This window comes from Equus asinus, chromosome 23 (genome assembly GCF_041296235.1).
Source record: "Equus asinus isolate D_3611 breed Donkey chromosome 23, EquAss-T2T_v2, whole genome shotgun sequence".
Lineage (NCBI taxonomy): Eukaryota > Metazoa > Chordata > Mammalia > Perissodactyla > Equidae > Equus > Equus asinus.
Genome location: NC_091812.1, coordinates 12,023,029 through 12,095,117, shown reverse-complemented (window position 1 = coordinate 12,095,117; position 72,089 = coordinate 12,023,029). Strand labels below are relative to the sequence as shown.

At 42.7% G+C, this 72,089-nt stretch overlaps 1 protein-coding gene and 1 pseudogene across 1 annotated transcript; both read left to right on the top strand.

Annotated features, from left to right (window-relative positions):
- Positions 1-16,931: 16,931 nt before the first annotated feature.
- LOC123276709 (zinc finger protein 892-like) lies at positions 16,932-27,763 on the top strand (annotated as a pseudogene).
- Positions 27,764-54,544: 26,781 nt separating this feature from the next.
- Positions 54,545-63,736, top strand: LOC139041708 (olfactory receptor 2AE1-like). The gene is made up of 2 exons (XM_070495803.1): positions 54,545-54,612; positions 62,207-63,736. Exon 2 carries the CDS (start codon positions 62,317-62,319, stop codon positions 63,157-63,159), a length of 843 nt encoding a protein of 280 aa, XP_070351904.1. The 5' UTR covers positions 54,545-54,612; positions 62,207-62,316; the 3' UTR covers positions 63,160-63,736.
- The last annotated feature ends 8,353 nt before the right edge of the window (positions 63,737-72,089 follow it).

Sequence of the window (72,089 nt, the reverse complement as noted above, 5' to 3'; positions counted from 1 at the left end):
AGCTTCCTTTGTCAAAAGCCCCTGAACACTGTGGTTAAAGGGAAAATACCGTGAAGCTGATGAACAATTTATGTTGAGGGTGTGGTCCTTGCACTCTCTGAGAGTGGAAAATTATCCTGACATTTACCTCCTTTTTACTTAGGGTTCATCTAATTGCATCTCTCCAATAGGACTATGAAACAATCAAGTTCCAGATACAAACCAGTTGTCGTAACCTGAGAACGAGGAAAAACCCAAGTTTGCAGAAATGGAGATCTTTGTCGCTTTGTCAGGATTAAGCTTTCACTGCGTCAGCCTCACTCCCCATTCAGTTTAAAACCTGTCCTTTGCTGAGCTTAAAGAAATAATATAAAGGCTCTTCTAGGTACGGTTTTTAAAAGGCACAATTGATGAAATCTTCAAATTGACAGCATAGCACTTGCTTTGAGGTCCAAGTGATTTGAACACCCAACTTTCGGGTCCAAACCAGATGTGCTAACACTGTGCCAGGAAGTCACAGACACCAACCCTTTTCATACATTTAACATATGCTAATTTCTCAGTTGCAAAGTTCGGTATTTACTATCTATGTGTCCAGACAGTTTGGGATTCCTTCTAGGCTCCTTGTCCTTTCATCAGGAGGATGTACAAAAGCAAGATGAAAAGATGGGAAAAGCAGAGAAAAACTTAGAGCAGACTTGTTGGATGGGGGCTCAGGGAATACTTGCCTTTAGCAACCGCAAACAACCAGCTCTCCCTGGGGCTTTTGAGGCTCTGGCTACGCTCTGAGCTGGTCCCGCCCTTTTTCCAGGACTTCTGGTTCCAGCTGCCATTGAGCTTTACTCAGAAGGAATGTGAGGTGGGACAGGGAGAGTTCCCTTTGGCAAGGGAGCGTCCTAAGGACCAGCAGGCGCCTGGGGGAATTTCTACCCACGGGGGAAATGGGAGAGGAGCCAATGGAAGCAAATGCTTGGAGTTGTTTGTCTTCCCGGGAGCGGGTGTTTGGGAGCAGCCTGGGTTCTTAGCTGGAGCCCTGTCCTATTTGGGGGACACAAAGTGGCCTGGGGACCCAACCTGTCCACTCCCTCCCTTCCTACCTTCACGTTCCTGAGAATGGCCTGCAGGACTGACTCCCCATGTCATCTGCCCAGGGACGGTCATGCTTGACCCTCCCTCCCTCCCTCCCATCCCTACGTTCAGATGCCTGGAATTTAGCTGGAGCTCTGAGAGTCCGGGTCTTCTGTAAAGAGAAATGTGGGCGCTGCTGTGGGAATGGGCTCTCTGTGTGGTGGCTTCGCTTCTGAAGGTTTTCTTCTCTTTAGAGTGACCCTAAGAGCAGTTTTCCTAATTTGTTTACCAAACATTTCCATAATCCTAATAAGTCTTACATACACATACACAGAAACACACACACACACACACACACACACACACACACACCATGTTCTAGGATGTCCAAGCACTGTTTTAGTTGCTGGCGACAGGTCAGAGAACAAACGAGACCCAGCTTTCAGGGAGGCATCAGTCTCAGAATGTACCTGAAGATATTTGACACCTGACAGGCACAACACATAGGGAAGCCTGAGGAGACGATGATGTCTGGATAGGGCTTCTCTTCCTTCTAGCCCTTCATACAAGAGTGTACTAGAGTCGCATCTATGAAGATGACTTTGGTTTTTCTCTATTTTATTTTATTTTAGCGTGTGTGTGAGTGAGGAAGATTGGCCCTGAGCTAAGATCTGTTGCCAATCTTCCTCTTTTTTTTCTCCCCAAAGCCCCAGTACATAGTTGTATATCCTACTTGTAAGTTAGTCTAGTTTTTCTACGTAGGACGCTGCCACAGCATGGCTTGACAGGTGGTAGGCAGGTCCACGCCCAGGATCTGAACAGGCAAAGCCCAGGCCACCGAAGCAGAGTCCTCGAACTTAACCACTATGTCACTGGCCAGCCCCGCTCTCTATTTTAAAAAGAGGATGATTGCTACTTTCTTTTCCTCTTAAAGAGGAAATGATTTTTTAAAATACAGGAAATTTGGAGGAGAAAAGTTAAAATTACCCATAATCAAACATCTCAGAGAAATCAATGCTGTTGTGGTGATCTGCAGCTTCCCTCGTATTTTTCTGTATCTGTATATCCTGAAACATTGCTTTCTTATAAAAATTTTTTTTGTACAGCAATTTCCCCAGTAGTACTATACTGACAGGTATTACCTATACATTTAATGTGTATTTTCAAAACAGCTTTATGAAAGGAAGGAGGGAGGGAGGCAAGGAGGGAGGAAAGAAACTCAAGAGAGAAAGAAAAAGGTTGCCAACTGGCTACCCCAGTGGAGAGCCCAGTACACTTCTCATCGCAAAATCCTGTACAGCCGGATAGCCAGGAACCGCAACCAGTGTTGCCTTCCCAGGGTTCTTGGCTTACACTGAATATGGTCCATTCATTCCACATTTCTGGGTGCGGGACATTGAATTGGTTTCTTTTCCAGAAAATCTGAAAGATTCCTCATTAGTCATTCAGGTATTAGATCATTTGAAAAATGGAAATTTCCAAAACAATTAAGTCACACAACTTTTTTTTTTACCCCCAAGAAAAGAGATTTCTGGTGTGAAGCATGTAGAAGCTTCTCTCATTAAAACCCCTGGAAAGAGGCAGCTGGGTCTTATCGGGGAGTCCATAAGCTGTGCTGGTTGTGGCTCCTCCCCCTAGTGAAATCCAGTTCTTCTTCCTCTTCTGCTTCGAGCCAAAAGCCCTGCACATTGTAGGGACTGAGAAGACATTGAAGCTACTTAGAGAGGAAGGAAAGCAACTCAACTCTAGCCAAGAAGAATGTGAAATTGCCCATGGTTGCAAGGGCTTCTAGGAGCAACCAACTGGTTTCCTGGGCCCTTGGTTACCCACTAGCCTCGGAATCGTCAGGCTGAGAGCAGGTTCCAAGGTGTCCTTTAGGCTCTGCTAGTTTCAGCTCTGCACAGGTGGAGCATCTGCAGCATTTTCTCCAACCCACTGGGGCACAATTTGGGACACACTGCTGCTTCCGACATCAGGGCCACGGGCCACCTGACCCTCAGTTCTTGCCTCTGCAGAACCGAGATGCAGAAATCTTTGGTTTCTGGGACTGAGACACGGGTCCTTGATCCTCTTTAGCTACGTAAGGGGCTTCTGGATCCTCTGGAACTGTCCAGCAACTGACGGACAAGAAATGAAACTAGGGGTGGGATTCAGGGTTCTGGCCCAGAGTCTCCTGTTCTTCCAGTTGAGATGGGACTGAGTGAGGATGCCAACCCACTAGGATGAGCCTTGGGAGCAAAATTTAAGGGGGTGTCTAAAACCTCAGTAATCAACATCAATAATATTTTAGTTGTGATGAAATACACGCAACATAAAATTTTCCACTGGGACCATTTTTAGGTGTACGGTTCAGTGGCATTAAGTACATTCATACTGTCATGCAACCACCACTACCATCCATCCACACAACTCTTTGCATTTTGCAAAACTGAAACAAACTCCCCATTCCCCTCTGCCCTAGCCCCTGGCAACCACGCTTCTACTTTCTGTCTCTGTTTGGCTGCTCTAGGTGCTACTTTAGATACATGCTCACAAAAGTCCTGAGAAGGCCCTAGAATTTCATCTTTGGCTGATCTCCAGGCTCAGTGCAAGTGAAGCGAAGTGAAGGAAGTGGAGGCAGAATTGTAAATGAACGGAGTATTGAATGAAGACCCAGGCATAGAGCTAACCTGCAAAGAATGAGAGTTTCTCTCTCTCTCTTTTTGCCTCCTGACGTTCAAGAAATCTCTGTCAAAACACTAGCAGAATGCAAGCTAAAGGAACAGAGACTTCAGAGACCACCCAGGACAAAGAATACAGACTTTACAAAAATAGTTTAGAAAAGACACTAAACAATCAGCTGCAGCCTACAGCAAGCAACAGAAAAACCCTGAACGGGGAATGAATCAGATTTTCAGGGTTACCACATTCTACTATTAAAAAAATTCATTTTCAGCAGAATGTTGTGAAGCATGCAAAGAAATAAGAAAGATGATCCATTCATATAAATCAACAGAAATTCTTGATGAGCCTGAGTGTAGAAGCTTTATTTTACTCTATAATTATAGGGATATACTGGAGCCAGAATTTCTAACTTTTTAATTTTTAAAATTGTAATTCAGGGGCTGGCCTGGTGGCTTAGCAATTAAGTTCACATTGCTTTGCTTCAGCGGCCTGGGGTTTGCTGGTTCGGATCCCGGGCGCAGACATTGGCATCGCCCATCAGGTCATACTGTGGCAATGTCCCATATACAAAATAGAGGAAGATTGGCACAGATGTTAGCTCAGGAACACTCTTCCTCAAGCAAAAAAAGGAAGATTGGCAACAGATGTTAGCTCTGGGCCAATCTTCCTCACCAAAAAAATAAATAAATAAAATAAAGCTGTAATTCAAGCCTAGAGAAAAATTGTAATAGTAAATGAATTCCCATATTCTCCCCATCTAGACTTACTAGTTTTTAACATTTTGTTGTATTTGCTGTGTAGGTATATAAATTCATACACATATACACATATTTATATGCAAACATATATACATATTATTTGTATTGTCATTGTTGTGAATCATTTGAGAGTAAGTTGCAGACCTCATGACACTTAAGCCCTAGACGTTTTAGCATGTATCATGATAAATTTTAGCATGTATTATGCTAAAGAACAGAGGCATTCTCTTATATAATCACAGCACAATGATCAAATCTTGGAAATGTAACATTAATACAGCAACAATATCTAATATATACAACATACTTAGATTTTAAAAATTGGCCGAATAATGTCTTATACAGATTTTTTCCCTAATTCAGCATCCAATCCAGGATTATGCATTGCATTTAGTTTTCATGTCTCTTTAGTTTCCTTTAACCTGGTATATCTTCAGCCTGCCCTTGTTTTTTACTACATTGATGTTTTTGAAGAATATAGGCTCACCGTTTTTTAGAATGATCCTCAATTGGGGTTTATCTGATTGTTTCTTCACGATAAGATTTACGTTATACAGGATTTTTTTTTTGCTAGCAAAAATGCACAGGATAATGTATCCTTCTCAGGAGGAAATTCTAAAGCAGTGGCTGACATTCCCCAATATGCTGAAAAAGATGTTAAGGGCTTTGTACACCCGGAGGAAAAAAAGGGAAGCACTTACTCCCTCAAGATAGTAACAACTACTAATAGCCAATATTTATTGAGTTCTTCTCTCATTTAGTCTTCACAATAACCCATGAGGTAGGTACAATTATTATGCCTATTTTGCACATAACAAAACTGTAACTCAGGTTAAATCACTCTTTCAATGGCACATGCCAGTGGGCTTTGGAATTGGGATTTGAATCCTGGAATCTGGCTTAGCAACAAAGCACTTAACCATTATCTCTGAAAGATTACTAGCACTTCGCTAAGAAGGCAGAAGAGGTGTGGTAAATAATGTCACAGAAATCATTGCCTTGGTTGGGACCCAGCTGGAGGAAAGAAACAATCAACTGGAGGAAAGTTTGAACACACTAAACAAAAAGAGTGAATGGGGGAACTGCTGACAAAAATCACCTCACCGAGGAGAAGCAGCACAGGCTCAAACTCAGCCTTCAGAGCACAGTATATGTCCTTCACTCAGCGGAGCTGATGCATGGGTTTGGAGCTTCAACAAAATTAGAGGTTGACAGGCAGGGGAGAAAGAATCCTTCACCTACAACTACTCAAGGCCATGCATCATTCCCAACCTGCTCGGGAAGCTAAAAGACTCTACAGTGAATGCAAACAAATACCATGACCTCCACTCACTTTAAGAGAAGAATTCCCTCACTATATAAATAGTGCTCAGATAAAGAAGATGAGTCAAAGAGAACGCACCAAAGCAAGCATTTTATATAAAGAGTGGACCCTGAAAGATCTGTTTAGCTTCAAAGATGATTAAATTGAGTTCTATTTATGGTTGACCAGAGGTTTGGACCAACCCTCCCATAGAGTACAAGCTAAATAAAATAAAACAGATGGTTGAAGCCATCAGAGAGCTACCCAGGCAATGAAAATTTGCAGAGACAAGATCTAGAGGAGCCAAAGGAAGTTGAGCTCAACATTTGGGGCCACATTTCTCTTTAAGAGGATTGCTAATTACAAAACCTAAAGTGGTAGCTAAGAGGCTGAGACACTGAAAAGAGCTTTCAGCAACTTCTCAGGGCTGGAGGGACAAAAATCAGAGTCCAGGGCTCACCGTGGAGGATGAGACCTGGTGAACAGTGCAGGCTTTTCACTCGGACCACTGAGAGGCTGGAGCGTAAACAGGGTGAACGAGACATAGACCAGACCTCCCCAGGACGGAAGTCCAGCTCAAACCTTGATTGTCTATTTCTCATTACGTCATTTTTACCATTTCATTTTTAACTTCTAATTTATTGATTATCACTGAATTTGGTGTTGTCAGTGATATTTTAATTTTTCCACATATTTCATGATTTCTCATATGTACTTTCACTTACTATTTGCTTTTTAAAAGTTTCCAAAATTTATCTAATTTATTTTGAATATTTTTATTTGCTCTTAAGTTTACTTTTGAATTGATTATATTTGCATTGTTTTCTTTCTCCTAGATTCTTTAACATTTTTGTTTTGTTTTCCTGAAATCTGACATATTCAAACAGTTTATCTTTTCACTTTCTTTTCTAATAATGAAAATATTTAAATGATATTATTTTCCCCCTGAATATTTGTTTGGCTTTCTTTCATGAGTCTTGACATGGTAGAGTCGTATTTTAAAATGATTCGATAGAAATATAATAAGATTTTATTCATTTTTATGAGCAAAATGACCAAAAATAAGTATGAATCTAGAATATGTGAACACTAAAACTTATTTTAAAAACATAAGTGATGCTACACCTTAAATATTAACAGTCAAGTTTACCTTGAAAACTTATTTTAAAATTATAATTTACTTGGCCTGATAAAAATGCAAATAAATGGAAAGAAGGAAAATTTATAGGTCAATTTTGTGATTATAAGGCAATAAAATTTATAATTAATACTGTCAACTTATATACACAAAAAATAAAACCTCAAATACTGATAAATTTAAAATTAACTTTTTAATAGTAATTGAGAAAATATGAATAAAATAGACTCAGGAGTCTGTTTTGTCGTGAAAGAAAGACTCATAGCAGCAATAGTGTAGCAGAACAAACTGTTCCCTAATAAAGGATATGTGGAAAAGTTAAGGATAATGATGATAAATGTAAATAATAGACGTGATTTATTGAGTGACTCTCAGAGGTCAGGATACTTTTTTATTTGTTAACTAAAACATATATACAAACACTCCCCTCTGGATATAAATGCACTTTTTAACTTATGCAGTTACTCATTCTGGAGTTTGAAACAAGTTGAACAGTGGAATTTGTTAGGAAAGAAGAATTTCTGTGCCGGATGTGAAGACGCTCCCGTTGATGAGCTCACCTGCCCTTTCCGACTTTGGACCTTCCATCTTTGAGTTTGTGCTTCCTTGCTTTGGTTTAATAGATGCAAAACATTCAGGGAGAGGAAATAAAAGAGCACAGGGTCACTTTTCCATTTGGAGAGAAGCTGATGCAGAGAATCAGATAGGGCAGAACTGCTAATGATTTTTACAGAACCTCTTTGTGGAGATGAGGGGGAGGTTATCATTGAAGTGTCCTCTGCCCCTTACATCCTTACATAGCGTGTATCCTCCTGGATGAGCTCCTTGGAGAATAGGGGAACACATCTGAAGGCATCGCTTTTACATTGATGGATCCTCTGCAACTCATAGTGTAACCAAACTCACTGGGTTCGCCTCTTGGTGAGTGTGGAGCTAAAAACACTACCAAGGCTGAAGTGGGTGGAGAAAAAGGTTTATTGCTTGCTCAAGCAATGGAGAACACTGGGGATAGCTCCCCAAACAGTGTCTCTCCGAGCTTAGTGCTGGTGGAGACTTTGTACATCAGAGTGCACAGGATATGTTACAACTGTGTAACAACTGGGCTCAATCAGGGCACAGGTACAGATCATTACATAATGAGTTCAAGGCACCATTTACATAACAAAGTCAGGGTACCATGACATAGCAAGTTCAATGGAACATGCCATTACATACTGAATTCAAGGAACATGTCATTACATAATGGGTCCATGGTAACTTTTGGTCACTTAGAGCTGGAGTAATTTGTAGGAGTCTTGCAGCAATTGTGTAAGTTTCATTGTAGGATGGCAATGTCTGCAAAAAGGGGGACATCAACCTCTGAAAAACTGCTCATTTATTTTTCTCCTTGTCTGGAAAACATTTGACAGACCATGTTAATTACAGATCAAATTCTCAGTAACCCTTTCCTTGCCTGGTTTCTGGTCACAATAGGAGGCATAGAAAGGTCTTGGGAGTCCAGACAGTGGGACTGAATTGGAAATGGTTTGGGGCTAGAAGTCATAGGGCCCATCTGTTCCTGAAACATTAAAAGATCCAATTCACCTGGTCTTCCCCTAAGACACCTACTTTATGCTTTCTGATTATCTATATAAATAGCTTTGAAAATAGTCCTGCTTACTTGCTGGTTCCTCTGGAAATCTTAAAGGAGCTCTATACCTGGAGCAATCTGAGCTCAGGAGAGTTCCCACTCGCACTCCTGTAATTTCATCAGGTTCCCTGGCTTAGGACTTCAGGATCCCTTAAGACCCCTCACTGGGTTAATTGGAACGAATTCTGGACATTTCAAGGATTGAGGCAAACAAACTCCTTCCCAGAGCAGCATGGTGTTTGCCCTATGAATGAAACTCCTGGGGAAAGAGAGAAAAACGTAGTCCCATAACCCTAGCTGGAGAGGAAAATGAGAGAATCACTAAGATGCTCCAGAACATTCTTGCCTGTGCTCTAGGCTCTTGTTGCCTCTAAGTCTGTTTTTCAGGTACTTACCTTATTTATTCTGTATGCATAGTATGGTCTTAGTTTAGTCAGCTTGGATCTGAAGGTTCAAAATTATTTCCTTACCTTGGGCAGCAAAGTGGAATCATGGCCCTTAAAAAGTGGACCTGAGGCCCTGGACACTGTCCTTCATCAGCTCTGAGATCCAGGCTTCAACACAGAAAAGCACAGAACTACAGAACAAGAAGAGGTATTAGAGAGGATTTATTTTAGAATTTTTCATTTTGCAGTTCCCAAAATAAGTATAAACAACATGAAGCATTCTGTAGATTCTAAGGCACTGTGGAGTGACAAGATGCACCATTGTTTTCTGTGTCACCAATAAAGAAAAAACACTGCCAACTGAATTATGACATAATACTTTCTTATTGTTTTGACCTTTTATTTCACATTATTAATAGATCCCTTTTAGACTTATTTAGACCTACTTTTAATCATACATTTTAAAATGAGATATGACTCTCGAACTCATGTAAAAAGGAAAATAAAATGGTTAAGGCATTGCTAAACTTTTCGTGTTCAGAATCCTATTCTTTTTGTGGTGAGGAAGATTGACCCTGAGCTAACATCTGCTGTCAATCTTCCTCCTTTTGCTTGAGGAAGATTGCCCCTGAGCTTATATCTGTGCCAATCTTCTTCCATTTTGTGTATGGGATGCTGCCACAGCATGGGGCTTGATGAGTGGTGTGTAGGTCTACACCCAGGATCTGAACCCGTGAACCCTGGGCAGCTGAAGAAGAGTGTGTGAACTTAACCACCAGGCCAGCCCCCAGAATCCTATTCTTCTGAATCATTTTTCCATTCAGTACTGTCTGTGCCTATGTTTTTCCACCCAGTATTGTTTTCCTTGCTGCCAAGAGTATTAGTACCACAGCAATTCTTAAGTATGCTCCACTATTGTGTCTGAGATTGTTACTGAGCAAGAGCTTGTTGCCTGATGTGCATAGAAGCCAATACAATGGCACTGGCTTTTGAGAGAAGAAAGAGCTTTATTGCAACGTCAACCAGCAAGGAGATAGGAGACAAGGCTCAAATCTGTCTCCCTGAGCTGAAGCTGGGACAGACTTTTAAGGAGTTGAGAATAGGAGTAATTATGCATAACACTAGCTTGTTGGAATCTGATTGGAGGGTGGGAGTGTAACACTCTTATAAGTCCAGTGTGCTACAAATCAAGGGACCCTTCGCTTCTCATTAGCTTCCCCTCACCACTTTCCTCTCACACTGAGTTCCATAGTCAGGGAACTTTTGGTTCCCTGTGGCTTGAGGTCATCTGAGGGCAAGGTTTCCATCTTCTGAGCACATTCCAGCTGCATGTTTTGCAGTTCTTGGTCATTGCCCCTGCAAGATGACCTTGACATGTCGTTATTGATACAATAGGGCCAGTACAAATTGGTTTACGATGGTTCCAGGATTTTCTTCCAAGCTGTTGAAACCTATCCTATGTGCCTGTGTATTGGCACGAGCATGACTACTCACCACTAGCACCTGTTCAACAACAATTATAAGGTACTTTTGGATTTCAGATATGAAAATATAAAAATATTGCACCTATTAAAATCAGTGAAAACAGAAGGATTCACAGTATAGTCTTCTTTTCACGATAATACAATCACTCCTGAATCATTTCTGAGTAGCTGGTAAATTGTGTGTTCCTTGCCTGTGTTGTTTAGATTCAAGCTGAGATGTGCCATAATTGTAGTCTCTTGACTAGCTTTGTGAGTCTTGTATGGACAGTAGTAGTATTGTGGGTATCTGCACAGCACACAACAGAAAGGTGTCTTGTTAATTTAATCATATTTGTTAGAATTTTGCACTTCAGCTGGTATTTATATTTTACAGTTTTAACTTTAACTTATAGGACCTAAAGTTGGCTGCTGTGTTTTTGTTGGGGAAGATGTTGATACTGTTGTTGGGAAAAATGAATTATTTAAAACAAAACAAAATAAAATAAACATACATGCATTTGAAAAGTATTACCCTCTTCGGTGGCCCAGGGTTCGCCAGTTTGGGTCCCGGGTGTGGACATGGCACTGCTTGGCAAGCCATGCTGTGGTGGATGTACCACATATAAAGTAGAGGAAGATGGGCACGGATGTTAACTCAGGGCCAGTCTTCCTTAGCAAAAAAGAGGAGGATTAGTGGCAGATGTTAGCTTGGGGCTACTCTTCCTCAAAAATAAATAAATAAATAAAATAAAATTTTAAAAAAAGAAAAAGAAAAATATTACCCTATAAGTGCTCCGAAAGCATCTTGATGCTGACTCCATCAGGATGGGCTAAGTTATGCTATAGAATTGAACAACCTGAAAAATCTCAGAGATAACAACCAAGGTGTCTTTCTCACTCATTCTACATATCCATATCTTCACTCCAGAATACAGGCTGATGGAATAGTCTTATATGAGGTATTCTAAGTCTCACGGCAGAGGGAAAGGAAATGGTAGATGAGAAGTTGACTCTTAAACAGGACAAAAATGCACATCTTTCTCAAAGAGGAGATTATTGCAAGTCACAGGTCCAAGCCTGAGTTCTACTGGGCAGGCAAGTATGATCCTCCTGCAAGTAGGGGCAGCAAAGATTTTGAACAATAATGTAACTACCATGGGTGCATAGTTAACATATACCTATGGAGGGACAACCTTGAAGTAATCTGTGCTTCCTTCCATACTATGCCTTCAGAATTGAGTACAGGGAAGTTGTATTAGTCAGGATTCTCCAGAGAAATAGAACCAATAGGATATTCATAGATAGATATAAACGGATTTACTATGAGGGATTGGCTCATGCAATTGTGGAGCTGAGAAGTCCCATGACCTGCCACCTCCAAGCTGGAGGCCCAGGGAAGCCAGTGGCATAGTTCTAGTCCAAGCCTGAAGGCATGAGAACAAGGGGAGTCAATGGTGTGAGTCCTGGTCCAATTCAGACGCCCCGAGATAAGAGTGCCAATGTCCGTGGGCAGAAGACAGATGTCTTAGCTCAAGCAGAAAGAGTAAATATACCCTTCCTCCACCCTTTTAGTCTATTCAGAACCTCAATGGATTGGATGATGCCCACCAGCATTGGCGAGGGCAATCTTTACCACTCTACCGATTCAAATGCTAATGTCTTCCAGAAACACTGTCACGGACACACCCAGAAATGTTTTACCAACTATCTGGACATCCCTTAGCCCAGTCAAGTAAACACATAAAATTAACCTTCACAGAAGTTGGATATATTCCCATCTGAAAATCTCTCATTTTTCTGTGAAATAGGTGGTGGTGAATTCATTGACTAAGAAAGAGGGGTTTGGTGATGAGGTAGAGAGCTGAGGAGAGCAGTATCTGGAAAGGCTCTGGAGTCAGAAAAAAGGACAACCACAGAGAAAATGAGATAACCATGGACAAATAAAGGACTGCTAAATGATGCTAGGACCTAGCTGAGGTTGAGAATAGTAAGTGTGGAATGGCAGCTTCCCGACACTCAACTTTGTCGGGCTCTTTGCTTAGCACTTGGCACAGTGCTGCACAAAACATGCATGGTCTTTGATCTCATGGAACTTACAGTCAAGTGGGGAAGATGTCCATTAAATAGCAGCACAAATTAATGTATAGTTACAAATTGTGGCAAGTCTATGTGATGCCAGCCCTGATATCAGTTCCCCTACATTAAACCCAGCATGCATGGGGTTAAAACCAAATCACTCTTTCCCTGCTTACTCCCTGGCTCCCAGAATTCCCTATTCGCTGTGAAGACAAACAGCCAAGGTCGCCCACCTGGGTTCCTTATCATCTCCTCCTTCTTCCTGCAAGCAGCATCCCAAGGTGGAACACAGGCAGGTGGGAAAGCTCCGACCAGCCAGGCCACTGACTCCCCCCACTCTCTACAAGCAGCCACATTCCTCACAAACCTTTAAAACCCCTCACCTCCCCTCTTTTGGGGAGGAGAGAGGAAACGAGACAAATATGAGGGCTCACTCTTGTCTCCTGGCTGATGTCATCTGAAATAAAAACCCTCTCCTTGCCATAAGCCTGGAGTTCCAGTTTGTATTTGGCCCCTCTTGTGTGGCAGGTAAAGAACCTACGTTTGTAGGTGCTAACATACAGAAATAAAAGGGTTCTGTGAGAGAATTAATTTGAATTAAGGGGAAGGAGGTCAGGGAAGGCTTCACTGAAGAAGAGACATTTGAATTGAAATCTGAAGGATGACTAGAGGGAGATGTTCTAAACAGAGGAAATGTGTAGATTAAGGGACAGCAAAGAATTTGGGATGTGGGAGATACTAAAAAACCCACGTGGCCCGAGGACAGAGAACAACAGGAAGATAGCAGCAGGTAATTCAGGACTGGCAGAGCCAGATTGCAGGGTTTTATAAACTGTGTTAAGGGGTTTATGCCTTACTCCAGGGCAGAGGGCAGCCACTGAAGGGTTCTGAGAAGAATGACATAAACAGATGAATCTTTAAATGTCCATCCTGGCTGCCATGAACAGCAAGGCTCAAGGAAAGGCAAGATTAGATGTTGAGACACGATTCAGGCGACTATGGTAATTTGGACTAGAATGACACTTGTGATACAATTGGTCTTTCCCCGATTTCCATGAAGAACTGGAGCTACAGCCCAGAGTCTCTGACACTGAGTAAAAAAGCCTCTTTTGTCTTGGTTTATGTTTGGCGAGGGGCGAGGGGCCCTTCCTGGACCTAAACTCCAGGTCCGCACAATTCTCCACTTCAGAGCCAACCTCCCTACTTCTTTTTCACATCTTACTCTTCCTCGTGAACTCATTCTTAATCATGTTTCTTCTTCTACGTCTCTTCAATCAGCCCTGCCCTTGCTCTTTATTTATCAGCCAGAATGCTTTCAACAAAATCAGCAGTAGCAACTCAGTTGACAGATTTGGGGCTTTATTCTAAGAAAGAATGAGAGATAGCAGGGAAAAGACTTTGTGTATCAGGTCCTCATCCCCCCACCCCCAAATAATCATCAGACACTAAAATCATTTGGAGCGTTTGGAGCCCTATCAATCAGGTGGGGAATTATCTCCATTTTAAGGCTGACAGGAGAGACCCGCCGTTCTGCCCCCGAGGACAGGCACCGAGTCCCCGAGCCATCTGGGAACTGCAGTCCTTCGAGCGGGACCCCCGACCGGGGGCGGTCGCCTCCAAGTGCGCAGATGCGACTCCAGACGGAGCCTGAGCCTTTTGTCTCCCCGCGGCTTCGTGGGTCCGCGAGGCGGCTCTGTCCCTCCCGCCCGTCCCAGAGCGCAGCCCGGCGGGATCCAGCCCTGTGGCCGGAGCCAGGTCCGCAGCGCGTCGCGGGTAAAAGAAAGCGGGCCTGAGCGCGGGTCTCCGCGACCCGCCCGTCCCTGCAAGGCTCTAACGCCTCCCGCCGCAGCCCGGGCCGGGCCCTCAGCTTCCGGCCTCGGCGGAGGACGGGCTGGGCCCTGCCTCAGCCCCGGCCCCACCCCCGGGCTCTGCGCGCGCTACCCCGGCGGGGTCTCCAGCCAGCTTTGAGGCTTTCTGAGCGGACGGCGTCCCGGAAGCGGGGTTGCCGCTAAGCCCTCTGGGAAGTGGAGTCCGGCAGCGTGAAGGGGGCGTGGCACAGCGGGGGATTCTGGGAGTGGGAGTCCGGGGGCTGAGGGCTCACGGTCCCACGTGCGGAGAGCTTGGGCCCCTCCCCCTGGTTTTGGCCGTACGTCTTGTCACTCCACCGAGAGCGTTAAGGTGTTTAACTTTTGGGGTAGAAAGGAAAAAACGGAGTCCGTGTCTTACTCATTCCCCTTCTGTGCTTTGCCCTAACAGAGTTTTTAGACTGCCTGTGCTTGGGGGCCAGTTCAATGGGTTCGACTTCGAACGTGCAAGGGAATCCTGGCCTGTATATTCTCAGTCTTAAAGAGCGAGTGAGAAATCGGCTGTCTGAGAGCCCCGTCTATCAACTGCCTTGTGTTTATGAACAGCAGGGATGAACCAAGTGAGGGACCCCCGCTTCTAGTTACTGCCACCATGATCACAGGCCGCCTATGGCCGCTTGTGTGTTTAGGGTGTTTCTCATGGGAGTTTCTGCACTGTCTGGAACCGGGTGTGTGCCTGAGGCTCATACTTCACTGCCCTGATTCTTTTCTCCTTTTGCCCTGGTGTGGCATGTAGTGACTGATCTTGGTGATCCAGAGGATGGTCTTCCAGCTGTGGAGATTAATTTAGCCTAAATAATAAAGATTCCAAGTAAATTAGGATTACTTCTGAGGCCCCAGCACTTAAATGCATAGGAATAAGCCTCCTAGGAATAGAGAGAGAGGAGGATGCCTCAAGGAGCAGGAATCAGTTCCAGAGGAGGGGAAGCCTAACCTCAAAATCTCCTCCCAGAGCCTCAGAGTAGAGTTGAATGATTTACACGAAGAAGCAGATTATGTATTGCTGAAAAGTCCGTGTTTCTCTCATTTGAAACAGTGAATAAGGAGCGAGTCATAGCAATAACAGGACAAAGAAGAGAAGCTGATCATGGATTATCTGACCATTGAAGTTGAGGAAGAAGGTAGGAATTACAGAAATACGCATGGAGTTGAAAGTGGAGGAAATACCCTTGATGGGAATGAACAGGGAACAGACACATGTCAGGAGAAAGCCCTGAAGTAGAGAAGTTCTCACTTCAAAACTTCAAAAGTTCAAAACTACCGTGTTTGAAAATCACTAAGTGGTCTCCTTGTGGCACATTCTCCGGCCCCATCTTCCTCTTTCAGCACTTCTGTGCTCATCCACATTCCCTCTGAAGCTGTGGAAGGGAGAATGTTCCATAGTGCTTGCTTTTGTGATAAAGGGCAGTTCACACTCTTCCACCCCCATTGGACTGTTCCAAAAGGTTGATGTATTTGTGGCTCTGTGGGTTTAACTTTTTGGTGAAAGCACTTTCACTTAATTGTCTTACCCTAGCTTCATCTGAACTTTTTGAGTTAAGTAGAGTAGGCCTTATATATATAATTCAGCTGGCTTGCGATAACTTTCGTCCTAGTGAATTTGGGAGTGAGAAGATAGAGTTTACCTCCTTCATGGCTTTTTTCCTGCTCCTTCCAGCCATGACTCCTGCTGATGCTTCTCTGCCGCAAAAGCAGAGCACAGAAGAAATGGAATCTACTGTTGAGCTCCTTCCTGTGGAGTTCCAGGCGAGTTTGGGTTTAATTTCCCTCCTCTGAAATCTTAGCTTGTTGTTCACAGTGTGTCCTCATTTCTTTCTTCATCTTGCTTCTGAGGTCCATGGAAATCCCCTCTAGAGAACTGAGCCAAAGTAATTTTTCCTTGAAGACTTGAAGCTCTGGGAACAGCTCAGGCCAGAGCTTTAAATTTGGGAATAATCTGTGTGGATGGTATTTTAAACCATGAAACTGTGATCAGTAAGGGAATAAGTGTAGCTAGAAAAGAGATGAGATCTTATTACTGAGTCCTATAGCTCTCCAACACTTAGAGTTCAGGGAGATGAAGAGAAACCAGCAAAAGAGACTGAGATGAGGTGGCCTGTGAGGTAGGAGGAAGCCAAAAGTGTGGCATCCTGGTAACCAATTGAAGAAAGTGTTTCAAGGAGAGGGGAGTGATCGCCTGGGTTAAATGCTCCTGCTAAGTCAAGTAAGATGGGGCCTGAGAATTGGCCATTGGATTTTAAAATAGGAAGATCATTGGTGACCGCCAAGGGCCATTCCATGGAGTGGTAGGAGTGAAGCCTTGTTGGAATGGGTTCATAAAAAAGTAAGAGGAGAGAAATTGGAGCCGGGGACTACAGATAACTATTTTGGAGAGTTTTATTCTCCGGGAAAGGAGAGAAGTAGGGTGATAGCTGGAAGGAGTAGTAAGACCAAAGAGGTTTTTTTTTTCCCCTAAAGACAGGAGAAATAAGAGATTGTTCATAGGTGTGTAAGATGGATGGAGACAAGAAGATGTCTAAGGACTGAGCTCTGGAGAACTCCAGCGTTTAGAGCCACTTTTCAAACATTGCTTTATTTTAAATTAATCCTGTGATTATTTATAGCCTGTTTCACAGATGAAGAAACTGAGGCTACAGTAACATGCTCAGAATCATAAATGGTTGAGCCCTGATCAGAACACAGGTATGTCTGATGCTAAATCCTATGCCTCTAATGACTCTATTCTTTTACAGACATCCTTTCCCACAAAGTATTCTCCAATTAATTACGGTCAACAAAGGACACTCATGTGACTGTCAATATAACATAAAGTATGAATCTTATCTTAAAACATTTGATCCTTTTCAATGTAAAATCAGTAAACTCACTCATTCAGAACAACTTTAATTGCTAAAGGATAACTAAATAAATGTAAAAGTCATGGCCCTAAGTACAGAGAAACAAGCCACCTCTATTAGAAGAGCATGAGAACAGCATGAATGTCTACAAACGTTCAGGATATCAAGCTGAATTTCTGTAAAATCTTGGAATAGCCCAGGAATCAGTATAAATTACTTATCTGAGCCTTATCCCATCTACAATATAATCAGTAATTAACGTTTGGTTATCATTCAGTGGTTATATTACATTTATTTAACAAAATATGTAAGAGGCAGAAGAATACAGTTATATAATATAAAAGAAAAAAAATATATATATATATCTTCTATATAATATAGAAGAATATAGTTAAAAGTATAGCTTTCAAGTGAGACTGCCGGGGTCCAAATCTCAGATCTGATCCTTACAGCTGTAAATAATGTTAATAATAGTACTTACCTCATATAGTTATTATTACAAGAGATAGTTCATTCAAAGGACTTAGCACATAGAAAATAAATTATAAATGTTAGCTATTATTATTATTTTCCCTAACACAGATTAATACTTGGAAATTTTAGAATATTCCATTAAAATGGTTAAAATAAAGATTTAACCTTCAGATTAAAAGACACTTCGTCTTCTAGATTGTTCTCTTCCCTCAAGGATTACGAAGAATGTGCTTGTACTTCCGGGAACTGGTGACAGTGAAGGATGAGGAAATGGATTTTGCCCATGTGGAGGTGGACCAGCTGGATTCTGCCCAGAGGAACATGGGCATGGATCTGAAGGTGGAGAGTTGTGGAAACCTGGTATTCTGGGGTAAGGAAGTCATTTTGTAATGCAGAGTGCTTACTGAGACGTCAGCTTCCTTAACAACTAACGGCATCTAAACTGCCATAGTTTTGCTTAGGATCTGGAGAGCCCCTGATAACTTGGGGCTCAGAATTGGGCTTCTTTTCTCTTTTGGCAAGCAAAAGTTCACCATATGTGGAACTGAAAAAGGACAGCTTCGTTATATTGCTTTTAAGACTTAGAAGCTACAGTAATTCAAACAGTGTGGTATGGGTGAAAAGATAGGTGTAAACCAATGGAACAGGTCAGATAGTCCAGAAGTAGACCCAAACTTATATGGTCAATTAATTTCTGACAAAGGTGCAAAAGCAATTCAGTGTTAAAAAGAGAATCTTTTCAACTAATGGTGCTGGAACAGGTGGACACCTGTATTAAAAAAAAAATAGAATCTCAATCTATACCTCCCACCGTATATAGTAAGTAACTCAAAGTGGGCCACAGACCTAAGTATAAAATCTAAAACTATACAGCTTCTAGAAGATAACATTACGGACAGTCTTTGTAACCTTTTGTAAGGCAAAATTTTATTATATATGACACCAAAAGCTCGATCCAGTAAAGCCATCTGGATCTCAAGTTTGCTTTCTTGGAAGGTTTTTAACCTTGAATCTAAGTCCTTTGCTAGATACAGGACTGTTCAGATTATCTATTTCTTTTTGAGTGAGCTCTGGGAATGGTTTCTCATATTTCATTCCTGATATTGGTAATTTGTATCTTCTCTCTTTTTTTTCCTTTGTTGGTCTTCCTAGAGGTTTAACAATATTATTGATCTTTTCAGAGAACCAGCTTTTGGTTTCATCGATTTTCTCTGTCTGTTTCCAATTTTATTCATTGCTACTCTTATCTATTATTTTCTCCCCTTTGCTAATTTTGTGTTTAATTTGCTCTCTTTTATTAGTTTTTTAAGGTGGAAGCTTGATCATTGTATAAGATCTTAATATAATGTAATACAGTCACACGCTGCGTAATGACGTTTCGGTCAATGACAGACCACAAACATGATGGTGGTCCCATAAGATTAGTACCATATAAACTGGGTGTGTAGTAGTCTATACCATCTAGGTTTGTGTAAGTATACCCTGTGATGTTTGAACAATGATGAGATTGCCTAACGATGCATTTCTCAGAATGATCCATCATTAAGTGACACATGACTGTCTAATGTAGTATGTTTCTTATTCTATCTTGATCATTAATATAAGATCTTCATATAACATCTTTATTCTCTTCTAATAGGAACATTTAATGCTATAAATTTCCTTCTAACTGCTTTAGCTATGTTCCACAATTTTTTTTTTATTTTTTAATTTTTTTGTGAGGAAGATTGGCCCTGAGCTAGCATCTGTTGCCAATCTTCCTCTTTTGCTGAGGAAGACTGGCTCTGAGCTAACATATGTGCCCATCTTCCTCTATTTTGTATGTGGGATGCTGTCACAGCGTGGCTTGATAAGTGGTGCCTTGGTCCACACCTGGGATTCGAACCTGTAAACCCTGGGCCACTAAAGTGGAGCTCACGAACTTAGCTGCCACACCACCAGGCTGGCCCCATGTTCCACAATTTTGATTTGTGGTATTTTCATTTCCATTCAGTTCAAAATAATTTCTGTTTTCACTTGTGATTTCCTCTTTGACCCATGGGTTATTTACAAGTCTCCAAATTTTAGGTGATTTTCAGTAAATTTCTAGTTTTCATTTCATAGTTTGATTCTGCTGTGGTCAGAGATACTTTGTATGATTTCAGTTCTTAAAAGTTTTTGAAGTTTGTTGTATTATCTATAATCTAATCTTGATAATTGTTCCACATGCACTTGAAAATCAATGTCAATTATTGTCAGGTTGATTGACAGTGTTGTTCAGGTCTTCTCTGTCCTTACTGATTTCCTGCCCATTGGCTTCTATTGATTACTGACAGAGGAGTGTTGAATTCTCCAATTATAATTGTGGATTCGTCTATTTCTCCTTTTAGTTCTGTTAGTTTTTGCTTAATGTATACAGAAACACTTTTGTTAGGTGCATACACATTAAGAATTGTTATGTCTTCTTGGTGAATTGACCTCTTTTTCATATAATGTCCTTCTGTAACCTTGGTAATATTCCTTGTTTGGAAGTTGATTTTGTCTGATATTAATATAGCCACTCTAGCCTCCTTCTCATTAGTGTTTGCATAGTATATTTTCCCATTCTTTTTGCTTAACTTAAGTGAGTTTCTCGTGGACAGCATGTAATTGGGTCTGGTTGTTAAATCCATTCTGACAATCTGTGATTTTCAGTTGGTGTGTTTAGACCATTTACATTCAAAGTAATTATTGGTATGTTTGGATTTAAGTCTTTCATACACGTAATTGTTTTTTTTCTTTTTTTTTTTAAAGATTGGCACCTGGGCTAACAACTGTTGCCAATCTTCTGTTTTTTTTTTTCCCTGCTTTATCTTCCCAAACCCCCCTGGTACATAGTTGTATATCTTGGTTGCAGGTCCTTCTAGTTGTGGGATGTGGGACGCCACCTCAACGTGGCCTGACGAGCAGTGCCATGTCCGCACCCAGAATCCAAACCCTGGGCTGCCGCAGCGGAGCGCGCAAACTTAACCACTCGGCCACGGAGCCAGCCCTGTAGTTGTTTTCTATTTGTTCTTTTTAGTGTTCATTTTTTTCTTTTTCTGCCTGTTTTTTTGATTATTTCTTATTATTGTGTTTTATCTGCACTATTAGCTTATCATTAAAACTTTTTTATTTTATTGATGTCATAATAGTTTATAACATTGTGAGATTTCAGGGGTACGTTACTATTTGTCAGTCACCATATATATGTGCCCCTTCACCCCTTATGCCCACCCCCTTCCCCTCTGGTAACCACTAATCTGTTCTCTTTATCCACGTGATTAAACCTTATTTTTAAAGATTTTCTTTAAGGGTCGTCCTAGAGTTCCCAATATGCTTCTTTCATTAATCATAGTATCCCTTTAGAGAATGTTATAACACTTCATATATAGTATAGGAACCTTACTTCTATAAGCTTCTAGTTCTTCCGTCCCATCTTTTGTATGATTGTTGTCATGCATTTTGCCTTTATATATGCTATAAATCTACAATATATGCTACTATTTTTGATTAACAGTCAATTATCTCTTGGAGCATTTTAAAATAAGAAAAGATGAATTTTATATTCCATTTATAACACTCTTCATTTTTTTTATATAGAGCAGGCATGGGCAAACTTTCTCTATAAAGGACCAGATAGTGAATATTTTCTGTTTTGTGGGCCATACACTCTCTGTTGCAACTGCTTAACTCTGCCATTGTGGCATGAAGGCAGCCGTAAACAGTAGTAAACAAAGGGAGTGGGCAGATTTGGCCTGTGGGCCATAATTTGCTGAACCCTGATGTAGATCTAAGTTTCTCACTAGTATCAGGTACTTCTGCCTGAAGAACTTTCTTTAACATTTCTTATAGTTCAGGTCTACTGGTATTGAATTCTCTCAGCTTTTATTTGTCTGAAAAAGTCTGTATTTCACCTTCATTTTTGAAAGATGTTTTCACTGAATGTGGAATATGGTGACAGTTTTTTTTTCTTTCAGCACCTTAAATGTGTCACTTTATTGTCTTCATGTTTATAATAGTTTGTGACCAAAGGTTTCTGTAATTTTTATCTTTGTTTTCTGTATGTAATGTGTCTTTTTTCTATGGCTGCCTTTAAGATTTTCCCTTTATCTTTGTTTTTTAATAGTTTGAATATGATTTATCTAGGGATGTGTGTGTCTGTGTATTTCATCCTACTTGGGGTTATCTGAGCTTTCCTGGGTCTTCAGTTTAATGTCTTTCATTAGTTTTGGAAAATTATCAGCTATTAACTCATCAAATATTGTCTCTGTCCATTCTCTTTGTCTTTTCTCCTTCCAGGATTCCAATTACATGTATGTTTAAGCATTTTAAATTGCCCCACAGCTCTTAGATGCTCTCTTCTGGCTTGTTTATTTTTCACTCTTTTTTCCTCATTGTGTTTTAGTTTGGGTAATTTCTGTTGACTTATTTGTGAGTTTACTCATTCTTTTCTTAGCTATGTTGACTCTCCTGATGCACCCACTGAAGACACTCTTCTTCTCTCTGATCATATTTTCTCATTTCTAGCATTTCCATTTGACTTCCTCTTATAGTTTCCATCTATCTGCTGAAATTCCCCAACTGTTAATGCACATTGTCCACCATTTCCACTGGAGCCTTTTACATATTATTCATAGTTATTTTCAATTCCCTTATAGTTCTAATTTCTGGGTAATCATTGAATCTGGTTCTGTTACTCTATGGTTTTATACAATCAAATTTGGATGGGGCTGGGCAGGGGTGCATGGAGAGAGGATGCAAGCAGACCCATTGTGAGGCTGCTGCATTAGTTTAGATGAGAGATGATGGTGGCTGAACTGGGGTGGTAATATTGGGGAGGGAAAGTACAGAATGGATTTGAGAGAGATTTGGGAGGTATAATCCCTAGATCTTGGTTTATTTGCTGTCATTGGTAAGGTAGAATTCAATGTGATTCTCAAGTTTCTGACTTTCGGCTGGAAAACGTGTTTAGGCTTTTGTGAGGATTAGATATGTACATGTATTTAACCTTTCAGAATAGTAGCTTACACATAATAAACACTATATAAGTGTTTGTCTAATATTATAGTTCACAGCATAGATTAAATTTTATGTACAATGATATTCTCAACTTCTGAAAATCATGACAACATTAAAAATATGCTTTGCTCGGGGCTGGTTAAGTTCGTGCGCTCTGCTGCAGGCAGCCCAGTGTTTAATCAGTTCGAATCCTGGGCATGGACATGGCACTGCTCATCAAACCACGTGCTGAGGTGGCGTCCCACATGCCACAACTAGGACCCACAACTAAGAATATACAACTATGTACCGGGGGGGCTTTGGGGAGAAAAAGGAAAAAAATAAAATCTTTAAAAAAAAATACGTTTTACTCAAACATGGGTTATGTTTCTATAATGGGATGAAAGGATCTTAAGAAAGGTTTATCATCATCCAAGGTTGCCTCACTGCTTGTATTATTTGTGTTCAACTCAGTTCATACAATATAGATTTAACATGTGCTTGCTCTTCACCAGTGCTATGATGGGCCCTGAGAAATATCAGTGAACAAAAGAGGTGTGATTCCTACCCTCAGAAAACTTACCTTTTGATGGTAGAGTTTATATTCTTATATTAATGTCTTTTTATTAACATGAATGATAATGGTGATATTTTCTTAGGTGGCAAAACCTGGGGAATGTACATCTTGAGGAAGAAGATGAGTTAGGTATGGATATAATGAATTCGAGATTTCCAAGTGAATACGTGAAGTAGATAGTTGAATATATGGGTCTGGGGGAGAGAGAACTAAGCTGGAGATATTGATTTAAGGTCATTGATATATAGAAAGCAGTTGTAACTAGTAGACAAATAAGTCCTGGAGATCTAATGCACAGTGTAGTGAATATAGACAAGAATAGTCTATCATAATCAAACTTGCTAAGAGACTGGGTCTTAGTTATTGCATCATAAAAAAGTGATAATTATGTGACATGATAGAGGTGCCAACTATTGCTACAATGGCAATCATATTATAATATATAAATGTATCAAATCAACGTGTTGCAGACCCTAAATTTACACAGTGTCATATGTCAAATATGTTTCAATAAAAAAGGCACTTAAGGCCATGGACTGGATGTCTTTCAAGGAGATAATGTGGGTAGGGTAGAGTGGGGGCAAAAGAGAGGAGCCTAAGACTGAACACTGAGAACCATCAACATTTAAGAAGAAGAAACAGAAAAAGTTCCAAAGAGATAGAGATCAGGAGAAAAACATGGAGAGCTTAGAATCGCAGAGTTGAGGGGGAGAATATATGTCAAATATATCTGAATAAAGTTGGGGAACAAAAGGGAGAATGTTGTTAGGAGGAAGGCATGGTCGAGACTGTCAAGTGCTGTTGAGAGGCCAAGCTAAGCAAGAAATGAAAAAGATCTGCTGGATTTAGGTGACATACAAATGGCTAGTGATGTCAGTGAGAGCAGTTTCAGTCAAGTGGTGGGGAGAGAAGCCAGGCTGCAGTGGCTTCAGGAGCAAGTAGGTGATGAGCAGATATACAAAACCTGTTTGAGAAATTTTGCTATAACAAAAAAGGAAGGAAGAAAGGAAGGAGAGAGAAGGAAGGCAAGGAGAGAGGGAGGAAGGAAAGAAGGAAGAAAGGTGGCCGTGGTTAGTGGATACACAAAATCATATTTAAAGCATATGCTAAACATATTTTAAAAATCTGTGCCTTTAAAAAAGGGTTAAGGGGAATGATTTAAAAAGTCAAAACTGGTTGTCTCCAGCTGGTATTATTATAAGTGATTTTTTTCTAATACTTTTTCAAAACTGCCCAATCTCAACCTATGTTTTCATCTTTCCCCTCCTTCCTCATTTTATGTTAACATTTATTCTCCTCCCTTCTGGTTATCCTCGTCCCTGGTTAGTCTGTTCAGTTTTCCATTCTCTTAGGTAGAGCATCTTCATTGTCTGACCTTTTGTTGTGCCTTATCTTAGTGATTCTCCCATCTCTGTTATTCCCTGAGACTTATTCATCTGCCATTGCCACAAGGCTCTTTCTGAAAATGTTCAAATAAGCATTTTTAATAGACATCACTTTTATTTTCTGTATTCTCGTGCCACCTCAGCAGTTTTCCTTCTCTCGGCACAGAGAGCACAAACATTTGTCCTTTTTATTTATTTCAGATTCTGAATCTATACCTGAAACTAAAGTGTCCCTTTCAAAGCAGGAAGTTTATGAAGTATCATCTGAAAGGGAGCTGGTAATAGAAAGACTTAAAAAGGATGATTCCTGGGATCCCAGATTGATAGAAGCCTGGGAATGTGAAGGCACATTGGAAAGGCAGAAAAGCAATCAGAAGAAAGATTTAAGGCAAGTCATAATTAAACACAAGAAAACCCCTATGGAAGATTGTAGTGATATGGGGGAAAAGTCAAGCCCAATTAAACATCAGAAGGTTTACTCGGTAAAAAAGCCTTGGAAGTGCAATGAGTGTGAGAAGTCCTTCGGTTACTACTCAGCCTTTATCCTACATCAGAGAATTCATACTGGAGAGAAGCCCTATGTATGTAATGAATGTGGGAAGGCCTTCAGTCGGAGCTTATCACTTATTCAGCATCAGAGAATTCACACTGGAGAGAAACCTTATGGGTGTAACAAATGTGGGAAAGCTTTCAGTCATCGCTCAGCCCTTATTCAGCATCATATTATTCATACTGGAGAAAAACCCTATGAATGCAATGAATGTGGGAAGGCCTTCAACCAAAGCACTTACCTTATTCAACACCACAGAATACACACTGGAGAGAAACCCTATAAATGCAAAGAATGTGGGAAAGCTTTCAATGACACCTCATCCCTTCTTAAACATCAAAGGGTTCATACTGGAGAGAAACCCTATGGATGTAAAGAGTGTGGGAGAGCCTTTAGTGACAGGTCAGGGCTTGCTCAACATCAGAGAACTCATACGGGGAAAAGCCATATTAATGTAGTGAATGTGGGAAAGCTTTCAGTTACTGTTCAGCCCTTATTCAACATCAAGGCACCCATACTGGGGAGAAACCTTACAAATGTAACAAATGTGGGAAAGCCTTCAGTGACCGCTCAGCTCTTGTAAGACATCAGAGAATTCATACTGGAGAGAAACCTTACAAATGTAAAGAATGTGAGAAGGCCTTCAGTCAGAGCTCATCCCTTACAAAGCATCTGAGAACTCATACTGGAGAGAAACCGTATAAATGCAATGATTGTGACAAAGCCTTCAGCCAGAGTTCATCTCTTATTCAACATCAGAAAACTCATACAGGAGAAAAACCCTACAAATGTAAGAAAATTGAGAAAACCTTCAGTGTGCATTCAGCCTTTCATCAACATAAAGAAATTCATGATGAACTGAATGCAGTAGATTCATGAAATAATTATGTATTTTCTCCTGATTGGATAGACCTGTTCTAACTATGACAGGGTATATTTCAAAAACTTGTGATGCTGTGTCACACAGAAAATAGCCCTCTTTCTTGAAATGCTATTAGGTATGGAAGAGGACGAGAGGTACATGTGGGTGTCTTGGTTACGAAACCAGAATACCTGAAGCAGTGGAGAGGAGAATTTCCAGGGAAGCACAGAAGGAGAAAGCCTAGTCAGAGAACAGAGTAAAGAGCTAGGCATTTGTATCAGTAGAAAACCAATCAGGGGAGCAGAGTGAATGTTACTTGAGGCTGGTGACTCTCTAGATAGTAGTTTCAACCTGAAACCAAAGTGGGGAGGATCAGGACCCCAAAGAGGAAAATTTCCAGGAAGTTTCACTAGGGAATTAAAAAGAGAAAAAAGTCTGAGCCCAGAAGAGCCTCCTTTCTCTCTCCCTGCCCTCCAATTGTTCACTCACACATTTGCAAACATTTAAACCGGTGGTTATTGACCCTGGATGCACATTGAAATCATCTGAGAAGCTTTGAAAAAATACCTGGGTCCCAGCCCCAGCGATTCTGATTAAATTGGATTGGGGTGTAGCCTGGGCATCAGGAATTTTTAGAACTTCTCAGGTAATTCCAACATGCAGCCCAGATTAAGAACCATTGATTCAGATTCTGCACAAGGATCAACTCAATACGATAAGAGGATTACAGGCAACCAAAAGGATAAGAGCTCCTTGTGTCCTTGCTGCTGCTTTTCCTTTCTCTTGCTAATTGTATAACATCATCTTTTTGACCTGATTTTGGATCCCTTTCCTTGGGCCTTTTTTGTTTTCTCTGACTTTGTGTGAGCCAACCTGCCTGACACTAACTTCTGCTTTGACCGTGAATCTTGCTAAATGTGCCCCTTGAAGCCTGGTTATTGCTTTCTCAACCATTTCTACCTATTAGAGTCATAAATTGTGCCTGCTACCTGTGGCTCAGTCATAGCAAAAATTAACTGTAAGAAACAAGCTTAGAGGAGGGCCTGAAGATCAGAAATCAGGATTGAAGACAGAGTGACGGGAAGGGACTTTCGAAGAGTTAAAATTTTGACTCCAACTGGATAGTATGTATCTTAGAATTTCCAGAAATTATAGTAAAATTTAGTTGTGTGCATGAATTAATACTCAACTTTAAGGGGTATAGGTGAGAGGGAGGGTAAATCGAGAATGTTCCTATATCTAACATGAAGCCCAGTAATAACTCTAAGGAGATTATTACAGATGATGTCATCTCTATAGAACATCCATTAAAAGATACAGCAAGTAGAGGAATTTACATATTAAAAAAATCTTTAACCCAAAAGAAGTCAGAAAAGGAGGAAGAGAGAAACAAGCAGCTGAGACAAATAGCAGAGAGCAAAATGGTAGACCTAAATTTAACCCTGTCAGTAATTACATTAAATGAAAAAGAAACACCCCAGATAAAATTCAAAGATTGTCAGACTGAATAAAGAAGCTTAACTCAACTGTATCTGAAAGAGGCACACTTTAAATACAGAAGGGCTTACAGGTTGAAAGTTCAAAAGATGAACATGGATTTTTGCTGTGGGTTTGTAATAAATGGCCTTTATCATGTTGAGATACTTTCATTCTGTACCCGTTTTGTTGAGAGTTTTTATCATAAAGGTATGTTGGATCTTGTCAAATGCTTTCTCCGTGTCTATCAGGATGATCATGTGATTTTTATTCTTCATTTTCTTTTTTTCCCTAAAGCTTGGCACCTGAGCTAACAACTGTTGCCAATCTTCTTTTTTTTCCCCTCCTTTTTTTCTCCCCAAACCCCCCAGCACATAGTTGTGTATTTTGGTTGTGGGTCCTCCTAGTTGTGGCATGTGGGGTGCCACCTCAACATGGCCTGATGAGCAGTGCCAAGTCTGCGCCCAGGATTCGAACTGGCGAAACCCTGGGCCACTGAAGTGGAGTGCGTGAACTTGACCACTTGTGTTCCCGAGACCAGCTAGGCAGCCAGCTGAAGGGGTGGATGGAATTAATAGACAGAACACAGTCTATCTAATAGACACAACACACTCTACATTTTTTAACAGGACAGGGGACCAACCATCAGTCTCTAGGACAGAGGTGGCATCCCTCTGATCGCCACGTATTTATTTGCAGGCCAAGAAGTACAAGCATAGCAGGAACTCTTGCCAGCAGGGATATGCAAGTCAAAGCTCAGCAGTTCTAATCTCCCCCCCTTCAATGTACCCTGGCGTTACGCAAGGCCATTCTCTGAGGGAGTATCCTGGGAACAAACAATCTGGCAAGTTATGCAGATAGTGTTCCATTCCTGCAAGGGCCCAGCGTCCTTAAGCCCCTTGCCTTCATGTTTGTTAAGATACTACCTTCTGGCCTTTGATTCCAAAGCACAAACAATCTAACACAGTAATTTATGAGAATCAGCAGATTGCATATTTCTCAGTCACACATTTTGTAATTTGTTCTTGCTAAGCTTAAAGCCTTGCAATAATGTAGCTGTGCTCTCCTGCAATGTATGTTCAGTGTTGATTTGGGCTTTGCTCCTTCAGTTCTTCTTCACCATCATAATTTCCCTCTTCTCTCTTTGTGTCTAGCCTTACAGACTTCCATGATTTTTAGCTCAGTGATAGATTTTTAAAATATTTTATCTACTATTTTATGTGCTTGAGACTGAAAGGGGAATTGTGTTTGTTATCTGCCATCTCACCTGGAAGGCCAAGTCTCACTTTTATATCTCCACTCTAAGAATACACAGTAAATAAGACACATCATTGCCCTCCAGATTAAGTAAAAACATTTCATGAATGATTGTGGCATTTCTGTAGTCCCAATTTCTTCTCCAGTCTCGTCTGTTTCTACCATCCCTGCTTACACATTATGCACCAGCATTTATGATCATTCAGTTTCTCAAGCATCACCCCCTCTCTTGATTGGGGGCCTTTGCATATACAGTAGCTTCTGCCTGGAACATTCTTGTGACCTCCCTTCATCTGGTTTACTCCTCTTCATCCTTCCAGTATTAATTCAAGTTATCCCTGACTTACCTCTAATATCATGTTCTTCCAACCACCTTTAGTTCTCCTGACATCATCACATTTTCTTATCATTTCTTGTTCAATGTCTTTCCCATGATATGATAAGCAGATACTTTACTATAATTACTTGTTGAGCATCATTCCAATGATATTATTAGTTCTGTAAGGGCAAAGAAATAGTCTCTCTTGTTTACTGCTTTATTTTCATTGCATGCCATGTATTATATATTTAATAAATCATGGTGAAATGATAGTGTGGACGAACCATGCCTAACTTGACAGTTACTCAGAATGGTATATTTGCTTTGGAATTAGAATCAACATGAAAAGAACCTTGGATTTGGACCAAGGAGTAGTCCTTAATTTGCCACTAACTCACTCCATGATTGGGGGCAAGTCTCTTAAATTAGGAAGGCATGGTATCCTATTTTGGATGGTGAAAATTATGAGTTATACAATTAAATGTCTTCTAAATCTCCAGTGCTCGGTGTTCTCTGTGTCTGGAGTCACTAGGATCCCATAACTTGCCCACTTGGTCCCACAGAGCAAAATTCCTTCCCTTTCAAAGAGGGGAAGGATAGATTATTGTTTTAAACACAACTTCTCTACTTTTCCACCCCAGTTCTTAACCCTCTAGATGATATTCTATGAGACATCAACGAATTCAGTGAGTTACTGAAGAGTTCCTGGGAGCCTCCGTGGGCCTCCATCTGTTACTATAACCCTGATGTTGCTGCGAGACATTTCTCACTTTATTTCCAAGCAGTTTCATCCAGCTGCTCCTCATGGTCTAAAACCAAGGGGGAGTAAGTACAGAAGCCTGTAATTACCAGAATTAGCTGAATTGATTCCAATTAGCACACTAGCAGCTCTGAAGCAAAACCTTTGTCCCCATGGCCTTGAGGTCAAGACCAATTGCAGTGGGGTCTGAGTCCTTTCCTAGGCCCGGAAAGGCTCTTGAGAAGTGAGTCCTTCTGAGGTTACTTGAGGAGTTGCATCGGAGTTGGGAGGGAATGTTTGGGGAATGGGGGAAGCATTTCTAAGTCCACTTACGTGGACTCACTTATATGAACTCACTTATATGGGCTCATTTAATGAGTGAGGATAAATGATACCCTAGAGAGAAAGCCAAGAGCAAAACAAATTTCATGTTACTGAGTCTCAGGGCTCTAAACACTGCAGTCCTGAGTTGTTTTCAAACAGGTCTCATTTCCTTTCCCAAGACCCATCGAGATTTCTTTTAAGTCTGAGGAACCAGAGAGTGTGAAATTTTAATTTCTCTTCTCAGACAAATACTATTTGATCCCGAAAGATCCTGAGAGAGATCAATAGGCTAGGAGGGTCCTGAATATGTAGATTAATGGTCAGCAGGTGCCCAACAGCCTCCTACAGGGTCATTACCACAGGCTCCGTCAGAGGCACCACTGACTCTTCTTTCTTGATCCTCTGCACCTCTCACCCCTCAATGTGAAGGTGACCTGCATCCCAGAATGTTTCCCTGCTCTCTGCTTGCCTTATTCCTGAGTGCCCTGCCCATCACCAACACCACGGAGTTAGAGAATCCAAACAAAAAGATGGGAACCCCAAGGTTGGAGCAACCAGGGGATGTAATCATTGGAGGCATCTTTCCAATTTACATGACAGAGCCTTCATCGCCATTGAATTTCACCTCTGGACCCATTAAAGTGAGTAACTTAGTTGGTTATGACCACTGGTCTAGCACTTGGACAGAGAAGGTGAGGTGCATTTTCTAACGATATCCTCAAATATCCTGGTGCATAGGGGGCACTCAGTAACTTGTAACTACTTTTATTTTAGATACTATCAATGTTAACAACATCTTGGCCTGTCTTTGAGTGAAGGCCAGCTTGTTCTGCTCTATTGTGTTCAATGTCACTCTTTTTTTAAAATGTCGTTAAAATGCTGTCCAGTATATTCTTGATTATGTTTTTAACAAAACTTTTATATGCGTGATTTTCTATATAGGTGGATTTTTAGCAATGATTTTTATTGAGTTTTCTTCAAAAATTACAACAGAAATACATGTTTACCACAACCTGTGAAACAATATAGAAATATATATTAAAAAGCCGTAGTGTTTAGCTCCTACTTTCCATTTCCTCACTCACATCCTTGAGAGCACAGTATATATCATTCTATACATTTCTTCAATTATCTTCTATTCAAATATGTATAAATGAATAGGTTTTTAAAAAATTCACTTTACTGTTTATTGTCTATAAAAAGTGAAATTGTGCTATATGAATTACAATGTAACTTGCTTTTCACTTTTTTTTTTTAAAGATTGGCACCTGGGCTAACAACTGTTGCCAATCTTCCTTTTTTTTTCCTGCTTTATCTCCCCAAAGCCCCCCTGTACACAGTTGTATATCTTAGTTGCAGGTCCTTCTAGTTGTGGGATGTGGGACGCCGCCTCAAAGTGGCCTGACGAGGGGTGCCATGTCCGCGCCCAGGGTCCGAACCCCGGGCCGCAGCAGTGGAGCATGCGAACTTAACCACTCGGCCACGGAGCCGGCCCCGCTTTTCTCTTTTAACATTAGCTTTTCATTTTACAGAAAAGATTTGGAAAGTGGGATTGATGGGCCAATATGAACATGTATTTTTTTAACATGAATTTTTTTGTATTAATAAAAATTGCAGATTACTTTCCACAAATCTACAAAGTAATGGTTCTCCGTGTAGTGTATGAGACAGTCAGTGACCATCAGTCCATGCATGCCCACAAATGCTGCTCTCAAATAATTTCCTCAGCTGGCCTCTGGACTGCAACAGATGGTTGCAGGTCAAACTCTATTCTAGTGGTTCTTGAATTTTGTTGTGTATATAAAAATCAACTGAAATGCTTGTTAAAATTTTAGATCCCTTAGGCTCACCCCCGGAGGCTTTCTCTCGGGAGATATGAAGAAGAATACAGGAAATAGCCCTTTTATACTGCATGTGCCACTTGAGGTGGTTGTTTCAAGAGCCATGCTTTGAGGAACACTCTTCAACCCATGGCACCATGAGTTCAGAATTTTTGGTGGTCTGGTTCAGTTCAAAGGTGATTTAATGTAAGATTTGGTGGATACAGAACCTTCATGTTTCCGTCCTCTCATTCCAAGCTTGCATATCCCACACGATATACAAAACAATAATAAATAGCCTAGTTTTCTAAGGATGTGTGTTTTGTTATCTCTCAGCATGGGAACCATTCTCAAGTTGTTCACTTTCCAGGAATTACTTGTTGAGAATGGAAGACTAACTCCAACTAAAATTACCAGGGAAATTCCCAAAAGGAGTGTGTGTGACATAGGAGTTTATCTGAGTTGCCGAATAGAAGAAGCTGATTAAAAGGTTCCTAGAGGGGCCGGCTCCGTGGCCGAGTGGTTAAGTTCACATGCTCTGCCACGGTGGCCCAGGGTTCAGATCCTGGGTGCGGACATGGCACCGCTTGTCAGGCCAAGTTGAGGCAGCGTCCCACGTCCCACAACTAGAAGGACCTGCAACTAAGATGTACAGCTATGTACAGGGGGACTTTGGGGAGATAAAAGCAGGAAAAAAAAAAGATTGGCAACAGTTGTTAGCCCAGGTGCCAATCTTTAAATAAATAAATAAAAAGTTCCTAGAAAAATGTATAAAAGTTCTGACTGTGGCATCCAATAAAATGCTCAGTTGTCACCAATCTATATTTTTTGTATGTTTTCACAGATATGATCTTGTATCTCATTCATAAGTATGTAATGCCTAGAACGTGACTCCTGAAGGAAACCCTCTAAAGCAAGTGGGTGCCTATAATAGAAAGCACTGAATGAAATTGAGGATTTTTCCAAGAATGCAGGAATTGATGTAATACAATTATTATTACTATTTTATTATTTTATTTATTACAAAGCTTATGTGGCATTACATATATTAACTCATTTAATCCTCATAACTCTATGATCATTATCTTCGTTTTACATGGGACAAACGAATGCAAAAATAAATGAAATAATTTACCAAAAGTCAAAATAAATAAAATAATTTACCAAAAATCACATAGCTAGTAAGTGATAGAGCTAGGATTAAAACCCAGGCGGTCTTTGTGGTTTATAGTCGAAACCACTTATCATAAACTGCTTCTGAAATAGGTAGACAATAGATAATTGGGATTTGACTAGATGAAGAATAACAAATGAGGGTTGTCAGCCAAGTTCAATCGTATTTTATTATAGGAGAACTCTGAGGAAAGGCTTCCGTCACTACAACTGGAAAGGAGCAAGGAGCTACCTAGTCCAGCAGGGCAGAAGATGAGAGCGTTGGCAGGGAGTCTGCTCTACACGGAAACAGAATTTCAGAATGAGGAAGAAAGGGGCCATGATTTGGATTCTTAGTGAACAGCTTTGGACATTAGTAAGCCGTTCCACCCAACCCACTCCCTATGTCCACATGCTACCCAGACTCCCAACCATCATGAACAGAGAAATACTAACATCCTAGAGGGAGGTAGACCCACATTAGAAAGATGATCAGAGAAAAGAGGGAACCAGTGATGTTGATATTGGAGGATACCAGGGGAGAAAGAAGAATCAGAGAAATATTTACCATTCTTCCCCTTCCCTCCAATGAGACCTCTCTTTAAGCCCCCGACAAATCATAGTGTCTCTTTTCATGCATAATGTCTGTAACACAGAATTTTTGAGATGCAAAGATCCAAGGAGATTATCAACTCAAAGCATTTTAAAAGTTGTAGAAGGAACTAGAATAGATCTGGGAAAAACATCCCTTCATGCTACTAAGTCAGATTCCCTTTCTATATCTCCCATAGCATGCTCTGATCTATCCCTTTTCAAATATCGCTGTGTTTATTGTGTTGGATGTGGTTTTTCTCTAAATACTCCCATTTCAGTGTTATATTATGATCTTTATCTCCTTTTATACTATATTTATTGATTTTAAGAGCCTTACTTTTCAAATTTTAACACAGCTGAAAATAATACGTATCTTAGAATCAAAACATTTTATAATTATAATTGGCAGTGCTTTTTCCTTCCTATTGGTACATAAAATAATGTTGCATCTTACAATCAATGGCATCATAGATTCAAAATATTTGGGAGTTATGCCTTGTCTTCTGGAGTTTCCTGAATTGTAACTCCTTTAAGGAGTTTCGTCCCTGAGGATAGTTTAGGTTTTGTTGCAACTATTTTAGTTACTTATGTTTCCCTTCCCTTTCTCAAACACATCTAAAAATGTCCACCTTCATATACTCATTCTTTGGATCCTGCACTGTTTTAATGTCTTATATATCTAATATATCATAAAAATGTAAACAGTAAGAAGAAAATAATATCATCTAATTTGGAATCTTCTGGTTCTGAGTAGAATAGTGCTTTTGAGAAGATCGATGTTACCTCGAAAGCTACATGAAATGCAAAAAAGTCTCTCTTAAATGTATGCGAGAGCTGCTGAAGCAATGAGGACTAAAGGGACTAAGATTCAAGAAAAGAGAGAACTGTGGAGAAGTGAGCTGAAAATCTGCTCTACTTTTCTCTGGGGTCAGTTGCTGACTCTAGGCGTGGGCAAGAGGCAAAATCCAGGCTTTGACTAGTTGGAGGGATACTTCTGGGGAGCATAAAAACTAGCAGGGCTTTAGGAAGTCTAATAGAAATGGAGTGACAGAGGAGGAGACATTTTAGGAGCCTCAAAGAGAAGACCTGTTCTCCTCTTAAGACAAGTCTGTGACTTCTGCCTGCTGCCCTCTCTCCCTGTGTTCATTCTCTCTCCATCTCCCTCTCTCTGTCTCTCTCTGCATCTCTCTGGGCCTCTGTCTCTCTCTGTGGGGCTGTGTCATTTTCTGTCTCTCTTAGTCTCTCCCGGTCTCTGTTTCTCTGTCTCTTTCTCTCTCCATTTCCATCTCTTCTTGTTTGTCTCTCTGTCTCTCCTCTCTGGCTTTATGTCTGTGTCTCTCTCAGTCTTTCTCTCTGTCTCTCTGATCCGTTGTTCAGCAGAAGCAAGACGAGATATTCTGAGCTGCGCTTGGTGGCCTGCGTGCAAAGAGCTAGTAGAGGGTCCCGGCTCCCAGACGGAAAAGACTCCCAAATCCATCCAAATGGCGTCCTGCCAATAGTCGGACAGTGGTGTCCCAGACAGCCCCCGCCCCTCTAGCCTCCGTTGAGCCTGCAGCCTCAGCCTCCCGGGAGACCTGGAGGCAGAGGTTCCTAGCTGAGCTGAGCCTGGATCCTGGGAGAGAAACCTGTTTGTTCTTCTGAGTGCTAAGTTAGGGTCATGCTCACACCCAGCATAGACAGCTGGGAGCTCCTTCCAGGCCTGAGTCTGGCCCTGCCCTCCTCTCCTCCAGCCTCCTCTCCTCCCCAGCTCTCTCCAGCCACTCTAGCTCCTTTCTCACCTCCTCTCAGCCAGATTCCCTTGTGCCTTCGAGTATCTGGCCCTCGGAGCTTCCCTTGGCACACTGCTCCCAGATGTGTGCAGGGCTGGCTCCTCTTGTCCTTCTGCTCATGGCACAAATGTCCACTCAGAGGCCTTTAGACCCACCTCAGGTGCCGGAGTCCAGCTCCAGCTGAGTCCAGGTTCCTGAGGGAGGAACCACGACGGCAAAGGGAGGGGAAGGGAATGAGACTGCACACCAAGTTGGTGAAAGCACGTCTGAAGTCTTTATTGTCAAGCGTGCGTTTATATACATTTTAAGGATTACATAAGCGTCTGGGGTACATCTATTTTCTGCCCTGAAATAGCTGGGTTTTTCCCCATGATATCATTTTACTTCCTTAATCTATTTGAGTCACGAGCAATTTCTAAAGGTTACTTCCCTTATTCAGTTTTGGTAAAGAGTTGTTCTTCTCATTTTCTGGGTAAGTGCAGTTAATATTTATAGACCTCTACAGTATTCTTTGCAGGGGGCGAGACTCAGGTTGTGCTGGACAGAGCCAGCCTTGGGGCACAGGTGAGCCAAGGTACGTCTGGAACAGGCACATACAGGTCCCCACGTCCTCTTCTATAACTCCCACACTGAGACGTCTGACCTTTTCGTCCTCTTCTATAACTCCCACACTGAGACGTCTGACCTTTTCGTCCTCTTCTATAACTCCCACACTGAGACGTCTGACCTTTTCGTCCTCTTCTATAACTCCCACACTGAGACGTCTGACCTTTTCGTCCTCTTCTATAACTCTCACACTGAGACGTCTGACCTTTTCGTCCTCTTCTATAACTCCCACACTGAGACATCTGACCTTTCCATCCTCTTTTCTTGGCAGGGCCCCGGGGATATTGAAGGAGTGTTAGTCAGAAGAGGGTCTTTCTTGTCTATTACAGTGAGATTCACCTTTCCTGGCAGATTCCCCTGGGTAGACACAAGCGTCATGAAGAGAGCCAATACAGCAACTAGTAACATCAGATTGAGCAAGGAGGGCCCTTGGCCGTTCCTGCCGGGGTTGCTTTGCAAACTCCCATGGTTCCTGTGACCCGACATTGTCACTGGGCTACAGCAGTTGCAGGACTGCGTCCGGCACTCAGGGCTGCAGGCCCTCCCTCCAGCACCCTGCTTCATTGCCCTCTAGCACCTGCGTGTCTTTTCCACATGGATTTGCTTTCCTCACTTGGTCCCTTCCCCTCACAGTCGGTGAGCTCCTGGAGGCCACGGGCCGCATGAGGGCTTTCAGAACCACCCCCAGGCTCACAGCGCGCCTTCACAGAGTGAGTGCAGGGCCCACAGCAGCTGAAAGAAGGGGACGATCTCAGAGGGCCTTCCACCTCTGAGCAGCTCCCATCGTGGCCATGAATGCCAATCACGAAAGGTACCTGTTGCTTTGGCTGGGGGAATGCCCAGAATGACCGCTGAGTGTGCCTTCCCTCTTCCAGTTACTCCTCTGAGCACGAGTGGCCACCAAACCCCTGGTGGTCAGGCCCAGCATTGCAGCAACAAGCAGGACAGTGGGAGAGAAAAGACACACCTTTGTTCGGGACCTGGAGGCAGCGGTTCCACCAGGGCCCAGGGCGCAAATGAGAAGGCCGTGCAGGCTCCAGGGGTGATGTGAGGGACCTGCGAAGCCTCTCTTGCTCCCTCTCTCCCTGCACTGGCCGTGGCATGTGCACTTTCCCCACGAGGCCTCCTCACCGCAGGCATGGCACTGACTCCACTCCACGTCCAAATGAGGACCCCGAGGCTCCAACAAGGATGGCCTCGGTCCTGCTCTCCAGAGGAGGGGTCCCGTGCTCTGCCATGTTCTGCAGTAGCCAGGTGCCCAGCCCACCTACAGCTCAGGCTGCCCTCTGCCCAGAAAGGCCTCGAGGGACTAGAAGGCCCTGTCCAAGGCCTCGGAGCACAGTGGGTCATGGATGGACAACTGAGATCGATAGACTCTTCTACAAGCTTGTGGGGTCCTTGGAGTCACTCCTCTAGGCTCCTCAATTGATGGAGGAATAACCTCAGGCCTTCTATCCACTAGCCCCTTCCACACTGGGGGAGGGGACAGGGGGGTGTCACATCCTCCATCCAGGTGCCCAGAGTGGTGGACACAGGACCCCAGACATTGTCAGGCATCTCTCCTCCTCATGCTGCAGACCTGGGCATGTTCCTAGGGGACTGGAAACCCCTGGGCCGAGGCAGAGCCACCTCCAACCTCTCTCTTCTTTGCGGCTGTCACCTCCCCAGTGTGCACTCCCCTCCTGACCCCCACCCTGGGCAGGCAGAGTGTGTGTGAGTGTGAGAGTGAGTGTGCGCCCAGGTGCAGATGCCCAAAGGAAAGGGCCCCCAATGGGAGGGCGTGGACAGAGGTCCCCCAGGATCTTAGGGGCTCTCCTTCCCAAGGCCAATCTCCTGGGATGCTAGAACTGGCCCAGGGGCCTGGAAGCCTCGCTTCTCCTCTGGACTCTGCCCACCTTGCGGGCCCAGGGCCAGTCCCTGTTTCCCCTGGCCTCAGCTTCCCAACTGTCCTGTGAGGGTTGTGCAGGAACGGCATCAGCCCTGCTCAGCACGAACACAGCCCTGGGCTCCTGCCCCCCGGGGTGTGACGGGGCCACCCTCAGGGGCTCCCTGGCCTCTCTCCCTTGGGGCAGCCGGGACTCCTGTACCCAGCCAAGCATACAGAGCAGCCCTGCCGGCAGCATACGTGGGGGTCCCCGCCCCCAGCAAGCATGTGGACCACAAGAGGCTCCTCACACGGCTGCTTTCGATCAGTGCTTCTGAAAATATGGAAGCAGACTAGGATGGCCACCTATTGCATGACACCGCTTATCGCATACATCCAGAAAAGATTGACCACAACCTGCCAGAACACACATTATGGGTTGTCAGGCAGTGAGGGAGGAACTGGGGATGAGCACTTTGGGAACAGGCTTCCCTTGTGGTGAAGGGAATGTTCAGCAAGTGGACAGTGGTGATGGAGGCCGAGCATTGGGACTGTACTTAACGCTCAGGAATTGTACAATTGAAAAGGAGAAAATGCAGAGTTCTTAAAATATAAATAAATTTATTTTACAATTTACATAAACACCAAAAAAAGACAAGAAAACGAGACACATAAACGGCTACACAGACATACAGGTTAAGGGGCGAGAGGAAGGGAGGTTGTGGTGAGGGAGAAGGTGGAAGGGATGGGTCAGGAGCTGGGGATGACAGTGGTTGGAGAGTGAGCTCTCCCGGGGACAATGCTGGGGCCTGAGCGGGCTCCAGGGCTCCAGGAGGATCTGGAGCAGGGAATGGCTCTCCCTGCTCCCTGGCGACAGCTTCAGCCTGCCCCAGGGCACTGGCAGGAGCCGGAGCAGGGGATGGCCCTCCCTGCTCAGCTGGTTCCATGAGAGCCGGCTGCATGGCTTCTGCCGGAGCCTGAGGAGGGGCTGGCTCTCCCTGCTCCCGTCCTGGGGCGCCGCTTGTCTCCTGCCCTTGTGCAGGACCTGCTGGATGTGATTGTGCTCCCTGCACACGGGCTGGGTCCTGTGCTGGCTCTGATCCTTGTCCAACAGTCCCTGAGGACGCCAGCCTTTTCCCCACGCCTGCCGCTACGCTGTTCCTGCCCAGCTTCTCCTCCCTCGGGGAGCTGGACTCCGTGTCCCGAGTGGACCTCTGCAAAGACAGTGACCAACAGTCAGCCCAGAAGCATCAGAGCCCTGCTCAGCTGCCCCTGCTCTTTCTTCTGCCCTCTGCGCCTAATGCTCCCAGATCAGGCACCACCCTGTGTCTGCGCAGAATTCTCCCCGGGATGAAACAGATAGACCTCAGGGGCTCAGGAGAAACCTCGGGCAGACGGTGCTGCCCGGCACTCCACGTCCCACCCGATCAGCCATGAGCCGGGGTGGGAATGGGACCCGCCCACCAGGCTTCTAACCCCTCATCAGCCTGCTCCTCCTCGCGGTGGTCCACTCACACAAACCACCCTTCCACATACACACACACACGCACACACACACACGCACACACACACACACACACCCAGGGAGGGGACGTAGGGCTGTCCAAGTGGGACCACAGTGGTGGCCTGGCCTGGATTGGCCCACCCTGGCCGTCCCCGTGTTACCTTTGTGTCCCTCCGCATGAACGTCCAGAGATGTCTCGAGCGGGACAGGAGCCCGCATCTGCATCCTGGGCGCTCCTTGCGGGCTCTGCTGAGGCTGCGGCCCCGGCACATGGGAAGACAACAGGAAATCATGGTGCTCCTTCTAGACAACTGCTAGATGAGTGAGCTGTTGGGGGCTGTCTCTAGGAGCTGGGAACTTAATGCTCAGGAATTGTACAATTTAAAAGGAGAAAACACAGATTTCTTAAAATATAAATCCATAAATCTATTTCAAGGTGACACAAACACCACAAGACAAGAAAACGAAAATTATAAACGGCTACACAGATATACAGGGTAAGGTGGGAGACGAAGGGAGGTTGTGGTGAGGAAGAAGGTGGAAGGGATGGGTCAGGAGCTGGGGATGATGGGCCTTGGAGAGTGAGCTTTCCCGAGGACCGGGCTGGGGCCTGAGCAGGCTCCAGGATTCCAGGAGGATGTGGAGCAGGGGATGGCTGTCCGTGGTCTCCAGCTGTGGCTTCAGCTGGCTCGCCAGCCCCAGCAGGAGGCAGATCAGTGGATGGCTCTTTCTGGACCGTGGCTGGGGCTTCAGCAGTCTCCCAGGCACAGGGAGAATCTGGAGCAGGGGATGGCTCTCCCTCTTCCCTGGCTGCGACTTCAGCTTGCTCCTGGGCCCTGGCAGGAGCTGGAGCAGGGCATGGCTCTCCCTGCTCCATGGCTGCGTCTTCAGCCAGGCCAGAGTCCCAGCAGGAGCCGGAGCAGGGGATGGCTCTCCCAGCTCCTGGGCCCTGTCTTCAGCTGGCTCCACAGCCCTAGCAGGAGCTGAAAAGTCAAAGCCCGTGTCTTTCCAGTGCTGGCAGTCCCCCTCTCCCTCCCCCAAGCTCCGCTCACAAAGCCAACCTGTGGCTGTGACAGTAGTGCCCGGCTGCCCCCTGCCCTGGATTACAATGGGCACAGATATATTGGGGGGTTTCCTGCCAACCTCTGCCCAGTTTCCACTCACAGAGTGGCATCAAAACTTCCTCAGTCCCAGGACTGGCGTGCTCTGCTCTCATCTGAGAGCTCCCCAAGGTCCCCTCTCTTAGCTGGGGCTGGGAAGGACCCTACATGTCCCCACATCCAGACCCAGTGGCTCAGAAAGGTGGCCCAAGATGGCCATGGGGTCCTAAATGTCAGCCTGGGAGATGCTGCCAGGAGGGTCCTGTGGTAGGTGGGCAAGTTTCTCTTGGTGCCATCAGCTTGGGATGGGGGCCACTACTTTCCTGTCTCTCCAGAGCCTTCTCTGCTGACCTCCATGGCTTCCTCTGTCACCTCACAGGGGATGAGCCCCCCAGACCCTGCATTTCCTTGTGGACACCACACTGGTCACCGAGGCCATGCTGCCCGGTGGGGAGGCCACAGTTGACATCTCTGAGTTCCCCGGCTCCCTCTCTTCCACCAGAGGCCTGTGGCCTGAAGAGGGTGGGAGGGGAGCCTGCTGGTGCTTGGGGGGCTCTGGAACCCCTGAATCTTGAGAGTTGAGGTGTGCACACCTCTCCAGCTTGGATGAGTGCCTGGGCGGAGGGCAGTGGCATGGGCAGCACCTCTTGGGGGACTTGGGAGACCCCCGTGGAGGATGGAGATGCAGAGCCAGTCCCGCCCAACTCTCTGTGGGTGAGGACTGGGGCTGAGGGAGAAGGCGGTTTGTAGTGAACCAGGGGAGCCCATGCCGAGGGTGGAGCCAGAGCAGACATTTCTAATTGGAGTGAGGGAAGCAGTGCCCAGGGCTCCCCCTGTCCCTGCCTCTCCCCTCCTTGGCTTTCACCACTCTGGACTGTACAGGGATGGGGTGGGCGAGGGGCGAGGGGTGGGGGTAGTGTAGACGGTTTGAGCTTTTCTCACCAGGGAGAGGCACAGAGGCAAAGACACAAGCTCAGAGCCAAGGTGGCGGCTCCCGGTGCCCACTCACCCCGCCTCTCGGCAGCCTGGCCCAGGAACCCTGTTTCCCTCCCTGTGCCGCCTGCCTCCCCACCCTGAGCCCAGAGACCCTCAGCCCCCATGGGGCATCTTCCTCAGGCCTCCCTGAGCCACGGCTGCCCTCAGGGTCCGCCTTTGCCTGCAGCCTGGAGGAAACGTGGTAATGGGCTCTTGGGCCTGAACATGGGATCAAGGGTCACCCAAGATGGCAGCGCCCAGCATGGGATTTCTCTGACGTTTTCTTCATGTCACGCAAGGGACCTGAGCTCCACGTGGGCAGGAAACATATTGGGTTTTGCTCCCTGGTGAAGTTACAGTGCTGGGCACACAAGCAGGGAACAGAGGCCACTGGCTGAATGATTAAAAGAATGAATTCCTACCTGAACGAATGAACGGATGAGGAACAAGTGAAGGCCTGAATGAATGAATGACTGGATGAATGAGTGAGTGATTGAGGCCATGAGTGAATGAGTGGATGAATAAGCCAGTGAACGGAAACACAGACGCCGCGATGCAAACGGGAGGAGGCTCTATTTCTTGTCCTGGGGTCTCTGCCCAGCTCAAGGGCCCAGCCAATCCCTGCCGCTCCTGGCCTCCGTTTCCCCACTGTCCCCTGAGGGGCGGGTGGTGGGGCTGCAGCAGCCCAGCTTGGCGTGGCCATGGCCGGGCTCTCCCCGCGGGCTGTGGCGGGGACGCGCTCGGAGCCGCACGGCCTCCCTCCAGCGGCGGACATGGGCGGACCCCAAGGTCGCGGCCGGGCTCGCTTCCTGGCCCTGTGCACAAAGGCCAGAGAAAGAGCGTGCCCGTGACCGCCCGCCGCGCGCATGTGCACCGCCAATGGCGCCCAAGGTCTGCTCCCAAGGGTCTTGTCCCGCCTTCTGCTCCATGGCCAGGTTGGGTGGGGCGTGCGGAGAGGTCCTGGGTCCCAGGGGCCAGGCTGTGGGCGCGGCGAGGGGAGCAGAGAGAGGTGGCCCGTTCCCCCAGAAGCCTCAGCCCCGCGTCCCGGGCCAGCCGGCGCCCAGAGGCCGGCAGAAGAGGCTCCGGGGCTGGAGAGAAGGCCTCTGAGCCCGGAGACCCGCCTGTGGTTCGCCCTGTGGGCCGGACGCAGGGGACAGGGGCCCTTTGCTCCGTGTCCCGGTCCTTTATCACCGAGGGCTGTTCGTCGGCGTCTGCAGGGACAGCAGAAGACCTCCGTCACCTCGGTGAAGGACACGGCCCTGGCCTGGTGAGCCCACAGGTGAGAGAGCTGCTGCCCGCCACCAAAGGCGGCACCATGCTGCCACCCCTGTGTCCGGCCCTGTCTGGACCCCTGAGGGAGGGACAGGGACCTGGTGGCAGGAGCACACCTGTCACGAATGTGGATGCTACCTGGCGGAGGAGACCAATGTGTCTCTGCTCATTTGTGATGAGTTGATGCGTTTACTGTGGGGGACTATAGGGACGAAGGGGTCAGGACTCAAGTCGTTTGGTTCAAATGTCCTTGGGGATAAACTGAAAATGGCAACTCGCCCTAGAGTTTTCTCCTGTCCAGTAGACTGTTTCCTTTCTGCGTTGGGGAAAGAATAAAAATGATGGTATATTTTACCCTTTGCAAAAATAAAGCACCAACCTTTATTTCTTTAAAATGATGTGAAAAGTTACTGGTATCCTTCAAGTTTTGTTTGGGGGTCACTTGATGGTAAACAGGCAGCTTTCTTCGAAAATGTCTTGTTCTAATGATCAGGCCACTCCTGGCACAGGGAGCAGAGATTTTCATGTCTCACCAGGTTGAAAGGCCCTGGGCTAGCTGTCAGAGACACTACCAGTGTGTCCTTGGAGCCTCCCTGTGTCTCAGTTTCCTCATCTGTAACATCGGGCTCAGCTGGAGGGCCTAAGTGGTTTCCAGAAGTTCCTGCAGCTCTGACAGCTGATGCCTTAAGGTACCAAATGTTCCTGAAGACATGAAACAGGAGACAAAAATAGTTTTTTCCCCTTGAGGGTCTAAACTGGTAAACAGACAGACGAGAGAGGCCGAGCTCTCAGATGAGTGGTTCCAGTGAAACTCGCTCACAGCCTGTGTGTCATGGAAAGTTCCCATTTCCATGCTCACTGCACAGGTCCTGCTCCTTCTGTCTCACCAGAGTTCATCGATGCCCTTGGGCACTTTCATTCATCTTTCAGCAGGATCTGTGTTCACCCTCGTGGGTCCCTGACTATCACACCAATGAGTCAATAATGTTCACTTGTTCCAAGTCCTGTTGTTTAAAATCCCATCTCCAGCTCTGTTCTGGGCAAGTTTCTAAGGAAACCTCCGTGTCTTGGAGTGATTGAATTAGAGAGAATGTTACAGCATATGCACTCTCGTTTTCTCCCTTTCGGTGTGTTTCCCACATGGAATAGCTGCTTTGAAAATCAAAAGATAAAATTTCCACTCTGTCCTCTGCCAGCTACCCTCTTGCCTAGAGAGACACCATAAGCTGCACCTGCTTTCCCTTGGGAAGATCGAGGCATAAATTCAAGGCAAAATTTCTTTAGTGTGAAGGTTAGGGTTAGGGCTGCTCCCGCCCATGCTGCTGGCTGGAGCAAGTCTGCACCCCATTCCTGACACCAGCATCCCCCATCCTTTCCTTCTGAGGATGTCTTTGCCCATTTCCCTGGGGGTGGGCTTTGTGGGGCTGTGACCCACATCCTTTGGATTGGTTGGGACTCAGCTGTAGCCAGTGCCTCGTGCTACTTATCGTGGGACAAAGACACATCGCAAAGTTAAAAGAAAATTGCTCTTCTTTTTCTTTTTTGAAACAGCTTTGTTGACATATAACTGCCATGCCGTGTAATCCACCCATTTTCAGTGTACGATTCAGTGGTTTGTGGGATATGCACAGAGCTGTGCAACCATCCCCACAATAGTAGAACATGTTCATCCCCTCGAAATGAGACCCTGTACCCGTGAGCAGTCACTCTCCATTCCCCCATCCCCATGGCCCTAGGCAACCCCTCAACTACTCTTGTCTCTCTGTGTCTATTTTGGACATTTCATATACACGGAATAGTACAATACAGGTCCTTTGATGGCTCCTTTAATGTAGGATGTTTCAAAGTTCATCCGCATTTATAACACATGTCAGTAATTGATGCTCTTTTATGCCAAATAATATTCTGTTGTCTGGATATACCATGTTTTGTTTATCCACTAACCAGTGGAGGGGTATTTGGGTTGTTTCCAACTTTTGGCTCTTGTGAATCCTGACACTATGAACATTCGTGTTCAAACTTTTCATATGTTTCCATTTCTCTTGGGTACATACCTGGGAGTGGAATTGTGGCTTCGTATGGAAACTGCGTCTAGATTTTGAAGAGCTGCCGGGCTGTTTTCCAAAGGGCTGCACCATGTTGTATTTCAAGCCAGCAACGTATGAGGATTCGAATTTCTGCCCATCCTTGTCGACACTTCTTACTGTCTACCTTTTAAATTACCACTGTCCTAGTGGATGGGCAGTGATATCTTGATTGTGGCTTTGATTTGCTTTTCCCTTCTGAATAAGGATCTTGAGCATTTTGCCTGTGCTTTTCGACCTCTTGTGTATCTTCTTTGGAGAAATGTCTGTTTAGCTCCTTTCCCCATTTTTAAGTTGAGTTATTAGTTTCTTTATTATTATTTATTTATTTTTAATTCTTTATTTTTTTGTTTATATTTATTGAGTTAATGATAGGTTACAATCTTGTGAAATTTCAGTTGTACATTATTGTTTATCATTCGTGTTGTAGGTGCACCACTTCACCCTTTGTGCCCACGCCCCACCCCACCTTTCCCCTGGTAGCCACTAATCTATTCTCTTTGTCCATCTTTTTAAATTCCTCATATGAGTGGAGTCATACAGAGATTATCCTCCTCTAACTGGCTTATTTCACTTAACATAATTCCCTCAAGGTCCATCCATGTTATTGCAAATGGAATGATTTTGTTCTGCTTTGCAGCTGAGTAGTATTCCATTGTATATATGTACCACATCTTCTTTATCCAATCATCTGTTTATGGGCACTTAGGTTGCTTCCATGTCTTGGCTATTGTAAATAATGCTGCAATGAACATTGGGGTGCATAGGACTTTGGAATTGCTGACTTCAAGTTCTTTGGATAGATACCCAGTAGTGGGATGGCTGGATCATATGGTAGTTCTATTTTTAATTTTTTGAGAAATCTCCATACTGTTTTCCATAGTGGCTGCACCAGTTTGCATTCCAACCAGCAGTGGATGAGGCTTCCTTTTTCTCCACAACCTCTCCAACATTTGTTACTATTAGATTTAGATATTTTTGTCATTCTAATGGGTGTAAGGTGATATCTTAGTGTAGTTTTGATTTGTAATTCCCTGATGATCAGCGATGATGAACCTCTTCTCATGTGCCTGTTGGCCATCCGTATATCTTCTTTGGAGAAATGTCTGTTCATGTCTCCAGCCCATTCTTGGATCGGGTTGTTTGATTTTTTGTTGTTGAGTTGTGAGTGTTCTTTATATTATGGATATTAAGCCTTTGTCAGATATATGACTTGCAAAAACTTTTTCCCAGTTGGTTGGTTGTTTTTCTGATTCAATCCTGTTTTCATTTGCCTTGAAGAAGCTCTTTAGTCTGATGAAGTCCCACTTCTTTATTTTTTCTGTTGTTTCCCTTCTCTGAGAAGACATGGTGTCCAAAAAGATCCTTTTACTACTGATGTCAAAGAGTGTACTGCCTACGTTTTCTTCTAGAAGCCTTATGGTTTCAGGTCTCACCTTTAGGTCTTTGATCCATTTTGAGTTTATTTTGGTGAATGGTGAAAAAGAATGGTCAATTTTCATTCTTTTACATATGGCTTTCCAGTTTTTCCAGCGCCATTTATTGAAAAGACATTCTTTTGTCCATTGTATGCTCTCAGCTCCTTTGTCAAAGATAAGCTGTCCATAGATGTGTGGTTTTATTTCTGGGCATTCAATTCTGTTCCATTGATCTGTGCACCTGTTTTTGTACCAGTGCCATGCTGTTTTGATTACTGTAGCTTTGTAGTATGTTTTGAAGTCAGGGATTGTGATGCCTCCTGTTTTGTTCTTTTTTCTCAGGATTGCTTTAGCAATTCGGGGTCTTTCCTTGCCTCATATAAATTTTAGGATTCTTTGTTCTAATTCTGTAAAGAATGTCCTTGGGATTCTGATTGGGATAGCGTTGAATCTGTAGATTGCTTTAGGTAGAACGGACATTTTAACTATGTTTATTCTTCCAATCCATGTACATGGAATGTAGTTCCATCTCCTTACGTCATCATTCAATTCTCTCAGAAAGGCCTTGTAATTTTCATTATATAGGTCCTTCACTTCTTTAGTTAAATTTACCCTGAGGTATTTTCTTCTTTTTCTTGCAATTGTGAATGGTGATGTGGTCTTGAGTTCTTTTTCTGGTAGTTTGTTATTAGAATATAGAAATGCTACTGATTTATGCAAATTGATTTCACACCCTGCAACTTTGCTGTAGTTGTTGATTACTTCTAAGAGTTTACCAATGGATTCTTTGGGGTTTTCTATATATAAGATCATGTCATCTGCAAACAGCGAGAGTTTCACTTCTTCCCTGCCTATTTGGATTCCTTTTATTCCTTTTTCTTGCCTGATTGCTCTGGCCAGGACCTCCAGTACTATGTTAAATAAGAGTGGTGACAGAGGGTATCCTTGTCTCGTTCCTGTTTTTGGGGGGATGGCGTTCAGTTTTTGCTCATTGAGTATGATGTTGGCTGTGGGTTTGTCATATATGGTCTTTATTATGTTGAGGTAGTTCCCTTCTATGCCCAGTTTGTTCAGAGTTTTTATCATAAATGGCTGTTGGATCTTGTCAAATGCTTTCTCTGCATCTATTGAGATGATCATGTGGTTTTTATTCCTCAGTTTGTTGATGTGGCATATCACGTTGATTGATTTGCGGATGTTGAACCATCCCTGTGTCCCTGGTATGAATCCCACCTGATCATGATGTATGATCCTTTTGATGAATTGTTGAATTCTGGTTGCCAAAATTTTGTTTAGAATTTTTGCATCTATGTTCATCAGTGATATTGGCCTGTAGTTCTCTTTTGTCGTGCTGTCCTTGTCAGGCTTTGGTATCAGCATGATTTTGGCCTCATAGAATGTTTTAGGAAGTGTTCCATCCTCCCTAATTTTTTGGAATAGCTTGAAAAGGATAGGTATTAAATCTTCTCTGAACGTTTGGTAGAATTCCCCAGGAAAGCCATCTGGTCCTGGGGTTTTATTCTTTGGGATGTTTTTGATTGCTGTTTCAATCTCTTTCCCTGTGATTGGTCTGTTCAAATTGTCTGCTTCTTCTTGAGTGAGCTTTGGGAGATTGCAGGAGTCCAAGAATTTATCCATTTCCTCTAGGTTATCCATTCTGTTAGCATAGAGTTTTTCGTAGTATTCTCTTATAATCCATTGTACTTCTGCAGAGTCTGTTATTTCTCCTCTTTCATTTCTGATTTTGTTTATTTGATCTTTCTCCCTTTTTTTCTTTGTAAGTCTGGCTAGGGGTTTGTCAATTTTATTTATCTTCTCAAAGAACCAGCTCTTTGTTTCGTTGATCCTTTCTACTGCCTTTTTCGTTTCACTAGTATTTATTTCTGCTCTGATTTTTATTATTTCTCTCCTTCTGTTGACTTTGGGCTTTATTTGTTCTTCTTTTTCTAGTTCAGTTAGGTGTAGTTTAAGATGGCTTATTTGGGATTTTTCTTGTTTGTTAAGATGTGCCTGTATTGTGATGAATTTTCCTCTTAATACAGCTTTTGCTGTATCCCATATGAGCTGATATGGCATGTTATCATTTTCATTTCTTTCCAGGTATTTTTTGATTTCTTCTTTAATTTCTTCAATGATCCATTGCTTGTTCAGTAGTGTATTGTTTAGTCTCCGCATCTTTGTGCCTTTCACAACTTTTTTCTTGTAATTGATTTCTAGCCTTATAGCATTATGATCAGAGAAGATGCTTGTTATTATTTCAATTTTTTTAAATTTGTAGAGGCTTGCCTTGTTTCCCAACATATGGTCTATCCTTGAGAATGTTCCATGTGCACTTGAGAAGAATGTGTATTCTGCTGTTTTAGGATGAAGTGATCTATATCTGTCTACTAAGTCCCATTGTTTTAGTTTTTCGTTTAGCTCCACTATTTCTTTATTGATTTTCTGTCTGGATTATCTGTCCATTGATGTGAGTGGGGTGTTGAGGTCCCCTACCATTATTGTGTTGTTTTTAACATCTTCCTTTAGGTCTGTTAATAGTTGCTTTATGAACCTTGGTGCTCCTATATTGGGTGCATAGATATTTATAAGTGTTATTTCTCCTTGATGAAGTGTCCTTTTGATCATTATATATTGTCCCCCTTTGTCTCTCTTTACCTGTCTTATTTTGAAACCCACTTTGTCTGATATAATAATTGCAACACCTGCTTTTTTTTTGCTTGCTAGTAGCTTGAAATATTATCCTCCACCCCTTGACTCTGAGCCCGTGTTTGTCCTTGGGGCTGAGGTGTGTTTCCTGGAGGCAACAAATTATTGGATCTTTTTCTTTAATCCATTTTGCCACTCTGTGTCTTTTTATTGGAGAGTTCAATCCGTTTACATTGAGAGTGATTATTGATGCATGTGGACTTAAAGCTGTCAATCTGTTGCTCATTATCTGGCTTTCCTGCTTTTCTCTTCCTGTGTGCTTTATCCTACCCATTTGATATGGCAATTTCTTAAGCTGGGTTTCATAGATTTTTCCTTATTTATGATTTGTGTCTCTGTTCTGTTTTTTAGTTTAGTGTCTACCCTGAAGTTTGTATTTAGAATCTCGTGTATAATATAGTCTATTCTCTGGTGGTCTCTTAGTTACTTGGCCTAGACTGATTTAGTCCCTTTGCTCTTCCCCTCCTAAATTATTATCTTCGTTTCTTATTCCAACTCGTGTTATGAGTTTGTAGTTAGAGTGATAAGATCCTCTTTGCTTTGGTAGTTTCCTTACCTTTATCCTAATGCTATAGTTGAATATTTGCTATCCTATTCTCGTTCTATTTATCTGTCTCGCTACTCTGTGGTTTGTGACCCCTTTCTCCATTTTTTCTTTTTTCAAGTATGAGAGCCTTCTTGAGGATTTCTTGTAGTGGAGGACTTTTGATTACAAATTCCCTTAACTTTTGTTTGACTGGAAAAGATTTAATTTCTTCCTCATATCTGAGGAATATTCTTGCTGGATAGAGTATTCTTGGCTGAAGATTTTTATCTTTTAAAGTTTTGAATATGTTACTCCATTCTCTCCTAGACTGTAAGGTTTCTGTAGAGAAACCCACTGAAAGTCTGACAGGAGTTCCTTTGTAGGTTATTTTCTTCTGTCTTGCTGCCCTGAGTATTCTTTCTTTGTCTTTCATTTTTGCCATTTGTACTACTATATGCCTTGCAGTAGGTCTGTTTACATTGACAATTCTAAGAGAATTGAAAGCTTCCTCTACACACATTTCTCCCTCAATCCCTACATTTGTGAAGTTCTCTTCTATAATTTCATTAAGCACACTTTCTGCTCCATTTTCCTTTTCCATGTTCTCGGGAATTCCTCTGATCCTTAAATACTTTCTCCTCATTGAATCCACTATCTCTTGGAGATTTTCCTCATTTTTTAAAATTCTTAGTTCTCTTTCTTCCTCTGTCTGGAGCCATTCAGCCTGTCTTTATTCGATTATGCTAATTGGCTCTTCTATGGTGTCTACCCAGGCATTCCAGGAATCCGTATTCCGTTTTATCTGGTCCATTGTGTTTTTCATCTCTAATAATTCTGTTTGATTCTTCTTTATAATTTCAATCTCTTTTGTGAAGCAACTCCAGAACTCGTTGGCTTGTTTCTCTTTCTCTCTACCCCATTGAGTTTTTTGATTATAGCTGCTCTGAACTCATTTTCACTTAAGTTACCTGTTTCCAAGTCCTCAGTACTTAATTCTGTGTTTTTATTGTTTTCCTTCTGGTCTAGAGCTTTTATAAGTTGCTGGATGGTAGAGGAGCAGTTTTTTCCCATGGTGGTAGAATTCGGTTGCAGTTACAGCCTGTTGCCACGAGATGGGGGTCGAGAGCTGCATGTTCTGAGCTCTCCGCCTTCGGGCAAGATGGTGGCGCCCAGCTCAGTTCGCCTGGGGGAGGGGCAGTTTTTCTCTCAGGCGGATCTGGATTCAGATCAGTTCTGGTCTCTGGTCTCCCGGGGCCCTAGGTATGTGGGGTCCCCGCACACGGAAGACTTCCCCCATCAGCAGGTTTCCACTGTACCACCAGCGGGAGTCCTGGATGATACCCCGGTTGTGCAGCCCCTCCCCCGCTCCTTCCCTCACTGGAGGCAGCAATCCCAGACTCTAGGGGAGGGAGCGAAGTTCTCTCCTACTGCCTTCCAGCTCCTCTGAGGCCAGCAGCAGGGTCTCTGTCCTCCATATTTTTGATACTGTAGGTCTCCAACGCCCTGGCATTAGGTTTATTTGCTGAAATTGAGTTTTTTTCCAGTCCTTTGTTGCAGTTTGGAGGGGAGACAGTCCCAGGTCAGCTCACCCCGCCGTCTTGCTCAGTCCACACCTGTAGTTTCTTTATTATTGACTTTTAAGTGTTCAGTATGTTTTCTATACGCAGGTCTCTTATGATACTTGTGATTCGCTTGGGTATTGTCCCATTCAGCAGGTTGTCTTCTCACCTTCTTGATACTCTCGTTTGAGACACACGTGTTTTTAATTTTGTTGAGGTCCAATTTATTTCTTTTCTATTTTATACTAGTGCTTTTGGTGTCATCCCTGGATAACGATTGCCTGACTCCAGGTCAGAAGTTGTGATCCCATGTGTTTTCCTGTAGGAGTTGTGTAGTTCTGCCTCCTATGTGGTGTTGGATCTCTGTGAGGTCATTTCTGGAAGTGCTGTGAGGAAGGAGTCTGACTTCCTCCTGCGCATGTGAATATCCAGTTGTCTCGATACCATTTGTTGAAAAATTATTCTTTTCCCTTTGAACTGTCTCATCTCTCATCAAAATCCAACTGACTGTAAACATGAACATTTATTTCTGGTCTTTCAGTTCTGTTCCATTATCTGTGTGTTTATTTTTCTGTCGGTACCACACTGTTTTCATTATTGCAGCTTCACAATGAGTTTTAAAGCAGGAAGCGTGAGCTCTCCATCCTGTTCTTCTTCTTTGAGGTTGCTTTGGCTCCTCTGGCTCCCTTGCATTTCTCTATGAATTTCGGGATTGGCTGGTCAGTTACTGCAAAAGAGGCTGCTGAGATTTTGCTCGAGGTTGCATTGACTCTGCAGTTCTCTCCATGCAGTATCACCATCTTCATAGTATAAAGTCTTCTGATCCATGAATATGGGCAGTCTTTTCATGTATTTTGGCCCTCTTTAATTGCTTTCAATAATGTTTTGGAGCATTTGTTGTACAAGCCTTGTACTTCTTAAGTTAGATTTATTACTAAGGATTTTATTGGTTTGGATGCTATTGTAAATTAACCTATTTTCTTACTTTCATTGTCAGTTTTTCATTGCTAGCATGGAGAAATAAAATTGACTTTTTAATTGAAATATTATATTAGTTTCAGGTGTAAAATATAATGATTCCATATATGTGCATATTCCCAAATCCTACCGCCATGAGTCAAGTTTGAATCCATCGCCTTGTTACTGAGCAAGGGCTTGCTGCCTGATGCGCATAGAAGCCAGGACTATGGCCTTGGCTTTAGAGAAAAGAAGAGCTTCATTGCAAGGTCGTCTCACAAGGTAACAGGGGGCAAATCTCTCCAATCTGTCTTCCCAATGCAGGTTTGGGGTCACATTTCAGCACTGGTGGACTAGCAAGCTGCTGCTGGGACCACGTGGGCTGCCGGGCTGGCCTTGACTTGGTAATCAAGCTAGTTGGGCTGCTGGAAGCCAGATTGTCCTTATTGAAGGGCTGCTTGCTTCCGGTGTCAGTGTTTCTGAGGATTCTTGTCTCTGGGGACCTCCTGGGGCCATGGGTTCCTGCCTGGCATGTGCACAGTGCTGTCTGTGCAATTGAGCACCAGGACTGATTAATCAACAACCTGTTTTAATGGAGAAAAACTAGTTTAAGATGGTCAGTGTTTTCTGTGCTGTTGCAACCTCATATAGCTACAAAATTTTTCTTCTTGTCTTGAGAATTTTTAACATTGACTCTCTTAGCAACTTTCCAGTAGACAATATAGTACTGCTAACTCTACTCACCATGATGCACGTTAAGTCCTCAGGACTTCTTCATTTTAGAACAGGGAATTTGTACCTTTTGACCCCCTTGCTCCCTTTGCCCACCCACTACCCCTTCCCCGTGGCAGCTGACAACCTGTTCTCTGCATCTATAGCTCAGACACGTGGGTTGCTTCTGTGTCTGGGCTCCTGTGAATCATGCTGCAGTGAACATGGGGGGCAGATGTCTGTCTGCAGGAATGTTTCTGTTTCCATTGTGTAAATACCCAGAAGTGGAATTACTGGATCATATGGTGGTTCTATTTTTAATCTTTGGAGGAACTTCCATACTGTTTTCCATGGTGGCTGCACCAACTTGTAGTTCCGTAGATTGGTGGTGGTTTTGGGTTTTTTTACTGATCTTGTATCCTGTCATCTTGCAGAAGTCGTTTATTCATTCCAATACTTTTTCTGTGTTTTCTCTGATTTCCTATATACATGGCCATGTCATTTGCAAATAGAGAGAGTTTTACTTCACTCCGTCCAATCTGGATGCCTTTTATTTCATTTTCTTGCCTATCTGACATGGCTAAAACCTCCCGTAAATGTAAAATAGAATTGATGGGAGTGGCCCTTGCTCACCTTGTCCTGACGTCAGGGACGAGGCTTCCAGTCTCTCCCGTGAAGTATGATGCATGTGAGCTCTGTCTTGTTCACAGATGCCCTTTCCAAGGCTCAGGGAGCTGCCTTGTGTTTCTAGTGTCCTGAGTGTTTTGATCACAAAGGGCGTTGGATTTTGTCCAATGGCTTTTCTGCATTTAGTGGGAATCAGCTTTCCCAGCAGCTTTCAAACCATGAAATCATCTTCCCTTCCCTCTCCCTCCATCTCTCTCCCTCACACAAACACACAGACCTCTCTGGAAGCAAATCAGAATCCACCCAGCAAATCCTTGCTAAAAGTTGTCGAAGGAGTCATCTAGACCTCTTGCTCCCGGTTATCCTTGCCTGGCTGCTGCGTAGCTAGGGGTGGCCCCCACTCCACACAAGTGATGGCAGAAATTCACATGCTCCTGATGATTTGCGAGGGTGCTGACTCCCTCTGGCATGCACACACCATCATTTTTCTTCTCTTGACTGACTGTAGAGTGGAAGCATTTAGCACGAAAGGAGAGGACCATGCAGGAAGGAGCATGTATCAAGTGCGAGTGCTAAAGGGTCACAATAGACAGATAACATGTTGACTTCCCCAAGAAGTGTGTTAAAGGAAATGTGACATATTCTCGACAGCCCTTTCTGGCATGGAAGTCCGCGTTCTGCAAATACTGCTTTGGGTTTATTTCCTGAGGCCTCATATATTGCTTTTGTCTTGCAGGAGTTTGGTTGCTGACCATGTTGTCGAACGGCCCTCAGGAGGGTGAGCTTTCTGTTCCTCAGTTTGGCCTGTTGCAAGTAAGGGGCCTTGGGGTCCTTTGTGTGTCTTCAGCTAGGAAAGGGTCACCTGGGCTTTCCCCAGAATTCCCTGGCGGTGCTGGGAGCGCTTGACATGCAGTACAAGGTCTGGATTAGACAAACGCTTCATCTGCAAACTTCCTATGGTGCTGAGTTTCTAAAGCCCTCGAATGACATGGATTCTGAAATGGAAAAGTGAAGGACAAAGGGACTTCAGCAATGTGGTTGCCAGGCTTCTCCTGAAAACAAGCAACAGGATACACACCCACGCACATACACAGATGTGTGTATATGTATGTGGAGAGAGAGACTGACTTTAATATACTGGCCTGTGTGAGCATGTGGGCTGGCGAGTCCACAGTCTGCAGGCCAGGCTTACAGACTAGAAGCTGTGGCAAGTTAGGTCTTGCTGAAGGTGCATATGAAGGTGAGGCTGACCCCCTGACCAGGTGATTGTAAGGCTCAGCTGTGTGTTGCTGCTACGGTCACTTTACTCACTTTATTGGGTGAAGTGAGCCCCAACACAGCTGGCTGAAAGGTCTAATAGCACATACCTGCTGTTGTTTTGCTATAAAGTCAGTCAGGCCCCAGTGTGGCTGGTTGCTAGTGTCACGGCCTCGCATTTTCTTTGGGTCTTTGGTCTGCGGGGCTGTTGTTAGCTCTCTCAGGAGCTCAACCTTGTGACGCCAGACTCAGGGATGGGAGCACACAATCATTTCAGGTGTTGGAAGGTGGGCAGATTCCCTATTTGTTGTATAAGAAGGCCAACAGCACAAGCCTGCTGCACTTGAGAAGTCTCACCACCCCACTGTGGGACCATAAACCCCATCAACACAGGCCCACCCTGTGTACATGCCCTGCTCTGCTGAAGCAGACCTGCTTATCTTGCTGTAGAGGTCCAGAACACACCAGCTACACAGCCCGACAAGTTCCCTGTTGGCTGGCTAGTGGGTGGGGTGAGTCCCTAGGGCAGGGCGCCTTCCCTGGATGAGCTGGATTAAATCACTGCTCTAGTGGGCAGGCTAAACCCCTCAGCTAACAGGCCATGGGAAGAAATACAATTGCATCTGCCACTGTCTGTCTCAGAGGCCTGTATTATGTCACAATAATGGCTCCGACCAGTGTTCACTCCCTGGGGTGGTGATCCCAATCACCTTCTGCCTCTCTGAGATGTGCTCAGAGCTTATCCAGTGAGTCTTTTTTTTAATCAAAGGACTATGCACCTTTCTTTCTGGTGATTTTGTTTGGTTTTTAGAATGGGTGAATTTCTGCATGGGTCCCTTGAAAGCAGGCTTTTCTTTCTCTTCTCTTCAATAGGTTTTCTGGGGGGTATTCTCCTTTGGGTTTAATAACCAGCAAAGCCAGGTACTTGTCTTTGGTTGTGCTGAATTTGAAGGTTGCTTATTATGACATCACTCTCCCCCTCAGATCCCCTGCTCCTCCAGGAAAAGCTTCATACCTTAAAATGTCTCTGGCTTGAAGCACCATGGCAAGAATGTGACTCTTTCCTCAGCAGGAACGTATCTCTGCCTCTTACAACTCAGTCAGTGTTGTTCTTTGTTGTCGGGGTTCATTTTATACAGTCTCCAGTTCTCACTCAGAGGTAATCATTCCACAGGGGTAAATTTGTTGTGTCCATCAGAGAAGGTCAGTTCAGAGTCCTATGTTACCACCTTCCCAGCAATCCTCTTGTCATTGATTTTTGACTGTTTTGTTATCACGTGTCTTGGAGAGGGTCCTTTTGTGTTGAGATAATTGAGTGTTCTACTTGCACAATGGATTTGTATATTCAGTTCCTTCCCCAGGTTTGGGAAGTTCTCAGCTACCATTTCTTTAAATAAGCTCTCTACTCCCTTCTCTCTCTCTCCTCCTTCTGTGATATCCATTACCCTTATGTTGTCATTTCTAAAGGAGTCAGATAGTTCTTGTAGAATTTCTACATTTTAAAAAGTGTTAGCTGTCTCTCCTCTTCTACCTGCCCAATTTATAGCTATCTTCAAGCTCCTAATTCTCTCTTCCACATGACATGCTCTTTTTACAATGTTTTCCAATGCATTCTTCATCTCATTCATCGAGTTCTTCACCTCCAGAATTTTTGCTTAGTTCTTCTTGAAAGTTTTGATCTCTTTGGAGATTGAAGTATTCCTTCTGTTCATTGATTTCATTCCTGAGGTCATGAAACCATCTTTCTGAGTTTTCTTGAAGTTCACTGAGTTTCTTCATGATAGCTATTTTGAATTTTTTGTCCATTAGATCAGAATCTCCCATGACTTTATGTTTGGTTTTTGGAGGATTGTTTTCTGTAGCAAATACGTTTTTTATTTAGGTACAGTTTTGTTTTGTTTCAAACTTTTCAATTGCTTAGAGATTAGAAGCCTTTTTTTGTTTTCAGTAGGTGTCATTATAGTAATTGTTTTTGATTTCTCTTACCTGAGCTGTGTCTGGCTATATTTGTGGATCTGCAAGTTCTATCCTCCAGCTCCTCTATTTTGTGTCACATGGATACTCTCTTTGTTGCTGCCTGCCCTTCTGGGGCCCACTGATGGCTTTTTATTGCTTGCATTTCTGTGGTTGCTGGCTTTGCTCTCAGGACATGGAAATGGTCAATGTAAAGCCACATCTGAGATCTACTGAGTGGGAAGCTCCAGCACAGCTGTGGGGATTGGGGTTGGGGAGGTGGTGAGGGAGACTTGTACAAGCAGCACTGTCTCAGCTGTTGCCTGTTACCCTTTGGTCCCAGGAAACACTGCTGTTGGGAAGTGGGAGTGCTGTGCACACCTGGTGCCACCAGGCTCTGAGCTGAGGACAGGGGTTTGGGATCATGGGACTCCACCTTTGTAGCTCCTCTGCTTCCTGTAGCCACAGGTGTCACTGCCCCTGCCTGGCTGCAGTCACATGTACACCTCTGCTGAAGACCACTGTGTCCTCTGGGATCAGGGGTGGCTGGCTCATCTGCCATGGCTGGGGATCCAGGATCCTGGGTGCTGCCTCCACTGCTCCCTCATTTAGGCTTTTCTATGTGCTCCAATTCACTTTCTTTGCATGTACTGATGTGTAGATCTTTCCATCACCCTGGTGTTTGGTGCAATTTAGCTTTTGTTGAGTTTTGAATGTTTTAATCATTGTAGATTGAAGAGCAGAGACTCAAGGATCCTCTCACACCACCATGATGATGATGTCTTCTAATTACTACAAATTCTTAACCCCATATGATATACAATGTTTATTTATTAGTTTTACCAGTAAGTTCCATGGGGGGAGAGACCATGGTTGCTTGTTAATCACCATATACCATGCTACCCAATACGACATTCGGGACATAGCAGAAGCTCATCAAATATTTGTCAAATAAATTACTGAATTATATAAATGCCACCATTGTCTTAACCACAGAGATATTATATTCTGGTGAGAAGAAGAGCACCAGGTAAAAGCACTAGAGAGCAGGTTTTGAAGAGAGTGATGATACATTGACCTACACCAAGAATAAACAAGATAAGATCAGTGAAACAAGACATTTTAGCAACTGAGTTGAGTTAGAGAAACAAGGAATAGCTCAACATATAATGGAGAGAAAGAGCAGTGTATGACAACGAGATGGGAGTAAATATGAAGGAGATGTAGGGACATGCTATTTTCTTCTTTGATATCTGTATCTGAAGTCTTTTGACATGTTATATTAATGTTGAATATGAAATTGGAGTATGACCAAGAGCTAGAGTGGGAAACACTACTGGCAATTGCCTGTCTCTATTCCTTGACTTCTGTTCTATGATATTGCACGTGGCAGAACCCCCAAAAGTGTCCTATGAGCAAAGGAGACTAGATTTTTTGCAGTCTGTCTTCTCAAAAGGGTTGGATAGAAAGGAGCTAGAAAGATCTGTGTTTCAAGATGAAAAACAAGCCAGAGACTCTAGGAATTGTTTCTCTCCATGCTTAATTGGCCCTTGGAGAAGTCATTCCCATGTTACCATCAGAGTGATGCTCCTTGAAATATCTCATGCCCTGATACCTCCCAACGAACTCCAAGAAAGCCCTTTGGGAGTGCTTATCTCAATGCACACAGGGAGTGTAATTGGCATCTTGAGGTAATGCTCTCCAGAAGAGACTCAGGATGTGTCCTCTGGGTTGAATCCCTGATGCCATACATTGAGTGCCCTTGATTTGCCTCAGCTGACATAATAGGGTCTCTATGTTAGAAGGCTGTTTTATTTCTCACAGATGTTTGCTTCTTTTCCCTCATGTTTAGCTCATTCGGTCCAAGTCTCTTCTCATTTTTACTGCTATGATTCCTGCTGAGGAAAGATTCATGCAGTCAAGAAGGGGATTCTACTAAAAAATACCAGTGCCAGAGGCAAATTCTTGTTTTATTTGGTAGGAAAGGAGGTGTAAAGCTAAGAAGAGAGTGCCTTGAGTGATCCAAAATAGCAGAAACTCCAAAACAGATTTTCTTTTGGCTCTGGACCTATTGATGATTAAGCGGGTATTAAATGAACCTTCTTAATCTGGTAACATTAATGGAAATTCTTTTTGCCCAAGCTCTTGTTGTCCTTTTGGATGGAGAGGTACCTGAAATATATATTTAGAGGCAGATGAAGGATATTCATTATTCAAAGGCCCACCTATTACAAGTTCAATAGGTTCAGTTACTTAATCTGTCCTGATGTGTGCTGATGGAGTTCAAAATCTGAGCCCAGATTGCAAGAGCATTACTACGGATGCTATTGTTCCTGATGATGCTCTGTCACTAGGATAATTAGTGTAGACAACGATGACTGTGTAGGACATGGTGTTCTATGCCATTCTACCAGTAAATGCAGATTACCAGGGTTAGAGAAGAAACTCTGATGAGCACCTCAGAAAAGACTTGTTTGGATGATCAGTAGCCAATGTTTGAGTTAGTGTGGATCTATGCTGCCCTCGCCATTTCACTTCTATACTTGTTCTCTCCACAATTCTCTGCAGCAGAAATTCCAGGTAAGATAATTTTGGGCTCGAGGTGTTCAGGAAACCTTCACTATAAACTAGGGCAACCTCTGGCATTGTTAGCTTATTCCCTCATCCCTAAAGTCAGAGGGTGATATTGGTCAGTCTGTGAGGAAAGCTGGCTGAGAAAGCAGAGAAAAAAGTCAACTGAGAGTCACAAATCAGAATGGGAAATTATTAGGAAAGTTGTCTAAGGGAGGCAGAGAGACAGGACTCAGATAATGAGAAAACCAATGCTATGGACATTTAAAAGGTGGAAATTAATGAGGAAAGAGATAGAGACGTAGATGAATACTTTAATACAAGGGAAATATATGGATGGCTTGATAGGATTGGAGTGACCAGGGGGAACATGGGATATTGGGCCCTTCATTCACAAGAAGCTGAGTTTGAAATAACAGTACGAGGAGACAGCCAAAAAGATGACCCTAGGCTGCATTAATTGGAGAGAGATAATATATGTGACCTCTTTCTTACTGGTCAATTTATCCTTTGGAGAAAACATTCAGTTCTGACTTCTTTGCTCTAAATGGTAAGCAGATAATGTGGAAAGCAAGAAGATCTAGGAGATGTTTAGGAAAAAAATACAAAGAGGTATTGGGTCGATATTTTGGAGATTAATTTAGATTATCAATTTTTCAAGTTGGGCTTCACCATGGAGATGAAGCACTCATTCTGATCAGCATTCCTGTGAGAATGAGATAAAGGGCCAAGTGGGAATGTGATTGACTAAATGTTATAGAATTTGGTTGATTAAATGTTATAATCTTAATTTGATCAGCCTGATCCATAATTTAAAGAGACTCAGGTCTACTGAGGACATATCTCTTGTTTGTTTTCAGGTATATAACAATGGTGGTTTTGTTATTTGTCAACATGGCACCCGTATATATCTCATAAACCATACTTAATCTCCAAATAAAGAGCATACCAAGTTCTCCTTCCATATAACATAGTGCGACTACCCCACATACAATCAAAAACTTGTTAACATTTTCCCAAGAAAAGGATATAAATCACACCAACCCTTTCCACTTAAGAAGATACCAAATCACTTCCTTGTCTTGGTTGAAATTCATTCTACTTCTGTCTGGTTCCTACTCCCCTTTTTATGTCTTATGACTGATATACTTAGATATGAACCTAACTACATTAATATACCATACGTTAGAAAGGGGATATGTGAGGGGAAAAACTCAAACAATTCAGTTAATTATATTTAGAAAATATTCATAAAAAAGAAAGAAGAAATACCTGTTACTACTACAGTTTTTGTTTCTGAAGCTGCTTACATAGTCATGTCTGGTGTATATAACAGTCTTCTTTCACACCATTCCATATTTCCTTTGTCTGCATTTCATCATGTTTCCTTTTCTGGTGGGATGACCCAAACATTCATTCCTGAAGGATCTGGGTCATTACCAGTCCTGTGTGAATTGGGTTTTCATAGTTTTCCACTGACTTTCATCACAGGGCATTTGAGTACAGAGGTGCCCCCTAGAAAATCTGCTGCCTTCCAGATATGCTTTTCCTCATCCCCATGGTGTAGTAGAAACTCAGCAACCCCTTGCTAGTCAGGATCAGCCATGCAAGGCAGTGTATAGTAACTTCCTTTGCTTGTTGATTCAGTGATAGGAGGAGTCCATGTTGCTGAGCCCATGTGTGGCCTTCATCCTGGTTTCTGTGGCTACTCTGTTTGTGAGGCCATTATCATGAACGAGAGTGACTGAGCAAGAGTGTAACTGACTTCCACAGAATGGGTTAGCACATGGATAGGATGTCTCATTCTGTGGAGAGCAGGAATGGATATTTCTTCCTTGTTTTTATATGACTATTTCACATGTTTTTGGTTCTATGTGGGATAGTGATATCATGTTAGGTAAAAGGATGACTGTTGTGTTTATTTTGGGATGAAGTGTGGCTTAAGGAGATGTGCATCTGTGCCAGATTGACAGGAGATGGACTCTGGTGGTTTCGTAATGTGTCAACTTGGCTAGGATGGACTACATTTCCCAGAATTCCCATTTTTTGTGTTTCTGGTTAAGGTGGGTCACAGGAGAGACTGTCCCAGAGCCTTAGAGGCAGAAGAGAAGCAGCCATTTTGTAGTGTACAGAGATGGCATCTGACCTGCTGATTCTCCTCTTCCGTGCGAAGCAGCAGGTGGGCCTGCAATTGTTCTGCCTTCCCCTGGATCCTCCTTTAGCGCCTCTGACTTCCAGGCCAGGTGTGTGTGTTTAGGCTCCTGAATATGGGCCTCAGCTTCTGTAAGACAATCACACCACCAATTCCAGTGGCAACAAGAACAGGCATGGCTTTCAGTCTGCCCTGTTGGGGTTATATCTCATTCTTGTGGGTTCCAGCAGGCCCTTGATCTGCCACACTTTATATCCACTTTATAGCTTCCTGACTGCTTGTGCCATGGACTTGAAGTTCCAGCATCAGACACAAGGGTGACAGCCTTATATAGACCGCTTAAGCAGCTTTCACTATTGCATAATGCAAAATTTCTGTACAATCCCATTAAATACATACATATGTATATATGTATATATACATATGTATGTATAAAACTCTCAGTGGTTCAGCTTCTCTGGATAAACTCTGACATAAGTAAGAAAGCATATATGTGTACTTTGTATATATATATACATATATAATATATATTATACTAAATATAATTTAGTTTAGTAAACATTTAGTCTCTCTCTATAAAGCATATATATATATATATATATACTTATAAAAAGTATATATGTGTGTGTGTGTATTTCTTTCTTAATGAGGAGAGGCTCTTGTTTGATTTTTGGCACTTAGAGGTTAGAAATTCCGGAATTTCTAAGTGTCATGTTTGTGAAGAAAGATTTGACATTCTCATTTTAAAGGGCTATTTCAGGAATTTGGGCTATTGAATCACTAGAAATAGAAAAAAAATGTCTTCAAAAATTGTGTGGTAAATCAAAAGGTCTTATTGTAAGGTGTGCTGAACTCCACTATTTCTGATATCAAAATTCTTCTCCACTTCCTGTTTCCCCAGGGACAGAGAAAGGGGAGATACGGCAGAGGAATCAGACCTCTCCAGTAGACTTCATCCTTGAAGGGCTCTTTGATGACTCCCTCACTCACCTCTTTCTTTTCATCTTGACCATGGTGGTCTTCCTGATTGTGGCAAGTGACAACATCCTCACCATTCTCCTCATATTTGCAGATTCCCAGCTTCATACACCCATGTACTTCCTGCTCAGCCAACTCTCCCTCATGGATCGGATGCATGTCTCCACAACCATCCCCAAGATGGCTACCAACTACCTATCTGGCAAGAAGTCCATCTCCTTTGTGGGCTGTGCCACCCAGCACTTCCTCTATTTGTCTGTGGGTGGTGCTGAGTGTCTTCTCCTAGCTCTGATGTCCTATGACCGCTATGTTGCCATTTGTCATCCACTGCATTACACTGTTCTCATGAACAGAAAGGTGGGACTTATGATGGCTCTTGTGTCATGGTTGGGAGCATCCATAAACTCCCTAATTCACACGGTGATCTTGACGCAGTTCCCTCTCTGTGGGCCTCAAAAAACCCACCACTTCTACTGTGAGTTTCCAGCTGTTGTGAAGTTGGTACGTGGAGACATCACTGTCTATGAGACCACAGTGCACATCAGCAGCATCAACCTTCTCCTCCTCCCCATCTTTCTGGTTTCTACATCCTATGCCTTCATCCTCCACAGTGTCATTCAGATTCGTTCAGCTGGGAGTAAGAGAAATGCCTTTGCCACTTGTAGCTCTCACCTCACTGTGGTTTCCCTCTGGTTTGGTGCCTGCATGTTCTCATATATGAGGCCCAGGTCCCAGCGTACCCCGTTGCAAGACAAAGTTGGTTCTGTGTTCTATAGCATCATTACTCCCACACTGAATCCTTTGATTTATGCTCTCTGGAACAAGGATGTAGCTAAGGCTCTGAGGAGAGTGCTGGGGAGAGATGTTATCACTTAAAGACAACAATTACAGTTGTCCTGAGTATAAGAGTAGAATGGCATAAGCTCCTCAAAATGATTGGGTAAAACCTTAAGAGTTTTCAAGGGTCCAGGTCTCTGATCACTACTGCAAAAGTGATGTAGTCAACATGCAATTCCAGTATTCTGACTTGGTCTCAGCCGTCTAGGCAGCTTAGAGTACTATCTTAGTCCATTTGGGGCACAATAACAAAAATACCACAGAGTAGCTGGCTTAGACAACAACCATTCATTTCTCACATTTCTGGAGACCGAGAAGTCTGTGATCAAGCTTTGAAAGTGCTACACCCTCTTTCATTTCCTTTTGATCTCTTTATATGTAACCCTGCCAAACCATGCTTCCCTGAATTCCCTATCCAAAGCAGCACTCTCCAATTTCTGTCCCCTGCTTCCACTTTGTTACACTACTATCATGATGTTCCACAATATTGTTGTATTTTATTTATTGTCTGTTTTATTAGAATGTAAGCTCCCTGAAGGGATGGACTTTACTTTGTGTACTATTGTCTCACCAGAGCCAAGATAAGGCCTGACACGAAATAAATGCTCAAAAATGATTTGTTGCTTGGATTAATAAATGAAAGGGACCTAGATCATTTTACTATCCCACGTGACATTCATGACATTTAATTCAGATAGGGGAGGGGACTATGAAAGTGAATAATACAGTGGATGGCTTCGTAAGACTCATTTGTCTCAGATAGCTGGATATTAATTCCACATTAGTGCAGAGGGCTGATATCTAAGTGAACTCTCCTGGAGCCTCGTGGTCTGAGGGATGCCAAAATGAGGGACAAAATTCTATATCTTTCTTCCCTCACTAGTTAAAAACGTCATGAATCCCTGGGACCCTCCTCAGAAGAATAACACTTAAAGTTTGCGAGATTAGTTATCTTCTCTTTCATGAGTAGGTATTTTCCCTTTGAGAAAGAGCTTTTTGGCATTCTGAGATATGGCGAGCCACCCATCAGGAGTTGGGTGTCATCTTACCCACCTAGCCCTAAGGTTGGATGTACCCTGTAACACTCCAATATCAAATAGAATGAAGTTTTACAGAAACTGTGCCTGTGCTGTTTCTGAAGGCACAATGGTGTTGCATAAACAGCCAGCTCACAATCCAAGTTACACACAGGTGGTTGTTCCTCTGCTACCTCTCTCTAGACGTGCAACCATGGCCTTGTAAGGACTCTTATAAGATTATCTGAGAATTAAATAATCTAAGCCAAGTTTATGGATCATTATTCATGTAATGCTAGCATCTGTCAAATGCAAATAATACAGTGTTACATGGGCTCCCCTTGAAAAAGAGATGTAACAATGTATTATTGTAACCATCCTTTATATATTCCAGATGGTATCTCCTTATCAGATAGATGGTTTACAAATACTTTATCTCAGTCCATGCATTACCTTTTCACTCTTTGATTGTGTCCTTTGAGGAACAAAGCTTTTAAAATCTTGATGTAGTCCATCCAATTTATCTATTTTTAGTTTTGTTGTCTGTACATTTTGTGTCCTTCCAAGAAGTCATTGGTAAATCCAATGTCATGAAGCTTCTCCTCTACGTTTTCTTCTAAGAGTTTTATAGTTTTAGCTCTTATATTAGATTTTGATACATTTTCAGTTAACTTTTATATCCATATTGTGTAAGGTAACAGCCCAACATCATTCCATTTACAGTAGCAATTCGAAGGAATAAAATACTTAGGAATTAACTTAACTAAGGACTGATAGAGTTGTACACTGAAAAATATAAAACTCTGCTGCAAAAAATTAAAGAGGCATAAATAGATGAAAAGTTATCCTGGGTTCACGGATTGCAATTCTTACTATTGTTAAGATGTCCATATGACCCAAAGTGACCTACAGATTTAATGCAATGTCTATCAATATCCCAATGGCATTTTATTCAGAAATAGAAAAACCTATCCTGAAATTCATGTGGAAACAAGAAACCTCAAATAGCCAAAATAATCCTGAAAAAAATAAAACTGGAGGACTCATACTTCCTGATTTCAAAACTTAATATAGAGCTACAGTAATCAAAATAGTGTGGTCCTGCTATAAAACCAGGCATGTGACCACTATAATTGAATAGAGAGCCCTGAAATAAAGTTTCATACGTATGGTCAAATCATTTTCCCCAAGGATGCCAAGATCATTCAATAGGGATATGACAGTGTTTTCAATAAATGGGCTGGGAAAACTGGATATGCAAAAGAATGAAGTTAGGCCTTTACCTTACATCATAAACAAAAATTAATTGAAAATGTATCAAAAACTTAAATGTAAGTCCTAAATGTATAAAGCTCTTAGTATAAACCATATGGGAATAGGTTTAGGACATTGTATTCGCCCAGTGATTTCTTGGATATGATAGAAGAACACAGGGAACAAAAGTATAAATGGATAAATCGGACTACATCAAAATTTAAAAGTTCTGTTCAGGACACTGTAAAATAAGCAGAGTGAAAAGGCAACGTATGGAATGAGATAAAATATTTGTAAACCATCTATCTGATAAGGGTTGATACCCAGAATACATAAAGAATGGCTACAACTCAACAGCAACAATAAAAGAACTCCATTAAAATATGAGCAAGGAATGTAAATAGACATTTCTCCAAACAAGGTGTGCAAATGGCCAAGAATCACATGAAAAGATGCTCAACATCACTAATCATTAGGGATATGGTTAGGAAAAATAGACTCAAATTGGATTAAAGACTTGAAAGTAAGATCTGAAACCATAAAGCATTTAGAAGAAAACATAGAGGGTAAGCTCCTGGACATTGGTCTTGGCAATGAATTTTTGGATTTGACAACAAACACACAAGCAAAAACAAAAGCAAAAATAAACAAGTGGGACTTCATCAAACTAAAATGCTTCTGCACAGCATAAAGAACCATCCACAAGATGAGAAGGCCACTTACAAAATGGGAGAAAATATTCGCAAATCATATATCTGATAAGTAGTTAATATCAAAGATATATAAAGAACTCATACAACTCAGTGGCAAAAACCCCCAAACTATCAGATTAAAAAATGGGCAGAGGATCTGAGTAGACATATTTCCAAAGAAGGCACACAGATGTCAACAGGCAAGTGAAAAGATGCTCATCACCAGTAATCACCAGGGAAATGCAAAGCAAAACCACGATGAGACACCACCTCACGCCTGTCAAGAATGGTTGTTATTATAACGACAAGAAATAACAAGTTTTGGAGAGGATTTGGAGAAAGGGAACCCTTGTGCACTGTTGGTGGGGATGTAAATTGGTACAGCCACTATTGAAAACAGAATGGAGATTCCTCAAAAAATTAAAAATAGAAATATCATATGATCCAGCAATTCCACTGCTGGGTATATATCCAAAAGAAGTGAAATCACTATCTAGAAGATATCTGCACTCCCACGTTCATTGTAGCATTATTCACAACAGCCAAGACATGGAAACAACTTAAGTGTGTATATATGAATGGATGGATAGAGAAAATTTGGTGTATACATATACAACAGACTATTAGCCAGCCATAAAAAGGAAAGAAATCGTGACATTTGTGACACCATGGATGGACCTTAAGGGCATTATTTTAAGTGAAATAATAAGAGAAAGAAAGACAAATACTGTATGATTTCACTTATATGTGGAATCTAAAGAAACTGAACTCAAAGATACAGAGAACAGAATGGTGGTTGCCAGAGTTTGGGGTTGGGGTTGGGGAATTGGGTGAAGGTGGTCAAAAGGTAAAAACTTCCAGTTGTAGAATGAATAAGTTTTGGGGATGTGTGTACAGCATGGCGACAGTAGTTACAAATACCATATTGTATATTTGAAAGTTGCTAAGAGAATAGATCCTGAAAGTTCTTATAATAAGAAAAAAATGTGTAACTTTGTGAGGTGATGAATGTTAACTAAAATTATTGTGGTAATCTTTTCACAAGATATGCATATATCAAATCATTTTGTTGTACACCCTCAATTAACACAATGTCATACGGCAATTTTATTTCGATAATACAGGAAAAAAATCTCACCCTTTCCTAAAAACATAAGCAAACACCACAATGAGACACCACTTCACACCAATTAGGGTGGCTATTATTAAGCAAACAGAATAGAAGTGTTGGTGAGGATGTTAAGAAATTGGGACTCTTATGTGCTCTTGGTGGGAATGTAAAATGGCACAGCCATTGTAGTAAAGAATTTGGCAGTTCCTTGAAAAATTAAAAGTAGAATTACCATATGATCCAGCAATTCTATTTCTGGGTGTATACCCAAAAGAATCCAAAGAAGGATCTCAAAGGGTTTTTGTACACTCCTGTTCATAGCATTATTCACAACAGCCAAAAGTAGAAGCAACCCAAGTATCCACTGATGATGAATGGATAAACAAAATGTGGCATATACATACAATGCAGTATGATTCAGCCTTAAAAAGGAAGGAAATTCTGACACATGCTGCAACATGAGTGAACTTTGAGGGCACTATGCTAAATGAAACAAGCCACTCATGAAACGACATGTACTGTATGATTCTAATTATGTGAGATACCTAGAGTGGTCAAATTCATAGAAAGAGAAAGAAGAATGGTGGTTGCCAGGGGCTGGGGAAGGAGGGGTTGTGGAGTTGTTTCATGGGTACGGAGCTTCAGTTTGGGAAGATGAAAAGAGGTCTGCAGATTGGTTGCACACAATGTGAAGGTGCTTAACAATGCTGAACTGTACACTTAAAAATGGTTAAGATTGCCAATTTTAGGTTATGCATATTTTATCACATTTTTAAAATTTATGTAAAAACGTAGCTTGGTTTTAATACAGGGCACTCTCATCATTAATGAGATATTCATTAAATGGCAACTAGAGTTTTGGTGGTGAACATGAGGGAGTCTATACAGGAGTTGAAATACAATGATGTATACCCGAAATTCATGAAATGTTAAAAATTGTTACCCCAATAAAAGAATAAACAAAATTCATATAGAAGTTGCATGATGAAAAACTTACTACAAACAAGTTTTAATGGAAAAAACCCACTAGGAACACTTTCACTAAAACCAAGGACAGTAAAAACTCACAATAATACTACATTTAAAAGAAACAGCCCATTTGATCACTGGGCTGGTGGCTCTTAACTGCTGTATGATGTTAACTATAACAAGTTTGAGAAGTATACACCTGATTGGATGTATTATTTTCACATGTGTTTACTCTAAGGAAAGAAAAGTTACTCCAGTTGAAGGAAGTTTAGATAGTTACTCAAGTTGGAAGGACACTGTGCTTCTCCTCCTGAGCTGAAAGAGGTCCTGAAAGTCCCCACGGCCGGGCTCTGTTCTCAATAGACATGGGTCATAAATATCCAGCAGTGAAACTGTGTCCAACCAGCCTCTTTAAACCCAGTGGCCCAGTCTATCAATTCTTCATATATGAAAAATCTTGACCATGTGGAGCCTGTGGGACAAATTATTCTATTTTCACCTGAAGCCCAAGCGCACCAGGAAAGTTCCAAAAGTTCTATCTTACTCTTTCACAGAGATTCTTTGCTGATCCAAATATACCAGGTCCGCAGCACTGTTGTCAAACTCGACCCTCTTCAGAAAGGAGTGGAGCTGTAAAAGTTGTAGTTGGGTTGTAGAAAGAATCCTAGATTTGGACACGAGAGATCTGTTAGCTGTGTGACTTTGGAAAAGTTCCTTATCTTTTTTAAACTTTAAATTTAAAAGTACTCATTTGTATTATAAGAATCGAATGAGGTAATGCATACGAATGTAACTTGATAAACTAAAACTTAAATGTAAAATACTTAAATATCATATAATATTTATGTGATTTACGCATGTGATATACATCAGATATATATACACACGGAATTGTTATGAGATAAATTTTGTAAATTAGCCACTATGGTTCCAGACCCAACGTAGGCACTTTCTTGTCAGTCACTTACTTGAATGGATGCTTGAGAACATGAGAACAAAAAAATATTTATGCTTGAAATTCAGAAAATATTCGCCAAAGAATCAAATTCAGATTCACTCATTTGTCAATAGTAGTCTCTCAAAACTTCTCTTTACTCTTCTGCTAACTGGGGATAAAAATATTGCCTAAATAAATTATTATATAATATTAACCATACACACATACAAATATATGTCATATATCAAACATCTCTCCCTCTCTATAAATATGCATAAGATAAAACATTTAAGCTAGCTACTATAGTGCCAGACCTGACATAGGCACTTTGAGAACTAGTGTTCTTTCTACTCACATTTATGGCCATCACGGAAGAACTGCAGACCTATGATAAAAAACAAAAAACCCCACAAGATTGGCAATACTCTGAGGCTCTTTGTGACTCAGAGAATTCCCTTTGGCCCATAAATTTCAGAATTTCATCCCTGCTGTGGGCATCTATTGCTCTATGATTTTTTCTACATGAACAAATTGAATTTGAAAGCATATAAGACTAGATCTCCATCTTAGGCAGTGAAACTAGTAAAGAAGCTACTGTAACTCTGAAGAAAGAATCCAAAACGCTGATTTCCTATAGAAGTTCTGAAAAAGTGACATTTAACTATGTGTTTGGACTGGATCTAAAATTTCTAGATCATCAGATGAGGAGCAGCTCGATTTGCAACATTACCTGCAAAGGGTTAAAAACCAGCCTCTCTCTGTTCCTTATCTTTTTTTTTTTTTTTGAGGAAGACTGGCCCTGAGCTAACATCCGTGCCCATCTTCCTCTACTTTATATGTGGGACGTCTACCACAGCGTGGCGTGCCAAGCGGTGCCATGTCTGCACCCGGAATCCGAACTGGCAAGCCCCCGGCCACCGAAGTGGAACGTGTGCACTTAACCACTGAGGCAATGGCCGGCACCTCTCTGTTTCATATTGGTTGCATGCTTGACTGCTGAAGAAGAAACATATGAAGAGTTTGGCCCACAGCATTGTAACACAGTAACTCCTGCCAGCCATGGTCACATCAAATTTGTGCAAAGGGAGAGACTCCAAAGAGTCATTAGGTGAACAGTCGTCCGATTTTTCACTGTCAGTTTCAGAAACTGAGCAATCGAAATACAAGTTCTATCATTTAGTGAGGTACAAGTCATCTGGGTACTTAGAAGGGTATCTATCTAGAGAAACTGTGTGAAACCAGGGATCTCACTATCCAGTTGTGAAAAGGTGAGAGTCCCATAGAATGTGCCAAGCAGGGGATAACTTTCACTAAAGATAAAATCCCGTTGCAAAATAGTGATCCAGTCATTCCCTGTCACCAAAAGTTTCCACTCTGAAAAGCTCAGTCCTAGAAGTATGTCAGAGTCACCATAGATGCCAAACACGTTTGCTGATGAATCTCTTCCCTGAAGTGAAATGGCCAGGCCAATGAGAAATACATGCCCTTGGCGATAGGAAACTTTTCCAGAAAGGCCATACAGATGCCATTCTTATCAAACTCTCCTCTCAAGCCCCAGAGAAAGTGAACCCCCTTCTTGTCTTCTGAAACAACCAGCACAACCCAGATCCAATCAAAATGCAGCAGCAACAAGACCGTGCCAAGGGCCAGTGCTGTGTTTCTGGGGGCCCTCTGATAGAGAGATGGAAACTGGCCTTTGCCACTCAGGATGGGATCAAAGAAGCCATAGGAGAGCTCAGTGGGAAAAGAAAAGCATGATCCCATGTGAGATCAGAGGAAGCAACATGAGGACGGAATGAAGCACAATTATCAGCCCAACTAACTTCAATTAACTGTTAATGGGCATCAGGCCAAGCTGCCTGGTTGCTGTTCAGCTCAAGAGTTCCCTGCTGAAAGGAATCACAGAGAAGCTTTGCTCATTCCACTTTTATGCCTCACTCTCCCTCTGAAAGTTCTCTGCAAAACAATTGCCAGAGCTCAGAAATCCCCAAAACTTTAGCCAGTTATGGCGTGCCCATTTTCTCCTTCTCTCTCACTCTCTGCAAGAGATTGAATTATTGACCCAAATCCTTCACCCCTCACTGTACTATTGGCCTTTGTTTTATAACTTTGCAGTTACTCTTGCTAGACGTGGAATGTACTTCCCTATCCTTTGACCTTGTTTATACTCAGCGTGTGACTTGATTACACCAATGGTATGTTAGTGGACACGACATAAGCAAAGTCTTGAAATGTGCTTACTCAATGGGGATTGACTTTCTGCACTTTTCCCATTATAATGAGAAAATTTTTTTCCTAGGACTTTACTGCCCCTTCAACCTGGGCTTCAAAAGGTGAACATGTACAGCAGATGTGAGAGCAACCACTAGCAAGGAACAAAACCTGCACTCAGCAGAACCCAGCCTAGATCCGCTGACCAGCCAACCAACATAGAGATACGTTCATGAGAATAAATAATTGCTGTAAGTTACAGAGTTCTATATAAGTTTTTGGATGTAGTATTATGATGCTAATAACTAATGGATATAGAAATTGGTAAGTAGAAGCAGGCTTCTGCTTAACAAAAGGATAGCATATGCTAGTAGTTTGGGAACACTGTTATGGGTGGTGAGAGAGCTGTTAGAGGGGGTTGGAAAATGGCCATAAAGCTATTATAGGGGACAGAAAATGGTGCCCCATGTTATGTAGACAGAAAAAGGTGATGAGACTGTCATCTGTGATAATTAAGAAGATAGGAAATATACCTAATAAACTCGTAGACTTGAGCAAAATAGTTTTCCAGGCAGAATTTGAGCTCAGATACATATAAGAAAGAGATGAGCTCAGAAAAGAACTGGCTCATTTGCAAAAGTAGAATTTACTGCGAATAAACGGAGTCTAGAAATTGTACTGTTGGAAAATCAAACCACTTCTCATAGAATCGATAGATGTAGCTTTTATTATATAGCCTCATAAAGAAGACCAAATTCAGGTCACTGCCAGTAAAACAC

Excerpts from the sequence above, each read along its gene's own strand:
- LOC139041708 (XM_070495803.1), top strand. The coding sequence starts at position 62,317 with ATGGTGGTCTTCCTGATTGTGGCAAGTGACAACATCCTCACCATTCTC.